We start from the raw sequence: 72,089 nt of genomic DNA, 5'->3' as shown, positions 1-72,089 counted from the left end.
ACAAAATGTTGGCATAATAGGTCCAGGAACGCACACCCCACATTCATGTAGTCACCAGAGCACAGAATTATTAAACATTGGTGTAAATAAACAGAACAATCCTCCAGCTCAGTCAATTATCTTCATGCCTAACTACACTTAATTCCTAAGAGAGTCAGTGGTTTCTCCCATTTTTCTACAGAAAGGCGAATTCTCCCACCAATACGGTATCTCAACTGCTCCAAAGTGACAACATCACATATCAGAGATTTCTACAATTGAACAGGAGACTCATCCCCAACCCACTTTGTCACTATAGCCTTTCTAGCCGCCATTAAGAGAAACTGAGCTGTTTCTTTGTGCACCTTCAAAGAATCCGGTATGCTTCTTAGTAAGCACAAACGTGGGCTGGGTAGCAGTTGTTGCCCTATCACCATACTTATTTCTTTACATACTGCCTTCCAGAATAATTTTTTTTTTTTACACTTCCAAAGACGACGTAGTCTGGTTCCAGAAATTGTTTTGCATTTGGGACAATTTGGAGAGGCTCCTGTTGTATACTTACTATACACATACGGAGACATGTAGACATTGTTAGTTTTTCATTTCTCTTAACTTTTCTTTTCTTTGAATCTTCCCGAGTTACTTGAGAAAATGACTATTGGTTGAATTTAGTTTGCTACTTTGATTTTTGTTTCAGTCTTGCTAAATTATTTTCAGGTCGATTGCGAATGCACTCCTCTCTTCCTCTTTCCTCTCTCTTTCTCTAACCTCCCTTTGTTCTTTTAGTGCCATTTACACACACACACACACACACACACACACACGCGCGCGCGCGTTATTCACATAGCCTCATTACCTCGTCACCCTTTTGCTTGATCATTACATTGCTGCTTGTTATTGAATGCACCGATTAGCATTAGTTTATAATAAGTGCTGATTAGCATTAGTAGATTCTTTTCTAGCAAATTTTTCACTGACGTCAGTAGTTGTCCTGCCTGTTTACTGGAGCCATCCTCTACCAATTAAAGTACTCCAATTGGTGTAAAATTGATTGTTCCAACAATTCGTACGGTTCGGTTATAAATATCGGACAATCAAAATCAATTATTCATGAATTTATGAGACTGATTTGATAACCCTGTTGCACCTACAACGCTATCTCTCTTGCTCTGCATAATGCCTGCCGGCAACATGTACCCTGGCTCCGCCAAATGAAGGAAGCTAAGCAGGTATGAGCTTGGCTAGTACTTGGATGGGAGCCTCCTGGGAAACTGAGTTGCTGCCGGAAGTGGTGTTGGTGGGTCACTGGGGGGCAGTATTCCGTCTGGTCCTAATAAAACAACAAATATCAAATCCCAATGCCCCAGTGCAGTGACGGGTACACTGTGCTGTAGGAGATGCGTCCGGGTATCGTAGAGGTCTATTCCACTGCCTACAAACACGGGGATCTCCGGTTCGGATCCCCGTGTTACCTCCGGCTTGGTCGGGCGTCCCTATAAACACAACTGTTAGTTCTTAGAACAGGCGTACCTCAGGGCTGCTGTCTCAGTCCCCTATTGTATAGTCTGTTACACGTGACTGTGTTGCCAAATATGACAGCAACAGCATCATTAAATTCGCAGATGACACCACAGTGATTAGACTAATAACTGACAGTGATGAGAGGGCCAATAGGAGGGAATTGGATGATTTAACCATATGGTGCCATGATAACAGCCTCTCTCTAAATGTCAATAAGACAAACTAAATCACTGTTGAATTTAGAAAGATCAGAGAAAATCACACTCTTATTTCCATCAGAGGGTCATCTGTTGAAATGCGGGCAGTTTTAGATTTCTTGGTTTACACATCACAGACACCCTCACATACTCTCTCAACACAAATTGCATACTCAAGAAGGCACAGCAGAGACTGTATTTTCTAAGTCATCTCAAGAGTTTTGGTATGAGCACCAAAATTCTTATGAAATTTTGTCGCAGTACCATGGAGAGTGTGATGACAGGCTGCGTCACAGTGTGGTTTGGTAACCTGACTATTCAGGACTGCAGACTGCTGCAAAGGACTTTAAAGACAGCAGCAAAAAATCATGGGGCATGGAACTACCACAACTTTATAATATTTACACTACTTGCTGCAAAAGGAAAGACCAAAACATCATTAAGGACACCTAAAAAAACGTTACCGGAGCATCAAATCTCACACCACTCATCTCAGTAATAGTTTCTTTCCACAGGCAGTCAGGTTGTGGAACAACTGACGCACCCATATGCACCTTTCATTGTTGGGTTGACCCAGCGCCCATGGCACTTCTCTTTGGATCGGCAGGAAGCGGCGGAGCAGGCGCTACAAAATATGCAGCGTTCAAACATAACAGAGCCCCGTGAGAGCCCCTGGGCTTCATAGTCATGATGCCAAAGAAGTAGGGGGAGTGGTGCTTCTGTGTGGACTACAGGAAACTTAATAAGGTCACCAAGAAGGACCAAGAGGTATACCCCCTTCCGTGTGTGGATGAATGCCTGGATCTTGTGGCTGGCTCCTCCTGGTTCTCTTCCGTGGACTTAAGGAGTGGCTACTGGCAGATCCCGCTATCTCCTGAGGCATGGCCCGGGGCTGCATTCTGCATAGGGAAGGGACTATGGCAGTTTAAAGTCCTTTATTTTGGTTTGTGCAATGTGCCTGCTACATTCGAGTGCTTAATGGAGAGGGTGTTATCTGGGGTTCTGCCAAGTGAATGCCTGGTTTTTTTGGATGACATGGTAGCTCGTTTGTTCAGCTATAACAGCACTGCGCAGAGTGCTGGAGATGCTCAGAGGGACAGGGCTGAAGCTACACCCCGACAAGTGCAGGGTACCGAACAAGGAACTGACCTTCCTGGGGCACCGCATAGGCAGTGAGGGGATTGGCACCAAAGAGGAGAAGGTGTGCGTCATACGTGAATGGCCCACCCCTACAGAACAGAGGGGGTTAAAATGCTTTTCGGGGTTGGTGTCCTACTACAGCAAGTTTGTGTGGGGGGTTTCCATGCATCACAGCCCCCTTGTACAAGTTCCTACACAGGGACCAGCAATTCCTCTGGTCAGAGAACTACGAAACGGCTTTTCGCACATTGCCCTGACAAGCATGCCCATCCTGGTGCCCCCTGACCCCCATTTATCCTTTGTCCTGGACACAGATGCAAACGGGGAGGGGGTAGGCGTGGTCTTGTCACAGATGTGGCCAGATGGAGAGAAAGTTGTGGCCTATTACAGCAAAGCACTGAACAAAGCTGACCGGTGGTATTGTGTCACTCACAGGGAGCTGCTGGCATTAGTCTTTGCCATCTGGCACTTTATTTATTACCTGTGTAGCCGATCTTTCACCATACGCACTAATCATGCCTCTTTGTAGTGGCTGATGACATTCAGGGAGCCAGATGAGCAGTTGGCTTGTTGGTTGGAGGAACTGTAGTGCTATGAGTTCACCATAACCCACCCTACAGGAGAACAGCATGGCAATGCAGATGCACTGTCTTGTCGGCCATGCAGTACAGATGGTTGCCAGTGGCCATACTGGTGAGTAGAGAGCTGCAGGTTGTGCATGTTTTGGACTGGTCCACAGAGCAGAGACAAGACTGGGACTTGCAGCCTTTGATGCTGTGGGTGGGTGCGCAGCAGCGATCGCCATAGAAAGAGGTAGCACCACTCTCCCCGTGGACAAAAGGGCTGTGTGCCAAGTTCGAGACTCTGTGGCTGCTAGATGGGGTCCTCCAAAGAGCCTGGGTGGAACCAGCAAATGGGGAGAAGAGGGGGCAAGTGGTGGTGCACAGAGTGATGCAGGAGGCGGTTCTCAAAGCCATGCATGGCTCTGCAGGCTCGGGTCACTTTGGGGTGACAAAGACACTACACTGGGTGCGTCAAGCCTTCTATTGGGGGCATCAGAGGAGGGACATTGAGGACTTTTTTTAGGCACTGAGCACTCTGCACAGCTTGCAATGGGCCACAGGGCCAGTCAATTGCTGAGCTACAGCAGTTTTCAGTGGGGGAGCCCATGTAGCGGGTGGGTGTTGTCATTGTGGGGCCATTCCCACACACAGCCTGGGGGAACTGCTTCATACGCACTGCTGTGGACTACTTCACTAAATGGCCGGAGGGCTATGCACTGTCAGACCAGGAGGCTGAGGCTGTTGTTAATGCCCTGGTTGAAGGAATGTTCTTTGCAGCTGGGGAGCTAGTTTGGGTCCACACAATGACCTGGAAGAAGGGCAGGTGCCCTAAACTGGACAGCCACTGGGTGGGGCCTTGCTTGTTCTTGGAGTGGCTAGGACAGGTTGTTTATCGGATACAGTGCCTCTACGGGGCCGCAAAGGGCGCTGCACCATGACTGGCTAGTGCCATACAGGGGCTCTACAATGCCTCAGGTGACTGGAGGGGAGGGAGGAACACCCATGTTGCCTGCCATGACATTTGGGGAAGGCGGGGGGGGTTGTAGCAGCCAGCCCTGATGATGTAATAAGTGGGTCCCAATCTGCTGCCTCAATGCCCAGCTCACATCCTTGGGGGGGGGGGCAGTGCAAGAGCCAGAGGAGGACCGACCAGGGGACAGAACTCATACGAGGTGACCGAGGATGCAGTGGAGAACTCTTCTGAGGTTTAAAGACTTTGCCCTTGGGGTCGAGGACTTTAATAAGGGGGTAATAAGGGGCGTGTTCAGGTTCACCAGGGGGGTACAAGTATTAGTTGTACATAGTTGGTTGGGAGATGTTTTGCTGTTCCGGGTGAGCGGTACACTGTTGCTGGATCAAGGGTTAGTGGGCCGGGAGAGAGAGAGATGACCTGCGGGTTGGGTTTAATGGTGGTTTGTACAGCGTGGCTGTGGTGGACAACAGCCGTGGATAAAGTGTTGACTAGTGGACTGTCCAGGGTGTCTCCCCGCGTGCTGCCCAATGACTGCTGGAATAGGCTCCAGCATCCCCGCGACCCTGACAGCAAGATAAGCAGTTTGGATAATGGATGGATGGATGGATGGGTGGATAGATGAACGCTACAATAAGAGAAGAAGACATATGCTGTGTTTAACATCCAAATGTTACTTAAATGTTATGATGCTATTGACTTGTAAACCTAACCTATATTCTGCTCGTGATTTCCCCACCCTGCGAGTCGGTCTACAAGAATATTAATACTGAACCAGTCTGCTGTGCAAAAAAGGTTGGGGAGTGGGGACCCCTGCTTTACACTCTCAACGTCTCCCTACCAATATCATCTCCACTGTACAAAGTCACCCTTTTACTGTCCGTTTCCCCTCTTTCCTCCCTCCCTCAATGTATTTTTTTCACTCTGTGCTTGCACATGTGGGATGAATACAAAAGTCAGAAAAAGCCTGATTGGAAAACCATGGCACCGCTGGAAGCTGCGGATTTCCCCTAAATGGAGAAAGAAAGTGTTTGCTGTTAGCATGTTAATGTTGTGTGTTTCTGTTTGAAGTTTTTTAATGTGTTTGTGCACGTGTGTGTGTGTGTGTGTGTGTGTGTGTGTGTGTGTGTGTGTGTGTGTGTGTGTGTGTGTGTGTGTGTGTGTGTGTGTGTGTGTGTGTGTGTGTGTGTACATTTGTGTGTGGTTTTAGACATACTTATTCTATCCACCTGATTTTTCATTAGAAGGCTGATTGCCGTTCATTTCTTTTAACCCAGCCACTGAGGATGCACAAGCCAGTGCATTCTTAATGTCGGTCCCAAGCCCAGATAAATGGGGAGGGTTGCGTCAGGAAGGGCATCTTTGCCAAATCAAATATGCGGCTCATAAATAAAATTTCCATACAGGATCAGTCGAGGCCCGGGTTACCAACGACCGCCACCAGCACTGTTAACAAGCAGGGTGCCGGTGGAAACTATGCTACTGTTGGGCGAAGGAGAAGAAGAGGAGGAAGGCATATCCAAAGGCAGCGAGAGAGGAGGAAGGGTAGGAGTGTGGAGGTGAGATTCTGAACTTTGAATGTTGGTACTATGACTGGTAAAAGGGAGAGAGCTGGCTGATATGATGGAAGAGAGAAAGGCAGGTATACTGTGTGTGCAAGAGACCAGGTGGAAGGGGGGAGTTGAAACTTTTCTACCATGGGGAAAATGGGAAGAGAAACGAAGTAGGGGTAATTCTGAAGGAAGAGTATGCCAAGAGCATGCTGGAGGTGAAGGAAGTGTCAGACAGAGTGATGAGGATGAAGCTGCAAATCGAAGGTGTATTGCTGAATGTTATCAGCGCATATGCCCCGCAAGTTGGGTGTGAGATGGAAGAGAAAGAAGAATTCTGGAGTGAGTTGGAGGAAGTGGTGGAGCGTGTACCCAAGGAGGAGAGAGTGGTCATTGGAGTGGACTTCAATGGGCATGTTGGTGAAGGGAACAGAGGTGATGAGGAGGTGATGGGCTGATATGGCGTCAAGGAGAGAAATGTGGAAGGACAGATGGTGGTCGATTTTGCGAAAAGGATGGAAATGGCTGTGGTGAATACATATTTCAAGAAGAGGGAGGAACACAGGGTGACGTACAAGAGTGGAGGAAAGTGCACACAGGTGGACTATATCTTATGTAGAAGGCGCGATCTAAAAGGGATTGGAGACTGCAAGGTGGTGACAGGGGAGAACGCAGCTAGGCAGCATTGGATGGTGGTCTGTAGGATGACTTTGGAGACCAAGAGGAGGAAGCGAGTGAGGCAGACGTGAAGATCAAATGGTGGAAGTTGAAGAAGGAAGAATGTTGTGTGGAGTTCAGGGAGGAGTTAAGACAGGCACTGGGTGGTAGTGAAGAGTTGCCGAATGGCTGGGCAACCACTGCAGAAATAGTGAGGGAGACACCTAGGAAGGTACTTGGTGTGCCATCAGGACAGAGGAAGAAAGACAAGGAGACTTGGTGGTGGAATGAGGAAGTAAAGCAAATTATACAGAGGAAGAGGTTGGCAAAGAAGAAATGGGATTGTCAGAGAGGTGAAGAAAGTAGACAGGAGTACAAGGAGACACAGCGTAAAGCGAAGAGAGAGGTGGCAAACGCAAAGGAAAAGGCGTATGGTGAGTTGTATGAGCGGTTAGACACAAAGGAAGGAGAGAAAGACTTGTACCGATTGGCTAAACAGAGGGACCAAGCTGTGAAGGATGTGCAGCAAGTTAAGGCGATAAAGGATAGAGATGGAAAAGTACTGACAAGTGAGGAGAGTGTGCTGAGAAGGTGGAAGGAGTACTTTGAGGGGCTGATGAATGAAGAAAATGAGAGAGGGAGAAGGTTGGATGATGTGAGAATAGTGACTCAGGAAGTTCAGTGGATTAGCAAGGAGGAAGAGAGGGCAGCTATGAAGAGGATGAAGAGTGGAAAGGCAGTTGGTCCTGATGACATACCCTGTGGAGGCATGGAGATATTTAGGAGAGATGGCAGTGGAGTTTTTAACTAGATTGTTTAACACAATCCTGGAAAGTGAGAGGATGCCTGAGGAGTGGAGAAGAAGCATACTGGTACCGATTTTCAAGAACAAGGGTGATGTGCAGAACTGTAGCAACTACAGAGGTATAAAGTTGATCAGCCACAGCATGAAGATTTGGGAAAGAGTAATAGAAGCTAGGTTAAGAGGAGAGGTGATGATCAGCAAGCAGCAGTATGGTTTCATGCCAGGAAAGAGCACCACAGATGTGATGTTTGCTTTGAGAATGCTGATGGAGAAGTCAGGAGTTGCAGAGAAGTATGTAGGAGTGGTGCAGGATATGTATGAGGGCAGTGTGACAGTAGTGAGGTGTGCAGTTGGAATGACAGATGGGTTTAGGGTGGAGGTGGGATTACATCAAGGATTGGCTCTGAGCCCTTTCTTGTTTGCAATGGTGATGGATAGGTTGACGGATGAGATCAGGAAGGAGTCTCTGTGGACTATGATGTTTGAGGATGACATTGTAATCTGTAGTGAGCATAGGGTGCAGGTTGCGGAGAGCCTGGAGAGGTGAAGGTATGCACTGGAGAGAAGAGGAATGAAAGTCAGTAGGAGCAAGACGGAATACCTATGCGTGAATGAGAGGGAGGACAGTGGTATGGTCACGATGCAAGGAATGGGGGTGACGAAGGCATATGAGTTTACATACTTGGGTGTGAACTGTTCAAAGTAATGGGGAGTGCAGTAGAGAGGTGAAGAGAGTGCAGGCAGGCTGGACTGGGTAGAGAAGAGTGTCAGGAGTGATTTGCGACAGAAGGGTACCAGCAAGAGTTAAAGGGAAGGTTTATAAGATGGTTGTGAGACCAGCTATGCTGTATTGTTTGGAGACAGTGGCACCGATTAAAAGACAGGAGGCGGAGCTGGAGTTGGCAGAGTTGAAGATGCTAAGATTTTCATTGGGAGTGACGAAGGACAGGATTAGGAACGATTATATTAGAGGGACTGCTCAAGTTGGACGGTTTGGAGACAAAGCAAGAGAGGCAAGATTGAGATGGTTTGGACATGTGTGCAGGAGAGATGCTGGGTATATTGGGAGAAGGATGCTGAATATGGAGCGGCCAGGGAAGACGAGGAGAGGAAGGCCAAAGAGGAGGTTTATGGAGGTGGTGAGGGAGGACATGCAGGTGGCTGATGTGACAGAGGAAGACGCAGAAGACAGGAAGAGATGGAAACGGATGATCCGCTGTGGCGCCCCCTAACGGGAGCAGCCAAAAGTAGTAGTAGTAGATTGCCTTTTGTTTCTTTTAATCAAATCAAATCAAATCAATTTTATTTGTATAGCCCATTATCACAAATTACAAATTTGCCTCAGTGGGCTTAACAGCAACACAACATCCTCTCCTTCGATCTTCTCATCGGATAAGGAACAACTCCCTAAAAAAAACAAAAACAAAAAAAAAACAACCCTTTAACAGGCAGAAAAAATAGGAAGAAACCTCAGGGAGAGCACCAGAGGAGGGATCTCTCTCCAAAGACAGACAACGTACAATGGATGTTGTGTTTATGCAATTTACACAATGTAACATTGAAAGAGGATAACACAATTATAATGGACTTATAAAATGTATGAAGAATATGAGGCGCGGGATGCCAAGCAGTGTCCAGACGCCATCGGAACAGTCCAGGACCCAAGCCACGCGACCACCATCACCATGTATAAATATATATATATATATATATATATATATATATATATATATATATATATATATATATATATATATATATATATATATATAGATTTATAAAAGAAAATGTGATGAGAGAGGAATGGCAGACAGCGTCCAAGTGGCGACCACCATCACCACGGAGACCAGGGAGGAGAACCGACTGCACGTGCACACAAGGGAGACTCACATGACACCATTCACACAGAAAAAGAGAAAGGAGAAGACATCATTCAGAGGGAGAGAAAAGACATGTGAGAGAAGTGAACAGTTTGCAATAGCCATTAGTCATAATCAATTAAGTCATCAACTAGTCATAACTAGTCATATATTCTATAATCTACAATCTATACTCTATAATCCATACTCTGTAATCTATATTCTATACTTTGTAATCTATACTCTATAATCCGTATTATATAAACTATACTCATAATCTATAATCTGTACTCTATAATCTATACTCTGTAATCTATAATCTATACTTTGTAATCTATACTCTAATCTATATTATATAAACTATACTCATAATTTATAATCTGTACTCTATAATCTATACTCTGTAATCTATATTCTATAATCTATACTTTGTAATCTATACTCTATATTATATAAACTATACTCATAATATATAATCTGTACTCTATAATCTATGCTCTATAATCTATACTCTGTAATCTATAATCTATACTCTGTAATCTCGTCGGCAGAACAGTGGTTGGTAAATTCATTGAGACAGAAACCGACCTGCCGTGCAGTCCAGGTCGTGAAGCACTCAACTCAAAGGCAACTAATTGTAAACTAAGGCAAAAAGATGAGTTTTAAATTTGTTTTTAGTTTTAATCAGATGACAGAAAGTGACGGCTGCCCTGCATATGATGATATAACACTGAAATGAACAGAAGAACTCAAGTCACATTGGATGAGCCTTTTACTGGATAAAAGGCCATTTATCCCATTTTCATTGGATGAATGGCCTATGTGACAGATATAATAGACACACACACACACACTCACACACACACACACACACACACACACACACACACACACACACACACACACACACACACACACAGACTTTGAACTTTAAAAAGGGATGTTTAAGGGTGTTTGTTGAGACTAAGGGGCAGACCTATTTGCCAAATGGTCCAGTTTAATGAGGATCCCAGTAGACTCTCTGTGATTGTCTGTCTCCTTCTCTCAGTCGCTCGCTTCGTTCCTTCTCTTTTTTCGCACCCCATTACTTATTTGTTCATCATCTCGTCTTCTCTCTTTCTGTCACTCGATGGCTCTTTTTCTACGGACCATCTCTCTCTCTCTCTCTTTCTCTCTCTCTCTCTCTCTCTCCAAGTGGCAGCTACTAAATCTGGTAGTAGGGAGGCCAAACTGTCCATCTACAGTAGCAAGAAGAACAGAGTGGCGAACAGGACAGGGCAAGAAGTACTTCCTGTTTCATCTCATTGGTGAAAGCCAGAGTCTGGGGTGACATTAGGTTCTTTAAAGGAATGAGTAACATTGGAGATTTTATCAAAAAGTGGTGCCCTGGGCATCCGGGTAGCACAGCAGTCTATTCCATTGCCTACCAACACAGGGATTGGTGGTTCGAATCCCTGTGTTACCTCCGGCTTGGCCAGGCGTCCCTACAGACACAATTGGCCGTGTCTGCGAGTAGGAAGCCGGATGTGGGTATGCGTCCTGGTCGTTGCACTAGCGCCTCCTCTGGTTGGTCGGGGTGCCTATTGGGGGGGGGGGGGTTATAATTCGATCCTCCCACGTGCTATATCCCCCTGGCGAAACTCCTCACTGTCAGGTGAAAAGACGCAGCTGGCGACTCCACATGTATCGGAGGAGACATGTGGTATTCTGCAGCCCTCCCTGGATCAGCAGAGAGTGCGGAGCAGCAACCGGGACGGCTCAGAGAGCAGGGTGATTGGCCAGGTACAATTAGGAAGAAAAAGTGGTGCCTGGCAGCCTGTCCAGGGTGTCTCCCTGCCTGCCGCCCACTGACTGCTGGGATAGGCTCCAGCATCCCCTCAACCATGAGAGTAGGATAAGCAGTTCAGGTAATGGATGGATGGATGCTGCTATAATGATGCAGTATGTCCTGTGGCAGGTGATGACTTAATATTTGATACCATTTTTAAGTAAGTGGTGAAATTGTTGTGTTTTTAACCATAGTCTACAGTAATATTTTGTGTCATGTAACAAAAAAGTTTGGATTTTTATCGCTTTTTAATAAATGCTTTTTAAAAATCAAAAATTTCTCTCGCTGTCTGTCTGTCTGTCTGTCTGTCGGTCTCTCTGTCTCTCTGTCTGTTTATCACATTCCAAGGTGACTGCGTGTTGATATCCATCTCCGTGTTTGAGTTTGTGAACTATTTCTCCTCCCTGGGTACTGATATACTATAAATACACACCAGTATAATCTAATAGATCACACAGCTAAGTTAACACACACACACACACACACACACACACACACACACACACACACACACACACACACACACACACACACACACACACACACACACACACACACCCTGGAGTCTTCCAGGTAGAGATGTTTAGTGGCAAGGGTCCTGAAGTCATGAAGCTCGACTTCACAGGAAGTGGGAGCAGAGAAGGTGATGGACACGAGCCTTCGTGGTGAGGCTTTGAGAGGATGGAAAGGTTAGCTGGAAGCTGGAGGAGGTCAGAGAGGAGAAGGCAGGAGGAGAAACACTCCGTTGTGAATAAACTGAGGGTGAACACTCCAACTGAGGCAACATTTTACCATTGTGATTGTTTTTTTACAGAGGTTAATGTGTTGGCCATGTGGTAATACCTGCTGATGTGAATAACATGTCTGCACAAATCCATCGGGACTCGAGCCGATGTCAGTTTGAACAGGAGGACATTTAGATGACAAAAATCAGAGTTGGCAACTGTTGTACAGGAGTAGACACGGTGGACAAGTTGTTCTTTATTGAGAATCAGAAACACTTTATTTGTCGTTTCATTTCATGCACTTGTGCACATCAAATGGAACGAAACATGGTTTCCTCAGCCCACAGCAGTGCAACACAAAGACACAACACACATCCAAACACTACAAGAACTATAACAACACATAGTATATCCAAAATAACACATATATCTAAACAATAAATAAATAAATCACTGTCCAGGACAATGAACGCCAGCCAGGATGACTGTCGGAACTGCCGGTCTGCATGGGCTAGCAGTTAGCTTAGCCTGGCCTGCTTCCGCGTCTTGTCAGACTGCCCTCGGTGTTACCTCTTCATGCGCAGCTCCAGTCAGGGCCGTGGTCCTTGGGCCCACAGGATGCAGCGGACCAAGCTCTCCCAGCTGATCCAGCGCTAGCTCTCCCAGCCATCAATGAAGACAAACTTAGACACAGACGTGGACAAAGACACTGCACGGATGGTACTGGGTGAAGGCACCGCAAACGTGAATTTGCACCGCCATCTTCCCACACCGGAAGCGGGAGTGATCATGGATATCTCAGTGCTGTGAGTTGTATCACCACTGTACCATCCATCCAACCATTATCCAAACCGCTTATCCTGCTCTCTGGGTCGCTGCAGCCTATCCCAGCAGTCACTGGGCGGCAGGCGGTGGGACACCCTGGACAGGCTGCCAGGCCATCACAGGGCCAACACACACACACACACACACACACACACACACACACACACACACACACACACAGCTCATTTGGGGTTACTTAACACAAGCGCACAGTGTCACGCCTTGCACGCAAGTATGTTTATTGTATTTTTGTCATTTATCACTGTAGTTTTCTACCCTTTTCTTCTGATTTTCCACATCTCCCCTTGTTTCCTCTCATCTCTCTTTGCCATGCTCTCTTCTCCTTTCTCATCCCTTCACTCCCCCCTCCCTGTCTACATTTCTTCACTTTCACTTTTCTCTCATGCATCCTCTCATTTTGTTCTCTGCTCTAATCCTCTCCCTTTCCTTTCATTCCTCTCCTCTCCTCCCCCTCTTCTCTCCTCTCATCTCCTCACCGCTCCTCTTTTTGCCTCCTCTCCTCTCACCTCCTCCCTTCTCCTCTCACCTCCTCTTGTCTCCTCTCCTCTCCTCCCCTCTCCTCCTTTCTCACCTGCTCTCCTCCCCTCTCATCTCCTCTTCCCCCTTTCCCCTTCTCTCCTTTCCTTTGCTCTCCTCTCCCCTCCCCTCCTCTCCCCTCCCCCTCCTCCCCTCCCCTCTCGTCTCCTCTCCTCTCCCTCCTCTAATGTGACTGCTGTACATTGAAACAACATCCTCTTGCAGCCCGGGGGGCCAGATGGTCCTGGATGTGTTGTAGTGTTTGGTTTGGTTGTGTGTTGATTCCCTCACAGACACCAACTGTAAATAAAGCTGGACCCGTCCATCCCCGCTGACATGACTTTAATCAAGCGCTCCTTGGTTGCAGTCAAGTATTCACAATTAATTTAGCTGCCGATATTTTGCTGCCGTCAGCTCTCAGACACTCTTACACAGGGGCCTGCTGAGCGAGGTGGACGTGTCCCTTGTCGGAGAGGAGTAATGTGGCCGTTGTTATCATCATGTCCTCTCTTCTTGATATTAGAGTCTTTCTTGTCATATGTGAAGGCTCTCTGCAATTACATGACAGTGTGTAATGGCGATGAGCAGACACACACACAGATGTGTACAGATGTGTTGGCCTGAAACTGATGTACAAAAGACAACTTGTCATAGGTGCCACAGGTTACCCATTTGATTATCAGCACACAAATAAAGAAGAATAAATCAGATATAACAGAAACACACACCATGGCAGGCAGAGTCAAGTGATTTGTCGTGCAGACATGGAAGTGGTTGTGCAGGTTGTGTAATGCCCAGAGTGATGTCCTGCAGACACCAGGCTAGTTTGGGAGTTGAGCTGAGAGGATGCTGTCAACACTTATCTCATTGGGTCATAATCAACGGAAACCGCTGCTCCGCCTTCTGGCTAAGACCAGGCATAGTCGTTAAGTCACTGGGTTTAAGAAGGATCTGTTACTAATAAATGGCCGCCGCTCCCCAGCAGCATAAAGGTGAGTTACCTTCTGTGGGATGTACACAACATCTGTCTTAATTCTTCATCTAGGACACGTCATTTTAGTCGAATCAAACAAAACACCGTTGATGATGATGAACTCTATCTCCTTCACACACAGTGATATTGTGTGTACTCCTCCCTTTCCCCTTCTCTCCTCGTTCTCCACACCTTGCTCTGTCACCCACCTCTGTGTGTGTGTGTGTGTGTGTTACTAGGTAACTTTTAAACCCTCGCAGCTCCACTTAACACCCCAGCACTCAACATACCCATCCTGCTGTCAACTACCACACAGCTTCCTCTGTGTGTGTGTGTGTGTGTGTGTGTGTGTGTGTGTGTGTGTGTGTGTGTGTGTGTATGTGTGTGTGTGTGTGTGTGTGTGTGTGTTCCTCTTTAGGTTGTTCCCCAAGTATTTACATCTGTTTCCTGTGTGTCTCATAACTAGAATTGTGGTGTTACACATCATACCTGTGTGTACATACACATGTGTGAGTATATGCCTGTGTGAGTATATGCCTGTCTGTATATACCTGAGTGTGTGTGTGTGTATACATATATGTCTGTGTGTATGTGTGTGTATATACCTGAGTGTGTGTGTTTGTGTGTGTGTGTGTGTGTGTGTGTGTGTGTGTGTGTGTGTGTGTATATATATATATATATATATATATATATATATATATATATATATATATATACATGTGCGTGTGTGTATATACCTGAGTGTGTGTATACATACATACATATCTGTGTGTATGTGTGTGTGTATATATACACTACCGTTCAAAAGTTTGGGATCACATTGAAATGTCCATATTTTTGAAGGAAAAGCACTGTACTTTTCAATGAAGATAACTTTAAACTAGTCTTAACTTTAAAGAAATACACTCTATACATTGCTAATGTGGTAAATGACTATTCTAGCTGCAAATGTCTGGTTTTTGGTGCAATATCTACATAGGTGTATAGAGGCCCATTTCAAGCAACTATCACTCCAGTGTTCTAATGGTACAATGTGTTTGCTCATTGGCTCAGAAGGCTAATTGATGATTAGAAAACCCTTGTGCAATCATGTTCACACATCTGAAAACAGTTTAGCTCGTTACAGAAGCTACAAAACTGACCTTCCTTTGAGCAGATTGAGTTTCTGGAGCATCACATTTGTGGGGTCAATTAAACGCTCAAAATGGCCAGAAAAAGAGAACTTTCCTCTGAAACTCGACAGTCTATTCTTGTTCTTAGAAATGAAGGCTATTCCATGCGAGAAATTGCTAAGAAATTGAAGATTTCCTACACCGGTGTGTACTACTCCCTTCAGAGGACAGCACAAACAGGCTCTAACCAGAGTAGAAAAAGAAGTGGGAGGCCGCGTTGCACAACTGAGCAAGAAGATAAGTACATTAGAGTCTCTAGTTTGAGAAACAGACGCCTCACAGGTCCCCAACTGGCATCTTCATTAAATAGTACCCGCAAAACACCAGTGTCAACTTCTACAGTGAAGAGGCGGCTGCGGGATTCTGGGCTTCAGGGCAGAGTGGCAAAGAAAAAGCCATATCTGAGACTGACCAATAAAAGAAAAAGATTAAGATGGGCAAAAGAACACAGACATTGGACAGAGGAAGACTGGAAAAAAGTGTTGTGGACGGATGAATCCAAGTTTGAGGTGTTTGGATCACAAAGAAGAACGTTTGTGAGACGCAGAACAAATGAAAAGATGCTGGAAGAATGCCTGACGCCATCTGTTAAGCATGGTGGAGGTAATGTGATGGTCTGGGGTTGCTTTGGTGCTGGCAAGGTGGGAGATTTGTACAGGGTAAAAGGGATTCTGAATAAGGAAGGCTATCACTCCATTTTGCAATGCCATGCCATACCCAGTGGACAGCGCTTGATTGGAGCCAATTTCATCCTACAACAGGACAATGACCCTAAACACACCTCCAAATTGTGCAAGAACTATTTAGAGCAGAAGCAGGCAGCTGGTATTCTATCGGTAATGGAGTGGCCAGCGCAGTCACCAGATCTGAACCCCATTGAGCTGTTGTGGGAGCAGCTTGACCGTATGGTACGCAAGAAGTGCCCATCCAACCAATCCAACTTGTGGGAGCTGCTTCTGGAAGCGTGGGGTGCAATTTCTCCAGATTACCTCAACAAATTAACAGCTAGAATGCCAAAGGTCTGCAATGCTGTAATTGCTGCAAATGGAGGATTCTTTGACGAAAGCAAAGTTTGATGTAAAAAAATTTTTATTTCAAATACAAATCATTATTTCTAACCTTGTCAATGTCTTGACTCTATTTTCTACTCATTTCACAACATATGGTGGTGAATAAGTGTGACTTTTCATGGAAAGCACAAAATTGTTTGGGTGATCCCAAACTTTTGAACGGTAGTGTATATATATATATATATATATATATATATATATATATATATATATATATATATATATATATATGTGTGTGTGTGTGCGTACGTGTGTGTGTGTGTGTATATATATGCCCATGTGTGGTGTATATGCCTATACCTGTGAGTGTATACCTGTGTATATATGCCTGTGTGCATATACGTGTGTATACCAGTGTGTATATATACCTGTGTGTGTTTACACCTGTATGTATGTATACCTGTGCATATACCTGTGTGTGTGTGTGTGTATATGTATGTATACACACACACACCTGTGTATATACCTGTGTATGTATATACCTGTGTGTGTATATGCCTGTGTGTATATATATCTGTGTGTATATACCTGTGTGTATATACCTGTGTATGTATATACTTGTGTGTATATGCCTGTGTGTATATACCTATGTGTATATACCTGTGTGTGTATATACCTGTGTGTATATGCCTGTGTGTATATACGTGTGCGTATATACCTGTGTATATATATACCTGTGTATCTATATACCTGTGTGTATATGCCTGTGTGTATATATATATCTGTGATCTGTGTGTATATACATGTGTGCGTATATACCTGTGTATGTATATACCTGTGTGAATATGCCTGTGTGTATATGCCTGTGTGTATACCTATATATGCATGTATACCTGTGTTTGTATACCTGCATGCGTATATGCCTGTGTGTATATAAACCTATATGAGTGTATACCTGTGTGTATATATATGTGTGTATATACCTGTATGTGACCTGGGTGTGTATACCCGTGTGTATATACCTGTATGTGTGTATACCTGTGTGTATATACATGCAGGTGACCTGGGTGTGTATACCTGTGTGTGTATATACCTGTATGTGGGTATACCTGTGTGGGTGTATATACCTGTGTGTGCCTGTGCTCCTGTGTCTGCAGCGATGTGTAAGTAATTTAAAAGCCAGTTGAACGTTTAACAGAAAGGCAGGACATGGGGGAACATGCACACTTAAGCGTCTGTCCCACTGGACAAAAAACCCGCTAACATCCACTCACATCTGGCCTCTAACTTTAGTGGGAAACGTGCTACCAGTCTCACGGCAGTTCGTCAAATAGTCATGACATTTAATCTATAGATTCATGTACATCGACACGAATTTTCCATTTTTTTCGTGACACTCAGCACAACTTTCAAACTCGCTGAGGATCATGGGTAGGCTAACGTAGCCTTCCGCTACTGAAACTGATCAAAACAAGCAGGATTTCTCAGAATTGAAGAAGAAATAATGAAAACGGATTGGCGTAACACTAGCCTGCCATATTGTTGAGGTGTCAAGGACACTTTTGTGTTTTTGTGTTGAGAAATGTTAAAGATGTGGAGTTAGAAAACAACGAGACAGGAGACGTGAGAGTAGACGTAGTCGAGGTAGTTTACTAGCTCCAACTTTGCATGTCATACATTCGACAACGACACTGAACTGTGAACCGGAAGCGGAAGTGCACTATCTGACCCCTCGCCTCTTCCCTTAAAGGTACACCGTCCTCTTAGGTGAATGTTTCTAGTTATATAGATGTGGGTCACCACACAGGCCCCCCCAGAATTCACCTACACAAAACAATGCAAAACAGCAAAAGCGCAAGACATGAACATAAAAATAGACTCTACAACAGAACAGTCAATGACATAGTGCAAAGTCACGGGGAAAACAGGTGACGAGTTGGGGGGCGAACCCTGCGGCCATAACGGCTGTGCTTCACAGGAGGGGAAACAGATGGGGCCGAAACCCGGGCCATAGGCGGGGCCGAAGCAGGAACAGAGGCAGGTGCCGGGGCCGACCTAGGAGGGCGCCCCCGCCGCGGGGGTAGGGCCAATTGCATTGGCTCCCCAATGTCCAAGTGAGCGGGCTTGAGACGGTCTATAGCGACCCGCTCCGGCCTGCCCCCCATGTCCACCACAAAGTTCTTATCCCCCGCCTCCAGGACGTGGAAGGGCCCGTCGTATGGGGGCTGCAGCGGGGACCGATGGCTGTCGTGCCTAATGAAGACATACCTCGCTGATGGCAGATCCTTGGGGACGTAGGACCGGGGGAGGCAGTGTTGAGACATTGGAACGGGAGCGAAGGCACCGGCAGCGCTCCGGGACGCACTGAGGTGAGAGGCGGCCGACCAGGGAGCCGTAGCATCCGGAAGAAACTCCCCCGGAACCCGCAGGGGCTGGCCATACACCAGCTCAGCGGAGGAGGTCTGGAGGTCTTCCTTCGGGGCCGAACGCAGGCCGAGCATGACCCACGGGAGCCGGTCCATCCAGTCGCAGCCAGTAAGGCTTGCCCGCAGAGCGGCTTTCATGTCCCGATGGAACCGCTCACAAAGTCCGTTGCTCTGCGGGTTGTACGCCGTAGTGCGGTGATTCTTCACCCCCAGGTGCTCAGCGACCGCTGTCCAGAGCTCCGAGGTAAACTGGGAGCCCCGGTCGCTCGTGATGTCACCAGGCGTGCCGAAACGGGCCACCCAGCAGCCGATGAACGCCCGTGCTACCTCTGCTGCCGTCGTGGAGGACAAGGGAATAGCCTCTGGCCACCTGGTGGCCCTGTCCACAATAGTGAGGAGGAACGTATAACCACGGGAGGGGGGCAGGGGACCCACCAGGTCAACATTGACGTGGTCAAACCGCCTCTCTGGAACCACAAACGGCGCCAAAGGGGTCTTGGTATGGCGGTGCACCTTGGCGCGTTGGCACGCCACACACGAGCCGGCCCAGGCTCTAACATCCTTACGGAGCCCAGGCCAAACGAACTTGATGCTCACCAGCTTGGTCGAGGCCTTCACTCCCGGGTGGGAAAGGCCGTGGACGGTGTCGAAAACTCGGTGCCGCCAGGAAGTAGGCACCAGGGGGCGCGGTTGACCGGTGGAGATGTCACAGAGGAGGGTGGTGTTGGCTGCGTCGAACGTCACGTCCTCCAGCCGTAGCGCCGTAGGGGTCGACCGGTAGTCTTGAACGGTCGCGTCCTTGGCTTGGTCCGCTGCCATAGCGGCGTAGTCGAGTCCCAAGTGAACGGCGTTAACAACCGCCCGTGAAAGGCAGTCGGCGACGAAGTTATCCTTGCCCGACACGTGTTGTATGTCCGTGGTAAACTCGGAAACCGCCGCGAGATGGCGCTGCTGACGCCCAGACCACGGTTCTGAGGTTTTGGCCATACAGAACGTCAGCGGTTTGTGGTCCACGAAAGCGGTGAACTGTCGGCCCTCCAATAGGAACCTAAAGTGTCTGGTTGCGAGGAAGAGACCCAGTAGTTCCCTATCAAAGGTGCTGTATTTGCGCTCGCTCTCACGGAGTTGTTTACTGAAGAACGCCAACGGCTGCCAGCCCCCCCCCCCACCCACTGCTCACACACGGCCCCCACGGCGTAGTCGGAGGCATCCGTTGTAATAGTCCATGGGCCAGACGATATTTCGGTACACTCAAGGTGGCAAAACTTACTTATAATTTTTGAAAGGATCCATGTCTGTAGATGATATTTTGGTATGATAACCATTCCTGAGTGGCAGCTGTATCACAGTTATCAGCTCATGAAGTTAACCACCCCCTAAAGTAAATTGCATTTTAGACGCTGGTGCATATCCTGGTTTAACCTCATGGTCAGGACATTTTTCAATGTTCTATAATATTGTCTTTGGTATCATTTTAAAGGGGACCTTCTTAGCTTTCATTCAAGCCCTGTTGTGGATATTTCTCACAAATATAGAGGTCACTTGAGCTCTTCAACCCGTCAATAACAAACATCTTTCTGCAATTTTCGCCTAAACTATATACTTTCTTTTAGCCCTGTGGCATCTAGGAATATCAGGGACACAAAACACAAACACTGGAATACTCACAGGACTGTAAAGATTCAGGAAATGTATAATATACCCATACTATTTCATTGTGTGAGGTGATTGTGAGCCTTAAATGAGAACTAGACCAAAGCCAGTTAGGTCACAAACTGGTCTCTATACATTTGTTTAAATACACAATCAAAATACATGATAAAAAGGAATACCATAGTGAGGTAATGAACTATTTTAATATTTTAAACAACATTGACATTTACATACACTACCGTTCAAAAGTTTGGGATCACCCAAACAATTTCGTGTTTTCCATGAAAAGTCACACTTATTCACCACCATATGTTGTGAAATGAATAGAAAATAGAGTCAAGACATTGACAAGGTTAGAAATAATGATTTGTATTTGAAATAAGATTTTTTTTACATCAAACTTTGCTTTCGTCAAAGAATCCTCCATTTGCAGCAATTACAGCATTGCAGACCTTTGGCATTCTAGCTGTTAATTTGTTGAGGTAATCTGGAGAAATTGCACCCCACGCTTCCAGAAGCAGCTCCCACAAGTTGGATTGGTTGGATGGGCACTTCTTTGAGCAGATTGAGTTTCTGGAGCATCACATTTGTGGGGTCAATTAAACGCTCAAAATGGCCAGAAAAAGAGAACTTTCATCTGAAACTCGACAGTCTATTCTTGTTCTTAGAAATGAAGGCTATTCCATGCGAGAAATTGCTAAGAAATTGAAGATTTCCTACACCGGTGTGTACTACTCCCTTCAGAGGACAGCACAAACAGGCTCTAACAGGTACTATTTAATGAAGATGCCAGTTGGAGACCTGTGAGGCGTCTGTTTCTCAAACTAGAGACTCTAATGTACTTATCTTCTTGCTCAGTTGTGCAACGCGGCCTCCCACTTCTTTTTCTACTCTGGTTAGAGCCTGTTTGTGCTGTCCTCTGAAGGGAGTAGTACACACCGGTGTAGGAAATCTTCAATTTCTTAGCAATTTCTCGCATGGAATAGCCTTCATTTCTAAGAACAAGAATAGACTGTCGAGTTTCAGATGAAAGTTCTCTTTTTCTGGCCATTTTGAGCGTTTAATTGACCCCACAAATGTGATGCTCCAGAAACTCAATCTGCTCAAAGAAGTGCCCATCCAACCAATCCAACTTGTGGGAGCTGCTTCTGGAAGCGTGGGGTGCAATTTCTCCAGATTACCTCAACAAATTAACAGCTAGAATGCCAAAGGTCTGCAATGCTGTAATTGCTGCAAATGGAGGATTCTTTGACGAAAGCAAAGTTTGACGTAAAAAAATCTTATTTCAAATACAAATCATTATTTCTAACCTTGTCAATGTCTTGACTCTATTTTCTATTCATTTCACAACATATGGTGGTGAATAAGTGTGACTTTTCATGGAAAACACAAAATTGTTTGGGTGATCCCAAACTTTTGAACGGTAGTGTATACTTAGTCAATGATACATGTAATCCCATATCATTAGTGGGTATATGTAATGGTAATGGGTAGGGTAATGGGTATATGTGAATATGGTTACATTATTGTTATCAAGGTCTGGGTAACCAAGTCCAGAATCAACATCCTGTGCATCAATAGACTACTACCACAGTAATACCATCAGAATCATCACACTGTCATTCATCAAACTGCTCGTTTCTCTCATCATCTGACTCCCCAAGTTCAAAGTCCAGTTCTGGACCATCCTGCTGTTTTTGGTTACTGCAGGTCTGTAACCTGCACATGTCTGTGCATGGAAGTCCATTTGACAGGCACATGCAGCTTGGCATTTTGCATGAATGCACACACTTGCATGTTAGCATTTCCAAGACCACATCTGGTGCAGGTGGGGAGCGCATCCAGTAAATGGCCAGCTTGCCTTCATCGTCTGTCCATCCATACTCAGTAGGGCTTGGCACCACAGGGTTAGCCTGCAGACAGCACTTCCATATTGCTGCCTGATAGTTGGCTCGTTGAACATGCATAAAGAGACAGTCTCTACATGGTGGCAGCTGGCTGGACTCAACCTCTCCCCTTCTGGTGCAGAAGAGCTGGTAACGCAGTTTGTTCACCTCAGCAGTGCTGCTATTAGCAACATACACTACCGTTCAAAAGTTTGGGATCACCCAAACAATTTTGTGTTTTCCATGAAAAGTCACACTTATTCACCACCATATGTTGTGAAATGAATAGAAAATAGAGTCAAGACATTGACAAGGTTAGAAATAATGATTTGTATTTGAAATAAGATTTTTTTTACATCAAACTTTGCTTTCGTCAAAGAATCCTCCATTTGCAGCAATTACAGCATTGCAGACCTTTGGCATTCTAGCTGTTAATTTGTTGAGGTAATCTGGAGAAATTGCACCCCACGCTTCCAGAAGCAGCTCCCACAAGTTGGATTGGTTGGATGGGCACTTCTTTGAGCAGATTGAGTTTCTGGAGCATCACATTTGTGGGGTCAATTAAACGCTCAAAATGGCCAGAAAAAGAGAACTTTCCTCTGAAACTCGACAGTCTATTCTTGTTCTTAGAAATGAAGGCTATTCCATGCGAGAAATTGCTAAGAAATTGAAGATTTCCTACACCGGTGTGTACTACTCCCTTCAGAGGACAGCACAAACAGGCTCTAACCAGAGTAGAAAAAGAAGTGGGAGGCCGCGTTGCACAACTGAGCAAGAAGATAAGTACATTAGAGTCTCTAGTTTGAGAAACAGACGCCTCACAGGTCCCCAACTGGCATCTTCATTAAATAGTACCTGTTAGAGCCTGTTTGTGCTGTCCTCTGAAGGGAGTAGTACACACCAGTGTAGGAAATCTTCAATTTCTTAGCAATTTCTCGCATGGAATAGCCTTCATTTCTAAGAACAAGAATAGACTGTCGAGTTTCAGATGAAAGTTCTCTTTTTCTGGCCATTTTGAGCGTTTAATTGACCCCACAAATGTGATGCTCCAGAAACTCAATCTGCTCAAAGAAGTGCCCATCCAACCAATCCAACTTGTGCGAGCTGCTTCTGGAAGCGTGGGGTGCAATTTCTCCAGATTACCTCAACAAATTAACAGCTAGAATGCCAAAGGTCTGCAATGCTGTAATTGCTGCAAATGGAGGATTCTTTGACGAAAGCAAAGTTTGATGTAAAAAAAATCTTATTTCAAATACAAATCATTATTTCTAACCTTGTCAATGTCTTGACTCTATTTTCTATTCATTTCACAACATATGGTGGTGAATAAGTGTGACTTTTCATGGAAAACACGAAATTGTTTGGGTGATCCCAAACTTTTGAACGGTAGTGTACATCCGACAGGTGAACTGCTCAATTTTCTGGAACAGCTCATCACTCACATTCCATGTCTGTCCCAGTTGACTAAAAGTCTCTTGGCAGGAAGTGTGCTTTCTCACTATCTTCAGGGCATTCAGCTTCCCTCGACCAGCGAATGCACTGACAGTGTCGCAGCCTGTGAAGGCATGTAAGCCAATTAGGCTGTCACAGATGCTGTCTCCAAGTGAACTTGCCAGTTTGGTGATGTCGACAAACCGTGTGCGGTTCTGAGTCCCACACTTCTGGTAGATGGGACAGGTGATGTCCTTCTGGAAGCCAAGACAAAGCACCATGACATCAGTGTCCTCAGCTGTGATGATAACTGACTTTGAGCCCGCATTTGCTGCATGCAATGCATGCAGGAGCAGACGGGTGTCAGCTTCTTCATGTGTGGAGTGCAGTTCTGCTGCTTCCTCACACCCATCTTCTGTCAACTTGTAGCAGGTTTCCTCACAGGTCATGTACAACACCTTGCCATGCAGCATAGCTCTGTATCGTGGGAGTTTCCACTCTTCCACCAGAAACTTGATGAGACTGGTCTTGTTGGAGGAACTGCACAGAAATTTTCTCCACTGCTGGACGTGGTGTCCCCCTGCAAGATTCTTGTACTGGAGAGTGATGTCTCCACCCCGGTTCAGTCGTTCAGCATCTTTGATCGAAGTCTGGTGATAGACATCAAAAACAACATCAATCCTCCCACTCTGTGCTCCCTCATGGAGGACCTGGGTCAAGGCTGACTCTGCAACCTGTGCAAAGGTTTTGTTGTTGCCATTCATTTTTTGGACCAGGCTCATCCCATCAATTATGGAAGTAGATGGGATTGGGATGTCTTCTGCAGGAGATACATTCTTTTCAAGCTCTCTGGCAAGTGCAGCCTTGTTTGTTTTTCGTAAGGACCCATCAGCATTTGCCAGTGCCCATGGTAGTGGGCCCAATGGGTAGGCAAGGACATCCTTCAGATTCACCTTCCTGCTTTCAGCCACCAGGGTCCATGTGACTGAAAAGGTTTCTATCTGCCTTCAGAACCACATCCTGTGCTTTCTTTCCATGAGCTTGTTTTGTGCTGACATTGGAGAATGTTTTCAGACTTTGCTTGGTCATCTTGTCGTGGAATTTCACAGGTGGTGGGTCTGCATCTAACCTTGTTCGCTGGAATGCTTGGTAGGCCTCTTCTCCTTTCTCAAGAGCTCTCAAGAGATCTATGGTCACATCAGGTGGAGCCATGTTGCCAGTGGAGAGGCTAACCAAATCAATCTCATCAGGGGACATAGGATTGAGCCAGTTATTCTCCATAAGGTCCATGAGAGACTGGACATCTGCTTCATCTCTCTTGATCCTTGGACTCTGTAGATCTGGATGAGACCATTTGCACCTGCCTTGACCTGTCAGGTCTCTCAGCTGTCTGAGGTACATGCTTCTATACTCAGCTGTGAGATAATATTTGGTCACAGCTCCTGGCTTCAAGCTGAATCCCTTTGTCCCTCCAGCTGTTTGGGTGTCTTTGTTCACCGTTTCTTCTATAGCTTGGTCAACAGGGATTCGGCCAAAGGGATTGGTGGAGCCCAGTTGGACTGAGAAGCCTCCTTCCATGAATTCTGTGTACACATCTGGGTGTGTGATGGGCAGCTCAGACATCTGGGCGTAGTAGTAGGGGAGGTAGCGTGCATAATTCATCCTGTCATAAGCAAAGCACCATGGGATCATTGCTCGAATGCTAGCCAAGTGTAGCATCCAGTCTCCCTCTCTGGATGCTCGGATGAGCCCCAACAAGATTTCAACCATGTCCAAATAGGACATCCAGAAGTTCGAGAGGCTGCCGTTTCCACCTCTAAGGAACTCACGGTAGACTTCAAATAGATCCATGATGCGTGTACAAGAGCTGTTCTCGAGGACCTCCTTCAAAGCATGTTGTGAGACTTCTTTCCCAAGGCTGTCAATGGTCTTCAGTGTCTCATTCAGGTGAACCATGTCATTCCTGTGAGTTTCTTCCAACCAGGACAGGAAACCATTCAAGGTCAGTCGCATGAGAGCCTCATACAGGAGCTTGTGTAGTCGCACTGCCCTGTTGTACTTGCGGCCATCCATAACACCAGCAATTGAGCCTTCTGCAATCATGCCAGACTCAATGCAGAGGTCTTTGAGTCCAGCATCTTGGAAACGCTTTCCTATTATTGCCAGCAGTGTGCAGATGGTGTGGAATACCCCAAGCCTAACGATGATATCATGGAACTTGTCATCGTGTTTCCATGTGATCTCGACAGCCTTCGCATACAGGGCTTGGTCAAAGACACAGACAATCTTCCTCAGGCCTAAGCACTGCATGATGCTCAGTGACTGGTTAAGCACCTCGTTGACAGTAGACATTTGTGTCGCTGGAGCATTGATGGTAGGCAGATAGCCTATATTGTCGGGGATGACCGTCATCTCTCCTCGAGTCAGGATGTTGAAGCCTGTCCAGCTGCTGACTGACTGTTCTTCTTGTTGTGACATGCGTGCTAGGACCCAAAGAAGGTTTTTCTCTCTGGCAAGCTTAGTATTGGCTGCAGTATCGGCATCTGACTTTTTGCTTTGTGGTGGCCCTACCCGTTGTCCAGCATTGTAAGTTGGTAACATTGGTGGGGGTCCATCAATGCTTCTCTTCTTTGTTTTGGGAACAGTGGGCATGGGTTGGACAGGAAGTGGGTTGACTGGCTTTGCTTGCACAGCAATCCCATTGACTCTGTGAGATGTTCCCTCACCACTGACAGTTTCTTCAAGACGGTCGATATTGTCCCAGGCTAAAGTTGTGAATATGCCAGGATGGATGTTAGCTGGAAGGGCAATGCCACTCCCTGATGATGAGAGTTTCTGGAGACACAGGGCAGTGTTGATCTCTTCCATCTGTGAATAGGACACACTGTGACCAAGTCGGTTGAGGATGTTTATCAACTCTACATTTCCTGTCAACGATTTGACACTGAATGGCAGAACAATGTGCTTGGAAGGCTTGGTATTTCCACATGTCACTGCATATACTATGTCATGGCCAAATGACTGCAGAAGGCACTGCACTCTCTGGGATGCATGATCAGGATCATTTGAGCCTGTGAGTAGAGAGTACAGGAAGATAATGAGCGACTCTGGAATGGTAGGACATTCTGCTTCTGGTTTGACTTCAGGCGGCCAGGTTTGAGGAACATCTTGACTTTTAATGCCTGCTCTCAATTTGATGGCTGCTTTGGCTATAACATCTTGTGCACTGACACTTTTCAGGGTCTGCAGCTCCCTTTTGAGAGACTGATTTTCTTTGGCAAGTTCCCTCATGGACAAGTTATCGGGATAGAGGAGGAATTTTCCTTTCTCATCAGGGAATATCTGCAAGGCTCCAGCAAACTCACTCTCCAGGTTTCGCCTTATGTGCTTCTTGGTTGATTCCTTGACTTGGGCAATGCCTTGGGAGTTCATTGAAGCTACCAGTCTAGAAGAGAGATCAGTCATTGTCATCACTTGAGGATTGCCAAAAAGCTCCATCCTGATGAAGAGGAACAGCTCATTGTATGCCTTATTCACAGCAGCTTCATACTGGGCTGCAGCATCATCATCTTCATTGCTGGCAACCTCTCCTTTGGAAACCTCTTCTTTGGTGTAAAGTCTATAGCATGACCTGTGGTAGTGCCCTTCAGCTGCTACAAGGTCTCTACTCACAATGGCAAGTATTCTGCTGTCCCTTTTCTTTGTGGCTGCACTCCTGATCTTTGCATCAGCTCGCAGTTCTCGACACTGCACCAGTACTTCTCTCGTATTCTGTCTCTTGGAATATTTGCTGTTTTTCTGACAAAATATGCACTCTGCATCACAAGTCCTAGATGTACTTGGAGCATGTCGAGCTACTCTCTTAGATTGTTTCTCTTCAGCAGAGACACAACTTTTCTTTTCTTTTGCAAGGAGGCCATCAAGAATTTGCTTCATAGTGAAGACACTTTCTGTGGTAGTAGATTGCTGGAATCTGTCCCTCAGGAATGTCTTTTGCCAGTTTCAAAACTGGTGCATGATTTCGTATCTGAGCTGCCCTGAGCAGAGTTCTCCATGAGTCGACACTTTGTAGTGAAACCAGCTTATCTGTATCATCAGAACAGTGGATAATGCACTCCACCCGTGGGCGCTTTGGTATTGGGTAAAAACTTGCTTGTTCACCAGTGGCCATATTCAGTCAGTTTTCACCTGCCACATACAAACAAATACATGTACACTACCGTTCAAAAGTTTGGGATCACCCAAACAATTTCGTGTTTTCCATGAAAAGTCACACTTATTCACCACCATATGTTGTGAAATGAATAGAAAATAGAGTCAAGACATTGACAAGGTTAGAAATAATGATTTGTATTTGAAATAAGATTTTTTTTACATCAAACTTTGCTTTCGTCAAAGAATCCTCCATTTGCAGCAATTACAGCATTGCAGACCTTTGGCATTCTAGCTGTTAATTTGTTGAGGTAATCTGGAGAAATTGCACCCCACGCTTCCAGAAGCAGCTCCCACAAGTTGGATTGGTTGGATGGGCACTTCTTTGAGCAGATTGAGTTTCTGGAGCATCACATTTGTGGGGTCAATTAAACGCTCAAAATGGCCAGAAAAAGAGAACTTTCCTCTGAAACTCGACAGTCTATTCTTGTTCTTAGAAATGAAGGCTATTCCATGCGAGAAATTGCTAAGAAATTGAAGATTTCCTACACCGGTGTGTACTACTCCCTTCAGAGGACAGCACAAACAGGCTCTAACAGGTACTATTTAATGAAGATGCCAGTTGGGGACCTGTGAGGCGTCTGTTTCTCAAACTAGAGACTCTAATGTACTTATCTTCTTGCTCAGTTGTGCAACGCGGCCTCCCACTTCTTTTTCTACTCTGGTTAGAGCCTGTTTGTGCTGTCCTCTGAAGGGAGTAGTACACACCGGTGTAGGAAATCTTCAATTTCTTAGCAATTTCTCGCATGGAATAGCCTTCATTTCTAAGAAAGAATAGACTGTCGAGTTTCAGATGAAAGTACTCTTTTTCTGGCCATTTTGAGCGTTTAATTGACCCCACAAATGTGATGCTCCAGAAACTCAATCTGCTCAAAGAAGTGCCCATCCAACCAATCCAACTTGTGGGAGCTGCTTCTGGAAGCGTGGGGTGCAATTTCTCCAGATTACCTCAACAAATTAACAGCTAGAATGCCAAAGGTCTGCAATGCTGTAATTGCTGCAAATGGAGGATTCTTTGACGAAAGCAAAGTTTGATGTAAAAAAAATCTTATTTCAAATACAAATCATTTCTAACCTTGTCAATGTCTTGACTCTATTTTCTATTCATTTCACAACATATGGTGGTGAATAAGTGTGACTTTTCATGGAAAACACAAAATTGTTTGGGTGATCCCAAACTTTTGAACGGTAGTGTAACTTAGGTGTATGAACACTACTAAAACAAAGTTTACTTTGCTTCACCAGCGTCATATTACCATTATTTATCTTACATAGCCACAAATAGATACATTACCTAGTTGCTATGCAACAGCTGTATTTTGTCCACGAGGCCGCTAAAATCAACACAAGATGAAAGTTCCTCGTAGCCACTTTAACTAATCATATTAACATATACATTAAAAGAACATGCTAACATTATGGGAAATTAGCTTACAATCTTCTCCAGAGTGAGACAAGAAGATAGATACCAGCTTCCTCTATATGTGTTTAGTAGAAAGCTATCTGGCTGCACGTTAGCCTAGCTTAGCACAATGAATGGAAGTACACAGTACTGGTTATCCTTGGTTGTTGGCCAACTAAGAACTGTCCCAGAGTTTAAGCTAGGCTAATCAGTACCAGGGGTGTTGAAATGCTATATTTGTAAAAATCTGGGCAAATACACAATCGTGAGAGGCACAGAAACAGGTTTCCTGAAAGAAAAATGAAATAGCTGCTCATTTGGAAAGGTTATCATGTATTATTTTACTTCTGTTAGTGTACCAAATAAAATGGCACCAGTGAAGTTGTGTCACCTTGGGTGATATCGATATCTGGTCTGACCCATGGACTAACTGGCTTTGGTCTAGTTAGTTTCTTAGTAATAATGCCCTTCTAATTTAAGGTTCACAATCACCTCACACAATGAAATAGTATGGGTATATTATACATTTCCTGAATCTTTACAGTCCTGTGAGTATTCCAGTTTTTGTGTTTTGTGTCCCTGATATTACTAGATGCCACAGGGCTAAAAGAAAGTATATAGTTTAGGCGAACATTGCAGAAAGATGTGTGTTATTGACGGGTTGAAGAGCTCAAGTGACCTCTATATTTGTGAGAAATATCCACAACAGGGCTTGAATGAAAGCTAAGAAGGTCCCCTTTAAAATGATACCAAAGACAATATTATAGAACATTGAAAAATGTCCTGACCATGAGGCTAAACCAGGATATGCACCAGCGTCTAAAATGCAATTTAGTTTAGCGGGTGGTTAACTTCATGAGCTGATAACTGTGATACAGCTGCCACTCAGGAATGGTTATCATACCAAAATATCATCTACAGACATGGATCCTTTCAAAAATTATAAGTAAGTTTTGCCACCTTGAGTGTACCGAAATAGGAAATTTTGGGCTCTGGCCCATGGACTATAAGGGCTATGGGGGCGGCAGGCGACGGGTGAGCTAGCAGCGCAGCGTTGGCCAGCGCGGTCTTGGCGGCCACAAAAGCCTCATCCATCCCTGAAGACCAGCCCAGCTCGTCCTTAGACTTCTTACCCCGCAGGGCCTCATACAGGGGACGCATGATGTGGGCGGCACGGGGCAGGAAACGATTATAAAAGTTCACCATGCCCAAAAATTCCTGCAGCGACTGTACAGTGCGGGGGCGGGGGAACATGGTGACAGCCTCAACCCTGGCAGGGAGGGGAACGGCCCCCTGTGGAGTGATGTGGTGCCCGAGGAAGGTGATTGACGACTCCCCGAACTGACACTTAGCTGGGTTGATGATGAGGCCGTGTTCGCTGAGCCTGTCAAACAGCTGTCTGAGGTGCGTCATGTGTTCCTCCGCCGACGCGCTGGCCACGAGGATGTCGTCTAAGTACACAAACAAAAATGGCATGTCGCGGAGCACAGAATCCATAAGGCGCTGAAACGTCTGCGCCGCCCCTTTAAGGCCGAAAGGCATACGTAAAAACTCAAAGAGCCCAAAGGGTGTGATGACAGCCGTTTTTGGGACATCCAGTGGGTGGACCGGCACTTGGTGATACCCCCGCACTAAGTCGATTTTGGAATAGATGGCAGCGCCCGCCAGGTGGGTAGAGAAATCTTGTATGTGCGGTATGGGGTACCGGTCGGGGGTTGTGGCATTGTTTAGGCGACGGTAGTCCCCACACGGGCGCCAACCCCCGTTGGCCTTAGTAACCATGTGAAGAGGGGAAGCCCACTGGCTGTCAGAACGGCGGACAATGCCGAGGCGCTCCATAGTCGAAAACTCCTCCCTGGCTATTGCGAGCTTGGCCGAGTCGAGGCGTCGGGCCCGGGCGTAAACTGGGGGGCCCACTGTGGTGATATGATGTTCCACGCCGTGCTTGGCCACCGCCGAGGAGAAGGTGGGTGTGGTGAGCTCGGGGAAATTTGCGAGCAGGCGTTGGTATGGATCCCCGGTGGAGAGTGTGTTAGTGAGGCACAGCGCTCCAGCGCCCCCAAGCGTGCAGGGGTATGACGCAAAAGAGACGGCATCAATCACGCGACAGTTTTTAACATCCACCAGCAGGTTGAAAGCACAGAGGAAATCCGCACCTAGGAGCGGGGTGGATACAGCAGCCATCACAAAGTCCCAGCCGAAACGTCGGCCGCCAAAACACACGTCCACATGTCTGATACCGTACGTCCGAATGGACGTGCCGTTGGCGGCGTCGATCTGGGGGCCGTGACTGTCGGTCATCGTGTCCACAGCTTGTGCTGGTAGTATGCTGCGTTGAGCGCCAGAGTCAACCAGCAGCCGCCGGCCCGACAAGGAGTCTCTGATGAACAACAGCTTGCAGTCACGGCCGGCGCCCATAGCCGTTAACGAGCGCCGGCCTTGGCTTTTCCCTGAACCCTGTAACTGCAGGGTTTGCGACACCGTTTTGCTTTTGACCCAAACCTGGCATGGTAATAACAGAGCCCGTCGTCAGGTTGGCGGCGGGCTGTCACCGCAGCCGCGGTGTCCTTGTAGTCGTACACAGGTGGTGGGGCGGTCTGGTGGGGTAGCAGGGCATGCACAAACTGTTGCCGGTTGGCCAGGAAAACCCTGTCTGCTTCAGCAGCCAGAGAACGGTAGTCCTTGGAGGCGGCGAGAGGAGAACTGGCCAGTGCTGTGCGTACAGGTGCGGGGAGCTGCCTCAGAAAAATGTGTGTGAAAAGAAAGGCCGGATCAGCCGATCCCAGCACAGACAGCATTTTTTCCATTAACTCAGACGGTTTGCCGTCGCCGAGGCCATTCGGGGACAGTAAACGGTCTGCCTTCTCCAGCTCCGACAGTTCAAATAGTTTCAGGGGGAATGTCTTTATAGCATCGTACTTGCCAGCAGCTGGCGGAGCTTCCAACAGTGTCATTGCTCGCGCCGTTGTCGATGCGTCTAACGCCGCCACTACGTGGAAGTACTGCGTTGCATCCTGCGTTATCCCTCTCAGCTGGAACTGGGCTTCCACATGTTGAAACCACGGCCGTGGATTATGCTGCCAAAAGTCGGGTAGCTTCACAGTATCGGTGTAAATGCTAGCGTTAGCAATAGCCATGTTGTTAGCACCGGCGTCGTCGTTGTCAGACATACTCGTATTAGTAGTTCGATCACGTCGGGGTCACCAATGTGGAGTTAGAAAACAACGAGACAGGAGACGTGAGAGTAGACGTAGTCGAGGTAGTTTACTAGCTCCAACTTTGCATGTCATACATTCGACGACACTGAACTGTGAACCGGAAGCGGAAGTGCATTATCTGACCCCTCGCCTCTTCCCTTAAAGGTACACCGTCCTCTTAGGTGAATGTCTTTAGTTATATAGATGTGGGTCACCACAAAGATGTCTTTAAAATCCACAGGTTGACATGCGACAGAACCTGTCCGGTCCGCCCACTGGACTGATAAGATTAAAATAAAGAAATAAAAACAAGGACAACATGTCGTGATTAACTGTTAGGGTTAGGGTTAGGCTTAGTTTCAATAGGGGAAGGCTACGTTAGCCTACCCATGATCCTCAGCGAGTCTGAAAGTCGTGCTGAGTGTCACGAAAAGAATCAATAGATTAAATGTCGTGAACTGCCGTGAGACTGGGCTGAAACGTAGTAATGGGCATTCATTCATTCCCGGGACAAACGACTCTGCAGCATTCACGGGAATTTTTCGGCTTCAGCTCTGATCGGTTGTTATGGAAACATGACACCCGGGTAGAAACAGTAATTTCTCCCCTTTTCCGGCCTGTTCGTGACTTCGAACGTAACACACCAGAAAGAAAAAGAAAAAAAGAAAAAATACAGAAAGGCATACTCGTCTACTGGCAATAGGAAAGGAGTCAATTGCCTATTTTTGGCTGGTTTACCCACATTTAAATAAACCCGCTTAAATGCGTTAATTCTGGCGGAAAAAAGATATTACACACGACACAACATGCAAACACGCACACAACCCTCCCTGTGTTGTCTTGATGCAAGCTCGATAATCCAGGTAAGGAAATCACAGAAAGGTGAATCAGTTCATTTGGACACAATGTTTACTGACAGAAACGGTTCATCACCCATCTAAGTGACCTCTTTACGTCAGGTATCCCCGCCCTTATAAACAATACAGTGGCATAACGACCGAAACCAACGATCGGTTTCATATGCAAGTTTCCGTGACCAAAAACTAGGGTTACAATGGCCATGTGTACTATTCACAGAGGATTGGGGAATGGTTGCAATCACAGCATTGTAAAATGGCTACAGATGTACTCATAGCCCCCCCCCCCCCCTCCGGTTCAGGGATGGTCGTTCCCTCCTCGCATAGATGGCCTCTCTGACTCCCCGTTCAAACCAGTGTTCCTCCCTATCAAGGATGTGCACATCCTCATCCTGGGTGCAGGTTTTTGTTCCAACCAAGCAGTTACACACCTGATCCCACTAATCAACCAGTAGCATCTTTGCTGAGAAACTTGGCCCTTTCTAGATAAGATTGCCCTCCCTGGTGTAGACTGTGGAGTCCTGGCCTGACGTTTTAGCTCAGGGATAGGCAACATGGTCCAGAAAGGTCCGGTGTGGGTGCAGGTCTTTGTTCCAACCAAGGAGTTACACACTTGAGTCTACAAATCAAGGTCCAAAGACTATTGGTTGACTAACAGAACCAGGTGTGTAACTGCTTGGTTGGAACAAAGACCTGCACCCACACCAGATCTTTCTGGACCATGTTGCCTATCCCTGTTTTAGCTCATCTGTGTTGTGCCATCCTCTTGGTCAGCATCTGTTTGGTTTCCTTGATGTACAAGTACCCAATACCTGCAGTCAGTTGAGACTGAAGAGGGGACATTGACCCCGTTTACACTTGGTTTTAAAATGCATTTTTTGTAATCGGCTCACAAGTGGACAGTGCTAAATACAAGTGTAAACGACCACCAAAACGTTTTGTGAACCGGTTACTCAAACCACTTGCCGAGGTGGTCGTTTGTAGTGTAAATGCTAATGTGTCCTGACGCATCCCCGACAAGGACGTAACAGGAAATCTTCTTCTTCAGAGTAACAAAATCTGATCACAAGTGGTCAGCAGGACACATTTGGAGAAGCATGATAGGTGTAAACGGCGATGTGTCTCGCTATCCACTTGTGATCCGATCACCCAAAACGCATTTAAAACCGAGTGTAAACAGGGTCTTAGATGAGTGATGAAACGTTTCTCTCAATAAGTGTTGTGTCCAGATGAACTAATTTTTTTTTTTTTTTGCGACTGTGTTTTGAAGGTGGAGCAGCAGTCAGCCTTTTCTTAGTTGTAGGAACGTGATACTGCATTGGTGCTTTTATGTTAAAGCGTATACATATGTCAAAGGCAAAAGCAAACATTTCACTGATGAAATGGTCAACATTCTCGATGCCCAACGCCGTCACTCTCATGGTCAGCTGATTGCATGGACATAAATTGTTGGGAGAAATCAATTTTTTCTTGAACTCTAGATCTGATTTAACACATCATACCCCTTCTTGAATGCGTAAAAGCGTTTATGTCAACTAGCATAAGCATGGCTTTGTACATGGCTTTATGTGGCCCAGCACCAACTTTGCTGGCTCGGTCACGTCATCAGGCTGCTGAAGGAGCGCTTACCACGTAAAGTGCTGTATGGCCAGCTACATCTTGGCCGCCGCTTGGCAGGGGGCCAGAAAAACGGTACAAAGACCAACTGAAGACCATCATGAAAAAGTGTGGCCTGAACCCGAGCCAGCTGGAGGACACTACCACCCAATGCTCCATCTAGCGGCAGCTCTGTCAACAAGGGGGGCAAAAGCTCGAGGAGGACCGCGGTGATCGATGGACCAGGAGACATCTAAAGAGACATGAAGCCAGTGCCACACCTACACCCCCAGTCAGTGCTCTCACCTGTTCTGTCTGTGGCAGACAGTGTGGATTGCGGATTGGGCTTTACAGCCACGAGAAGACTCATAAGTAGCAGAGGCAGGATTATCCTCGTCGGGCACAACGGACAACCAAGAGTGAGAGAGAGAGAGAGATGTGGCATATTAACAATCTATCTCTTTCGGATTGATCTCAACCCGGTATTCTATTAATCCAAATTATTAACAAAGGATTTTTTTTCGAGCTCCATTTTGAAGTGTTGGGTCCCTCCTAAATCATCTAGGCTCGCACCCAGTCTCATTTAATGGTTGACTGTATTTGCAGGATGCTACGAATTCTCATGCTAGAAATATATTCCCAGAAATATAAACAGATCTAGAGAACAAGTGCTCATCGGTGCATGTGTTTTTCAGCTTGGAGATAAAGGAACCGAGAGAGGAAGAGACAACGAGAGAATCATTGTTAGCGGTTGTCGTCCCTTGCCTGTTGGCCATGCCAATTCGGTGTTCTGTGAAACTGTCACCCACAAATACACACAAAAACTCATCCACAGACGTAGACCTACAGCCACATGCAAACGTAAGGCGCTGTCAAACATTCGGTTAACATTCTTAAGGCAGTGCTGGTAAGAATAATAATGAGCTGCTCGCAGGAATCTTTACCAGGAAGAGCAAAATTCTGTGGCAATGTCACATTGTTTACCATAGCACTGGCAGTATATTTAAGAGACTGTGCTAAGCCGTGTAACCGGCTTGACAGTACCCGGGGCACCAAATGAAGGCACCACCCAGGCAAGGAGGATGAAAACGTGAAATTAAAAATGCCGTCTCATAAGCACTCTGACTCACTCGAGAAAGTTATTGTCCACAAATGATGAGTGTTTCATAAGGGGCAGTATCTTGATAATGGAAAGTAATTAGAGGCTGTGCTGTTCCTGTCATATTCAGAACTGACCTGTATGTCATTGCTGAAACTGCAGAATGTACACTACCGTTCAAAAGTTTGGGATCACCCAAACAATTTTGTGTTTTCCATGAAAAGTCACACTTATTCACCACCATATGTTGTGAAATGAATAGAAAATAGAGTCAAGACATTGACAAGGTTAGAAATAATGATTTGTATTTGAAATAAGATTTTTTTTACATCAAACTTTGCTTTCGTCAAAGAATCCTCCATTTGCAGCAATTACAGCATTGCAGACCTTTGGCATTCTAGCTGTTAATTTGTTGAGGTAATCTGGAGAAATTGCACCCCACGCTTCCAGAAGCAGCTCCCACAAGTTGGATTGGTTGGATGGGCACTTCTTTGAGCAGATTGAGTTTCTGGAGCATCACATTTGTGGGGTCAATTAAACGCTCAAAATGGCCAGAAAAAGAGAACTTTCATCTGAAACTCGACAGTCTATTCTTGTTCTTAGAAATGAAGGCTATTCCATACGAGAAATTGCTAAGAAATTGAAGATTTCCTACACCAGTGTGTACTACTCCCTTCAGAGGACAGCACAAACAGGCTCTAACCAGAGTAGAAAAAGAAGTGGGAGGCCGCGTTGCACAACTGAGCAAGAAGATAAGTACATTAGAGTCTCTAGTTTGAGAAACAGACGCCTCACAGGTCCCCAACTGGCATCTTCATTAAATAGTACCTGTTAGAGCCTGTTTGTGCTGTCCTCTGAAGGGAGTAGTACACACCGGTGTAGGAAATCTTCAATTTCTTAGCAATTTCTCGCATGGAATAGCCTTCATTTCTAAGAACAAGAATAGACTGTCGAGTTTCAGATGAAAGTTCTCTTTTTCTGGCCATTTTGAGCGTTTAATTGACCCCACAAATGTGATGCTCCAGAAACTCAATCTGCTCAAAGAAGTGCCCATCCAACCAATCCAACTTGTGGGAGCTGCTTCTGGAAGCGTGGGGTGCAATTTCTCCAGATTACCTCAACAAATTAACAGCTAGAATGCCAAAGGTCTGCAATGCTGTAATTGCTGCAAATGGAGGATTCTTTGACGAAAGCAAAGTTTGATGTAAAAAAAATCTTATTTCAAATACAAATCATTATTTCTAACCTTGTCAATGTCTTGACTCTATTTTCTATTCATTTCACAACATATGGTGGTGAATAAGTGTGACTTTTCATGGAAAACACGAAATTGTTTGGGTGATCCCAAACTTTTGAACGGTAGTGTACCTATTTCATTAACCAATAGGGTGCACTTGCTGGTGGCAAAATAACAGTTTAAGAGAAACAAGCTTGCAACTGAAAAGTTAATTTCTGGTTAGACAGATCTAATTCATCTTGTAATGATGTTGTAGAAATAACTTTTACTATACTCCATCATTGTGCTTGGGCCAGGCTTCAGACAAATGTTGTTCTCCTAGCATTCTGCTTGTGGCTCTGTCACTAAGCAGGTTCATCAAAACCAAGCTTTATAAACTGCTCACTAGACTTTGCAGGTGTTGGCAGTCTGGAGGAAGTAAATAAGAATCAGGAAACAGGAACAATTTATTGTCATTTCATTTCATAATAATAATAATAATAATAAATCAAACTTATATAGAGCTTTTCTAACACTCAAAGTCTCTTTACAATAAACGGCGGTGAAACAAGACAATGGATAAACATAACACAACATACAGGGGTGGATGGGAAGCGGGGCTACGAGAGGGAGAAGCGGCAGCCACACATGATGCCAGCAGTACTCTCCCACTTAAACACATACAAAAGGGCAAGAAACACAAAAACAACAGTACTGTGGACGTTGATTTTCTGTAGGGGTTTACCCCCGTAGCCTATTCCTCTCCCAAGGTGTCCACTAGGCAGTGGCACTATTTAACCCATAGCTAGGGGCTGGCTCGTGGGCATCAGGGAATATCCACACCGGCGGGCCTGCATACTGCACATCTAGGGGCCAGACCTCCTCCGAGTCCCTTGTAGTTCAGCCAGGGTCCAAGATGTACCCAGTTACTGTGTGTCGCCACGGGGAGGCACTACATGGGGGTTGCTGTTGGAGAGACTATGTACTGGCAGGGAGAGACTGATGTGCTCGGCTCTCCTGTTCGTATTTCTACTAGCCAGCGGTGAAGGTTGATAGTGAGACGTGACAGGCACAGAACACCACACCAACACACTTGACACTTCACAACAATCCCACTTCTTACACAAGAATGTCAGACACATAATTTCATGTACTTGCGAACACAAAAGAAACACAGCCCACAGCACTGCAACACAAAAGACAGAAACAACATCACCAAAAACATGCAAAAACAGAGAGAACAAAGCGAAAACAACACAAACAATTAACAACACAGTCCAAATATTCCACTGTCCAAGAGAACGAATGCCAGCCAGGATGACTGTTGGGACTGCCGGTCTGGGTGGGTTAGCTGTTAGCTTAGCCTGCCCCGCTTCTGTGTCCTGTCAGACCGCCCTCAGTGTTTCCTCTTCGGGTGCGGCTCCGGGCAGGGCTGTGGGCCCACAGGACGCAGCAGACCAGGCTCCTTCAGCCGATCCAACGCTAGCTCTCCCAGCCAGACACCTTCGACACACCGCCCCTGCACTCCACATGATGACACAAATGCAGACGCAGACAAAAACACTGTACAGTCGACACTAGGCGAGGCCGCCACCAGACCGCCTCAGTGTTTCCAGCTCCGGGCAGGGCCGTGGTCCCTGGGCCCACATGACGCAGCAGACCAAGTTCTCCCAGCTGATCCAACGCCAGCTCTCCCAGCCATTAAATGAAATCGACGATCAAAATAAAAACGTCATACAATGATACAAACTTAGACGCAGACATAGACGTGGACAAAGACACTGCGTAGTCGGTACTGGGTGAGGCCGCCGCAAACGTGAGCACACGCCGCCACCTCCCACACTGATCGAATGAATGAGGCAAATGAGGAAGCTTTAGGAATAAAAAGCTGGAGACGTAAATCTGAATTAAGGAATACACCTGATGTGCCCTTGAGCCACGCATTAATCCTTCATTGCCTAAATGGAGCACCTGAGAAACTATATTGTGATCGTGTGAGTTAGACAAGTGCACTCAACTAAATAAATGCTTAAAAAAGTTTTAAAAAAAACCCACGGCTGCAAAAGTGAATATTTACTATTAGAGTGATGAAATATGCCAACATTTCCGAAGCTGTTGTCAATCTAATACTGTCAAAAAGAAATGTGCATGAGCTAATGAATATTCTCAGCTGTCAATCCTAAACACAGCATCATTCACTGATTGGCACTAAAGCCTTATTCCTCTAAAAATTGTGACGACAGCGAGGGAAGAGCCGTATAAATCAGTCAAATATAACATTAGAAGTTAAAAGTTTACGGTTTCAAACAATTCTGCATTTAAATAGTTTAGCTGGCCTATCGCCATGGTTTTGAAACTGCATGCAGAAGGTCACCAGATGCAGTGAATGGGATGCTGTCTGAACAACATCAACACGGCAAAATAACTTGTTCTTAGGGGGACTTGAAGCACATCATGACTATTACCCATTTGGGTGCACGTACTCCTGAGGCAGACAGTATGACAGACTTGGTCATCAGCATTGTAATCAATAGTTACCATTTTAACTGGTTACATCTGCCATGGATGTGTCAGCGATTCAAACAGTAAACAGGTGACGATACATTTTATCTTAAATAAAGAACGGAAAAAACATGATTCAAGAAATGGGGACTTCCCTTGATAGATTTCATAATATGATCATCTTTAAATAATGTCAGACAACAACATCGGCATCGTGTGAACGCACCTCTCTCCATTTGTTATTTGTGATAAAAGTTTAGAAAGTGTTTCAGTTGTTTGTTTGCAAATCATGACCACTGAAATGAGCTGGACAACAGGTAACTGTCCCACAGGTTGGCGAGCGTAAAAGGGATGCTGATGTTATGGTGTTGTGCAATCGAGTGTAAAACATCCATCTATCCATCCATCCATCCATTATCCGAACCACTTATCCTGCTGCTCTCAGGGTCGCAGGGATGCTAAAGCCTATCCCAGCAGTCACTGGGCAGCACGTGGGAAGACACCCTGGACAGGCTGCCAGGCCATCACACAGAGCCCCCCCCCCCCCCACACACACACACACACACACACACACACACCTAGGGGTAATTTAGTACGGCCGATTCACCTGACCTACATGTCTTTGGACTGTGGGAGGAAACCAGAGCACCCGGAGGAAACCCACACAGACACGGGGAGAACATGCAAACTCCACACAGAGGACGACCTGGGACGACCTCCGAGGTTGGACAACCCCAGGACTCGAACCCAGGACCTTCTTGCTGTGAGGCGACCGCGCTAACCACTGCGGCACCGTACCGCCCAGTGTAAAACCTGATATAGAAAATAATAATGCACAGAACAAAAAATGACCAGACATGCTTTCTTGAGAACTGTTACTGCCATGAAGAGGAAACAAGAAGTACCGGCGGAGCTGCTGTGCCCCATACCAATTATTCAAAGAATCAAAATACCCAGGTTTTAAACAAATCAGGTTATTTATGTATGTAAACTCCTTACCATGTAAACTCTTCAGTTGAAATATCTCATTTAAATGATTACTGCTCGTAATTGGGGTGTCGGTTTTTATGTTAACATAATAAATCCATTCTCACCGTGAACTGCAGTTTGTCTCAAGTGTGCAGAACACAGAAGTGAAATGTGTTTGTTCAGTTTGTAATGACGCACCACTATGTTTTTTATTTTTAATATGAAAAGCCAAGGTTTTAGTAGGCGTCATGGGAACAGTCGTCTCATCGTCCATTTTTCCCAGCAGCACTTAACCCCTGTTGAACTGGGGGATCCTGAATGCTTACAAGAGTCTCAACAGGAGTGAGTGTTCGGAGAGGAACTAATTTATGCATTTGAAACCAGAGCCCAGGCCATGCTGGAAAATCAGATGGGGAGGAAACTGGGCAAAGGTAAACTCCACAAACATCATCTGACTGAGATGAAAATCATACACGGCTTACGTTAAAAGGCCTGCTTTTGAAAAGGAGAGCTATGATGGTTTTCAAAGGTACTCCCACTGGACTGTGTTGAAAGTGGTCCAAAATTCTCAACACTTAACGTTGTTAGTGACATTTTAGTCATTAAGTCTCTAAATCAGGGGTCGGCAACTTATGACACCCGTGCCCACGGTGGCACGCGAGGCCATTAACACAGTCATGTGGAGCAATTAAATGAAACTTCTCTAAAATATTTTGAATATAAAATATAGTCTAATGGTGAATTAAACGAAAAACTATATTCAAAATAATTAATTAGTCTCAAAATACACCATTGTTTTGACAGCAAGATGGCGCATACCCCCCCATCTTCCCACAAGCGCAGCATTACAGTGGTAGTGACAACGTAGCATAGCTAGCTAGCAATCTGTTTAGCAATCTGTTTAGCTTCATGTCAAGAACAACTGACGATGGCAGAAGCAATATTGTCTAATAGTCACCTCTTTCAGCCATCTTGGACAAACGAATTCGGAATTATTTAGTGAAAGGACCGAGCTGTGTGCACTCTACTGCAAAAATGTTGTGTCGAACTTAAAGTGAAAAACGTGATTTTGAAACAAGGCAGGAGAAAAACATGAATGATCCATCCATCCATCCATTATCCAAACCGTTTATCCTGCCGTCGGAGTCACGGGGATGCTGGAGCCTGTCCCAGCAGTCATTGGGCAGCATGCAGGGAGACACCCTGCACAGGCCACAAGGCCATCACAGGGCCGACACACATGTGAAAAATCTACTACTGCTTTTGGCTGCTCCCATTAGGGTTCACCACATTGGATCATCTGTTTACATCTCTTCCTGTCCTCTGTCACACCGGACACCTGCTTGTCCTCTCTCACCACATCCATAAACCTCCTATTTCTCCTTCCTCTTCTCCTCTTCCCTGGCTGCTCCATATTCAGCATCATTCTCCCAATATACCCACCATCTCTCCTCCACACATGTCCAAGCCATCTCAATCTTGCCTCTCTTGCTTTGTCTCCAAACCGTCCAACCTGAGCTGTCCCTCTAATATACTCGTTCCTAATCCTGTCCTTCTTTGACACTCCCAATGAAAATCTTAGCATCTTCAACTCTGCCACCTCCAGCTCCACCTGCTGTCTTTTCATCAGTGTCACTGTCTCCAAACCATACAACATAGCTGGTCTCACAACCATCTTGTAAACCTTCCCTTTAACTCTTGCTGGTACCCTTCTGTCACAAATCACTCCTGACACTCTTCTCCACCCACTCCACCCTGCCTGCACTCTCTTCTTCACCTCTCTTCTGTACTCCCCGTTACTTTGGACAGTTGACCCTAATTATTTAAACTCCTATGCCTTCATCACCTCTACTTCTTGCATCCTCACCATTCCACTGTCCTCCCTCTCATTCATTCATAGGTATTGCTCCGACTGACTTTCATTCCTCTTCTCCCAGTCCATACCTCCACCTATCCAGGCTCTCCTCCACCTGCACCCTACTCTCACTACAGATCACAATGTCATCTGCAAACATCATAGTCCACAGAGACTCCTGCCTGATCTCGTCCGTCAACCTGCCCATCACCATTGCAAACAAGAAAAGGCTCAGAGCCGATCCTTGATGTAATCCCACCTCCACCTTGAACCCATCTGTCATTCCAACTGCACACCTCACCATTGTCACACTTCCCTCATACATATCCGGCACCACTCCTACATACTTCTCTGCAACTCCCGACTTCCTCATACAATACCACACCTCCTCTCTCGGCACCCTGTCATAGGCTTTCTCTAAATCCACAAAGACACAATGTAACTCCTTCTGGCCTTCTCTATACTTCTCAATCAACATTCTCAAAGCAAATGTCACATCTGTGGTGCTCTTTCATGGGATGAAACCATACTGTTGCTCGCTAATCGTCACCTCTCCTCTTAACCTAGCTTCTATTACTCTTTCCCATATCTTCCTGCTGTGGCTGATCAACTTTATAACTCTGTAGTTGCAACAGTTCTGCACATCGCCCTTGTTCTTAAAAATCTATACCAGTATGCTTCTTCTCCACTCCTCAGGCATCCTCTCACTTTCCAAGATTGTGTTAAACAATCTAGTTAAAAACCCTACTGCCATCTCTCCTAAACATCTCCATGCCTCCACAGGTATTTCACAGGTATGTCATCAGGACAAACTGTCTTTCCACTCTTCATCCTCTTCATAGCTGCCCTCACTTCCTCCTTGCTAATCCACTGAACTTCCTGATTCACTATCCCTACATCATCCAACCTTCTCTCTCTCTCTCTCTCTCTCTCTCTCTCTCTCTCTCTCTCTCTCTCTCTCTCTCTCTCTCTCTCTCTCTCTCTCTCTCTCTCTCTCTCTCTCTCTCTCTCTCTCTCTCTCTCTCTCTCTCTCTCTCATTTTCTTCGTTCATCAGCCCCTCAAAGTACTCCTTCCACCTTCTCAACACACTGTCCTCACTTGTCAGCACACACACGTGACACACCAACACACACATGAAAGATACGGCTGATAAACCTGAATCTATCGAGAGGGCAGGGGCCCAGTGCAGGAAGCAAAGCAGCATGTTTACAACCCGATGTGCCGCCAAGAACCAAGCTGCAGAGGCCAGCTATAAAGTCATACAGTGCATTGCTTAACATGGGAAGCCATTCTCCGATGGAGAGTATATAAAGGAGGTGCTTCTCAGCAGTCATATTTGATGGTTTACCAAACAAAGACACGATCATCAACAGGACCAAACAAACGCCCGTTTCTGGGAGAACTGTAGAGAGACACATTACAGACATGGCTGAAAACGTAAGACACCAGCAAACTCTCGCATTGAAAGGTGCGTCGGTATTCAGCGTACCTCTTGACAAGAGTGTGGGTGTAAACGACTTTCTGCATCTAACAGTGGATTTTTTGGCATGTGGAATCTAGACAGAGAGACAAGCAGGAGCAAATAAATAAATAAATAAATGCTCATTATGAAACTGTGATATTTTTTTTTTACTTTGTAAAGTGGCACGGAACATCCAAAAGGTCGCCGACCCCTGCTCTAAATGATGGCAGGCAACATATTGTAGCGACCGGGGGAGTCTCCACATAAACTCGCCACAATATAAATGAGGTCTAGGTTCAGGGGTGGGGGCAAACAAACTATTTTTTTTGCAATAATGGATTCCATTCATATAGTGCTTTATCTTGACACCCAAAGTGCTTTAGTGTTGACTTAATGTGTACTTGCCTTTAGATTTTAAACTGTGTGCAACAATTACAGTGTAATAGTCCAGACTGTTGTAATCCCACACTCACCAAAACTACTAAATGCTATGCCATACATGTCCAATAACACAACATTAATTTTATCAGAAATTTTTATTCCCTCCCCCTTTTTCTCCCCAACTGTATCCGGCCAATTACCCCACTCTTCTGAGCCGTCCTGGTCGCTGCTCCACCCCCTCTGCCGATCCGGGGAGGGCCGCAGACTACCACATGCCTCCTCCAATACATGTGGAGTCACCAGCCGCTTCGTTTCACCTGACAGTGAGGAGTTTCACCAGGAGGACATAGCGCGTGGGAGGGTCACGCTATTATCCCCAGCCCCCCGAAAAGGGAACAGGCGCCTCGACCAACCAGAGGAGGTGCTAGTGCAGCGACCAGGACACATACCCACATTTGGCTTCCCACCCGCAGACATGGCCAATTGTGTCTGTAGGGACGCCGAACCAAGCCGGAGGTAACACAGGGATTCGAACCAACGATCCCTGTGTTGGTAGCCAATGGAATAGACCTCTATGCTACCCGGACGCCTACAATATTAATATTTTGTATTGAACTTGGCAAAAGTTGCATGAATTTAAATGAATTTGAGTAGAATGGAATTGATTCGCTCCCTTTGCAGTGACATGGGGTTTCGTTGTCACCAGTTGAATTTCATTATGTTTCCCGTTTACCTCACTCTTATTCCTCAATACTAAGCCGGCAAAGTATTATTTTAAGTCTTCGTGCTGGTAGTGTGCTTTGTGTGTGATTGGATGTGTATATATCTGAGCATTCATGAAGTGTGTTGTGCATGCACTCATATGTATATGTGTATAGATGCATGTGTTATTGAGATTTATGGGTGTCTGTGCATGCACCCATGTCTGTATTTGAAGTCTGTCCGTATAAGTGTATTTCCTTAATCTCTGTGTGTGAGCATATGTGTGTGTGTGTGTGTGTGTGTGTGTGTGTGTGTGTGTGTGAAGGGAGATGAGTAGTCAAGAGAACAGCCCCTGGGGAATAGCAATCAGCAGAACAAAACGAGTGATGAAAAAAGAACAGACGAGATGAATAGCTGTTGAAGTATCAGAGAGAGAGAGGGGGTATCTTGACGGCACTAATCAAAATCCCACCCATTAGCTTGGTGTTAATTGGATGATTTATTCTCCCACAGGACTGACTGACAATCAAACAATGCCGGTGGTATTGAAATGGAAGTGAAAAGGGAGTATTAGCATACCTATGATGTGAAGATGACTTAATGAAAAATGCTGTACGTTTGATACCACTAATTGGCAAAATTCATCGGCCAATTGGAATCTCTTGATCACTTTAAGCAACAAAGGCCAGAAGACTTGTCTTTTTTTTGTGAGATTGTGCCCTGTGATGGCCCTCCTGTAATGGCCTTGTGGCCTGTCCAGGGTGTCTCCCCGCCTACCGCCCAGTGGCTGCTGGGATGGGCTCCTGCGTCCCAGTGACCCTGAGAGCAGGATAAGCGGTTTGGATAATGGATGGATGGAGACTGTGGTAAACCATATGAATTTACATTCTGACGGCCACCTGGGATGCACAAGCCAGTGCATTCTTAGTGCCGGTCCCAAGCCTGGATAAATGGGGAAGGTTACATCAGGAAGGTCATCTGGCATAAAATCTTCCCCAAATTAAATATGCGGGCCATGAATTTCCATACCAGATCGGTATGAATGTTATCAGCGCATATACCCGCAAGTTGGGTGTGTGATGGAAAAGTAAGACAAATTCTGGAGTTAGATGAAGTGGTGGAGGGTGTACCCAAGGAGGAGAGAGTGGTGATTCAACTGGACTTCAATGTGTATGTTGGTGATGGGTAGGTCAAGGAGAGGAATGTGGAAGGACAGATGGTGGGGGATTTTTCGAAAAGGATGGAAATGGCTGTGGTGAATATGTATTTCAAGAACAGTGGGGAACGCAAGGTAACATGAGTGGAAGAAGGTGCACACAGGTGGACTATATCTTATGCAGGAGGTGCAATCTTAAAGATATTGGAGATTGCAAGGTGGTGACAGGGGAGAACGTAGCTAGGCAATATCGGATGGTGGTCTGTAGGATGACTTTAGAGACCAAGAAGAGGAAGAGAGTGAAGGCAGTGCCAAGGATCAAATGGTGGAAGTTGAAGAAGGAACACTATTGTGTGGAGTTCAGGGAGGAGCTAAGACAGGCACTGGGTGGTAGTGAAAATTTGCCGGGTGGCTGGACAACTACTGCAGAAGTGGTGAGGGAGACAGCTATGAAGGTACTTGGTCTGTCATCTGGACAGAGGAAGGAAAGCAAGGAGACTCGGAGGTGGAATGAGGAAGTACAGAAAAGTATATGGAGTTGTCAAGGACGAAGTGGGATGGCCAGAGAGATGAAGAAAGTAGACAGGCATACAAGGAGATGTGGCGTAAGGCAAAGAGAGAGTTGTTGAAGGCAAATGAAAAGGTTTATGGTGTGTTGTATGAGAGGTTGGACACTTAAGGAAGGAGTAAAACGCTTGTACCAATTGGCTAGAAAGAGGGACAGAAATGGGAAGGATATGCAACAGGTTAGGGTGATGAAGCATAGAGATGGAAATCTGCTGACAAGTGAGGAGAGTGTGTTGAGAATGTGTAAGGAGTACTTTGAGGGGCTGACGAATAAAGAAATAACAGAGAAAGAAGGTTGTGAATCAGAAAGTGTGGTGGATTAGCAAGGATGAAATGAGGGCAGCTATGAAGAGAATGAAGAGTGGAAAGGCATTTGGTCCAGATGACATACCTGTGGAGGCATGGAGGTGTTTATGAGAGATAGCAGTGGAGTTTGTAACTAGACTGTTTAACACAATCTTGGAAAGTGAGGGGATGCCACTCATCTCCTGATGAGTGGCAATGAACCATCAGAGCTTGGACAGGCTGGCCCATCATCTGCCACATCTGCAGAAAAAGAAGCCACACCAATACTCAAATGTGCGATGCTGGATGGGAAATATGTCCAAATAGTGAAGCAGATCCCAATCAGAAAGATAGAGGCTGAGTGTCAGCGGTGCACTAACAAAAGGTCACAATATGAGGCTCTCTTGAAGCAACATCAAATTTTAAAACCCACTTGAAATGAAGGCACCCTGATAAAATGAAGGAATTTGAAGACCACAAAAAGGAATTTGCCAGTGGGAAAAGCAAAAGCAAAAACAAAAACAAGACCTCATACAAACAAACCACTCTCTTTGAATGTGGTCCAGTGACACAAAATAAAATTGACTCTCTTGTTACATCCTTTGTCACTAAGGCATTTACCCATTGGCCACTATTTAGCATAAATAATTTACAGACTTGGTACAGGGACTTTGCCAAGGTGCTAAAGTTATGTCCAGCAGGGCACTTGGGAGAAGAATCGATGAAGACTTTAATAATATAACAGCAAATTTGAAAGAGAGGCTTAAGTGCATGAAACGTGTTTGTACCACTGCAGATATCTGGTCAACTAAAAAAAAAAAAACAAGTTGTATGGGGGTCACTGTACACTGGATACAAACAGACACGCTAGAACATGAATCAGCTGCTCTTGCTTGCAGACGTTTTCCCAGTCCACATACCTACAATACAATCGCATTGCAGAACTACTGGAGGAAATCCATTCAGAATATGGACTCACATCTGACACTATTGTGGCTACTGTAACTGACAATGCATCAAACTTCTCAAAAGCATTTGGAGAGTTCAGTATCACAGTCGTTTCATAGGAAGAGGATGAGACAGAGGAGCAGGAACAGGATCTTTCATTTGCAATAATAGATCAAGAGGGAGAAGAAGTGTCAGAGTGTGCTATCATTCTACCACCTCATGACAGTTGTTCCACTGACACATTGAGTTTGGTTTCAACCACTGATGCCAAAAGGGCAATTAAAGACAATTCAACTCTCTCCAGGCTGAATTATTCATCTATGGCAAAGTGTTCAGCCCTATGGAATGCTTCTGGCAGACCAAAATATGCAGAAATACTCAATGACTTGACCAACCAGCAACTGAAAACACCTAGTGTTCATAGGTGGAATTCTCTTTGACTGAGTCAGCTGACATTTCTTCAGGAGAAGCTTCCTGAGACCACGCCTGCCTTGCAACTCCCACCATTTAAAGAGGTAAAGCTTGATTTCTTTGAGGAATACTGCAGAGTCCTCAAGCCCATTGCCACTGCAATTGACCACCTTCAAGGTCAGACCTCATGCTACTGTAACCGGTTATTTTCTTGCCCGGTGCGGGATTCGATATGGGGTGTACTGCACCACAAGGCAACATCACTAACCGCTCGACTAAAGGGTCAGACCCGTTAGCTAGGGGCTAACGTGTCTTATTAGTAGTTTACAGTCGTCACCCTCTCCCGGAAGCGCGCCCTCATGCTTTGTTATTCCCGCGCTCCGAAGAGACTTCTGAGGATCTGCACACTTCCGGATCCCACCGCTGCCACCAATGTAACCGGTTATTTTCTTGCCCGGTGCGGGATTCGATACGGGGTGTACTGCACCACAAGGCGACATCACTAACCGCTGACTAAAGGGTCAGACCCGTTAGCTAGGGGCTAACGTGTCTTATTAGTAGTTTACACTACTATGGTGACTCATACCTACCGTCTTTGCTGTTAAGGCTAAAGTACATGACCTGTGTAGCGCCTCTCTAGCGGGTTTGGCTATAGTGAGAGGTGGCTATCCTGTTTTCTTTAAAACATCTAATCAAATAAGTCGGGTTTCACTAATAAACATATCAGGGTTTAACTTGTATGTGTGTAATCACTACTTAGTAGGCTATATGTAATACTCTTTTTCTAAATTAACTTAAAATATCAACAGTAATCATTCAACACCACTGTGTTATAAGAAGTTTAAAATATGTATTTAGAAAATATTGTTCAGTATGTAAATGCTTCGTTTTCAAATATCTTTCGAAATCTCCCAGTCAAATGCATACACATACACATTGAAACATAAGGGCCCAAGAAAAAAAAATAGCCGGCAATAACCTAGCCTAATTTCAAATACCCAGTTCAAATGATGCAGGCCTGAGTGTAGCTTGTGAACGTTGTAGCCTTAAACAAAATGGCTGCTTCACCTCGCAGGCAAAAACAAAATGGCTGCTTCCCCACGCAGGCGAAAACAAAATGGCTGCTTCCCCACGCAGGCAAAAACAAAAGAACGGTACCTTTCCTCAATGGAATGTAGCCTCCAATACACAAGGTCCAAGGCGGCGGCAGCAGGAGGAGATGTGACAAAAAGATTCACGATGCTGACGATCTCGGCAAAGTCCACCACTCAGCAACACTATCCGGCTTCGTCGGGGTCGTTGTTCGTCGTCCGTTTCGCAGTTTCACACAGGCTTTGCTAATCGAGGTCGCTGGTCGCTAGCTTGTTAGCAAAGTCCATGCAAAAGCACTAGCCACTAAGTCAGCAGCTAACTTAAACTTCTTTCGGTCTTCTTGTGCTGAGTAGTTCACTCAAAACGGACAGAAATATCACCATTAAAGTTTAGTATAAGAGTCCTGGTTGAACACTTTCACTGAAAACGGGGTACACCTTGACATAACATTTCGTATTTTTCTTTTCAGCAGACCAAACGCTTCTTCCGTCTTACTCCTTCGTCGCTCCCTCTCAACCCCCTCCCTCGCCCTTTGACCTCCAATGTCATTGGCTCATTCACCAGAGTTAAAAAAAAACTAACTTCACAAAACATTTGTGTACCTCTTTCTTCATATTCTTACAGGCATTTTTAAAGCATTTTCACATATATTATTACACAACAAATATTTAACATTTTTAGATGCTGTATTCAGTCAAACATGAACATTACCCAATATGCATTTCTCTCATCGAGCAAAATCATAACTTCCTTGTTGGTCAATGAATCTTAACAATTTAACCGTAAATTCTATTTATTAAACTATGAAATTATTTTTTCAAAATGATATTTTATAATAATGAATAAATTTCAACAAGGTTACACCTGCAAGATTCAAACCTGTGGTACTGGCCATATATCTTGCAAGCCACCATAGCTGGCTTTGAGAAAAGGTTCAGTAGCTTCTTACAGCTGAAGCCTGATGTCAATGAAGCCATCCTGGCTACAGCAACCCACCCTTTTTTCAAGATGAGGCATTTGCCTCCCAAACTAGCTGGAGAGAAAAGAGGATACTGTAACGTGCATGGATAAGTAGACACGTTGGTCCTTGACTAAAGGTTCGGACCCTTTAGTCGACTCGCTAACGTTGTCGCTTGCGGAGCGGGAGATACGGGTTCGCGTCCCGGCTGTGGCGACGGTCTCCCAGTCTGCCCCCCGAATTCGGTACAATACATTACCTGTTTCTGCACTCAGCTGAAGAGCTTGGCCTTGTGCCAGAAAGTGAGACTGCCTCATCAAACACAGAAGAGAATGAGGCCGATATCTTCATCTTCTATGGCCAGGGTATGGGTAAACTACTCTAACTTCAGTGTCTTAAGGTTAAACTGTAATTTCACGAATTAATCATCAAAATGCATATCCATCAATTAAAACAATTGATGGATATGCATTTTGATAAATGAGAAGCAAGTTTCAGGTTTTTAAATATTTATGTGACATTAAAAATTGAATGAAATGTAAATTCATAACAACCTTGTCTCCTGTTTGTTTGCACTGTTCCCAATCCCAACAAGAGGAACTGAGATTTCCCAGCCTCAGCAAGGCAGAGTTGGAGACCCTTCACTTTCTGGAGAACCCCGGAAAGGACCTTTCCTTGCTGGATTCATATCCACTGATCAAGCTACTCTTTGTGAGATTCAACACCACTTTGCCATCATCGGCAGCAGTTGAGAGTCTCTTCTCCTTTGCAGGCATGGTTTACCACCCTCACAGACGATGATTAACAGCTAAACTGATGGAGATATTAGTTGTGCCGAAAAACAACTAAAATGGTAATGGAAGGACTGCAGTGTTAGGGGTACACCTAGGAGTATACTTTTTGTTATTATCTTTTTTTTTAGGCTGTTGTTGGAATTGGGGGGATGCTTCGCTTTCTCTTCTACTATTTTGTCCTGTATCATACTCTGCTGGAATGGTACTTTTATGTGTCTTTTGCACTCATGCAATTGGTTCTTGTAAAGTTGGAGATTGTGGTGGACACGTATTGGGGACAGAATTCAACCCAGGAACTAAGGGTTAAGTCATGGTTGCCCTGGCAGGTTAACGCAGGGTTAAGTTATGGTTGTCCAGCCAGTTTTCTGGTTATTCTTGCCACCTCCGCTCAGTCGAGCTGTGGTTTGGTTGTCTCTCTGATTTACCGTGGATTAAAGAAAGTTGCCTACACGGCTAAAGTGTGAACCTACGGTCTTCTCCGTTACTTCGGCTCTACAAGATCTCATAAATATACTTACTCCACTGAACTTACATGTATCGCTCTTTAAAAAGGCATATGCTAAATGCCCAGTCTTATTTTCTTATTGAATTACAAGAGCAGAGGAAAGTGCACACAGGTGGACTATATCTTACGTAGAAGGCGCAATCTAAAACGGATTGGAGACAGCAAGGTGCTGACAGGGGAGAACGTAGCTAGGCAGCATCGGATGGTGGTCTGTAGGATGACTTTGGAGACCAAGAAGATGAAGCGAGTGAAGACACAGACAAAGATCAAATGGTGGAAGTTGAAGAAGAAAGACTGTTGTGCGGAGTTCAGGCAGGAGTTAAGAAAGGTACTGGGTGGTAGTGAAGAGTTGCCTGATGGCTGGGCAACCACTGCAGAAATAGTGAGGGAGACAGCTAGGAAGGTACTTGGTGTTTCATCAGGACAGAGGAAGGAAGACAAGGAGACTTGTCGGTGGAATGAGGAAGTACAGCAAAATATACAGAGGAAGACGTTGGCAAAGAAGAAGTGGGATAGTCAGAGAGATGAAGAAAGTAGACAGGAGTAAAAAGGAGATGCAGCGCAAAGCGAAGAAAGAGATGGCAAAGGCAAAGAAAAAGGCATATGGTGAGTTGTATAACAGGTTAGACACGAAGGAAGGAGACAAGGACTTGTACCGATTGGCTAGACAGAGGGACCGAGCTGCAAAGGATGTGCAGCAAGTTAGGGCGACCAAGGATAGAGATGGAAATGTGCTGACAAGCGAGGAGAGTGTGCTGAGAATGTGGAAGGAGTACTTTGAGGGGCTGATGAATGAAGAAAATGAGAGAGAGAGAAGGCTGGATGATGTAGGGATAGTGAATCAGGAAGTTCGGTGGATTAGCAAGGAGGAAGTGAGGGCAGCTATGAAGAGGATGAAGAGTGGAAAGGCAGTTGGTCCTGATGACATACCTGTGGAGGCATGGAGATGTTTAGGAGAGATGGCAGTGGGGTTTTAACTAGATTGTTTAACACAATCCTGGAAAGTGAGAGGATGCCTGAGGAGTGGAGAAGAAGCATACTGGTACCGATTTTCAAGAACAAGGGTGATGTGCAGAACTGTAGCAACTACAGAGGTATAAAGTTGATCAGCCACAGCAGGAAGATATGGGAAAGAGTAATAGAAGCTAGGTTAAGAGGAGAGGTGACGATTAGCGAGCAACAGTATGGTTTCATGCCATGAAAGAGCACCACAGATGTGATGTTTGCTTTGAGAATGTTGATGGAGAAGTATAGAGAAGGCCAGAAAGAGTTACATTGTGTCCTTGTAGATTTAGAGAACGCATACGACAGGGTGCCAAGAGAGGAGGTGTGGTTTTGTATGAGGAAGTCGGGAGTTACAGAGAAGTATGTAGGAGTGGTGCAGAATATGTCTGAGGGAAGTGTGACAATGGTGAGGTGTGCGGTTGGAATGACAGATGGGTTCAAGGTGGAGGTGGGATTACATCAAGAATCGGCTCTGAGCCCTTCCTTGTTTGCAATGGTGATGGACAGGTTGACGGACAAAATCGGACAGGAGTCTCCATGGACGATGATGGTCGCGGATGACATTGTGATCTGTAGCAAGAATAGGGTGCAGATTGAGGAGAGCCTGGAGAGGTGGAGGTATGGAGTGGGGGTGACGAAGGCATATGAGTTTAAATACTTGGGGTCAACTGTCCAAAGTAGCGGGGAATGCAGTAGAGAGGTGAAGAAGAGAGTGCAGGCAGGGGGAGTGGGTGGAGAAGAGTGTCAGAAGTGATTAGCGACAGAAGGGTACCAGCAAGAGTTAAAGGGAAGGTTTACAAGATGGTTGTGAGACCAGCTATGTTATATGGTTTGGAGACAGTGGCACTGACGAAAAGACAGGAGGCGGAGCTGGAGGTGGCAGAGTTGAAGATGCTACGATTTTCACTGGGGGTAACGAAGAAAGACAGGATTAGGAACGATTATATTAGAGGGACCGCTCAAGTTGGACGGTTTGGAGACAAAGCAAGATTGAGATGGCTTGGACATGTGTGGAGGAGAGGTGCTGGGTATATTGGGAGAAGGATACTGAATATGGAGCTGCCAGGAAAGAGGAAAAGAGGAAGGCCAAAGAAGAGGTTTATGGATGTGGTGAGGGAAGACATGCAGGTGGCTGGTGTGATAGAGGAAGACGCAGAAGACAGGAATAGATGGAAACAGATGATCCAATGTGGCGCCCCCTAACGGGTCAGCCAAAAGTAGTAGTAGTATATTAAGAGAAATTAGCAATGCTCATCTTTTCAATGTAGGGGGGGGGTTAAGTTCAGACCCATATTGAGGCTACTAAATACCCAAAATGTGATTTCAGTTTGTATCAAATGAATTTTTTTTCAAATGACAAATTACTTGTATTTTAATTAAATACATTTTCTCATACCAGTATTTTATATTTTATTTTGAAAACAGTCAATTTTCGTTCCAACCTTAGTGACTGAAAGGGTGAGATTGTGGATACAAGCGGCTGAAACGAGTTTCCTCCGTAGGGTGTCTGGGCTAAGCCTTGGAGATACGGTGAGGAGCTCAAACATCCGGAGGGAGCTCGGAGTACAGCCACTGCTCCTTCATGTCGAAAGGAGCTAGTTGAGGTGGTTCAGGTATCTGATTAGGATGCCTCCTGGGTGCCTTCCTTTGGAGGTTTTCTGGGCATGGTCAACTGGGAGGAAACCCCGGGGCAGACCCGGGGTAGACCCAGAATTCGCTGGAGGGACTACATGTCCAATCTGGCCTGGGAACACCTTGGGATCCCCCAGGAGGAGCTGGGAGGGCGTTGCTGGGGAGAGGGACGTCTGGACTGCCCTACTTTGCTTGCTGCCACCGCGACCTGACCCCGGGGAAGCGGCTGAAGATGAGTGATTGAATGGATATTTTGAAATATTTGATGAGCAAGTATTTGTAATTTGTAGCAAGTTACTTTTTGATGTATTTGTGCCCATCTCTGTGGATGTGGTGAGGGAGGACTTGCTGGTGGCTGGCATGACAGAGGAAGATGCAGAGGACAAGAAGAGATGGAAATGGATGATCTGCTGTGACAACTCCTAATGGGAGCAGCTGAAAAACAAGATACTGATGCAATATATCATGTGGTGTAAAAACTACTAAAAGCAGAAATGAAGGAGCCAATGAGAAATATTGAGTCATGTGGGGACTATGTAAATGTAACTAATATGGCAGTCCAATCTTTTACTAAATTATTTTTAATAATAATAATAATAATAATGATAATACATTTTATTTGTGGGCACCATTCAGAGCACTCAAGGACACCTTATAGAACACAGTTAAAAAACAGGAAGCACTGTATCAGACAGCAAAAAGTCAAAACAAAGCAGGGTAAACAATAAAAAGTTAATACAACAGCTGAGTATAAAATCATCATCTACACAAAACTCAATGAAGCATGGATCAGACTGAATATGCCAGTTTGAAAAGGTGCGTTTTGAGATAGGCTTTGAAGATTGAAAGAGAGTCAATGTTGTGAATGTCTTGTGGGAGAGAGCTCCATAGGTGATGGGCAGAATGACTGAAGGCTCTCAACCCTATGGTCGTCAAACGGGCCGATGGTGTAGTGAGTTGCAGAGCAGAAGAGGATCTGAGAGTGCAGGAGGGCGTGTGGATATGAAAGAGCTTAGAAAGATATGAAGGAGCTAGGTTATTAAGGGCCTTGAAGGTGAGAAGCAGGATCTTGAAGTTAATACGGTAGCTAGGTTATTAAGGGCCTTAAAGGTGAGAAGCAGGGTCTTGAAGTTAATGTGGTATTTAACATTGAGCCAATGGAGTTGCTGAAGAACAGGAGTGATATGATCTATGGAAAGAGTTCTGGTAATGATACAGACAGCTGAATTCTGGACCAATTAAAGTTTATGAAGACACTTGAGGGGAAGACCAAAGAGGATAGAATTGCAGTAGTCAATACGGGATGTAACCACGGTGTGAATGAGTATGGTGGTGCTGTCAGGTGTAAGTGACAGGTGAAGAAGATTAATATTGCATAGGTGAAACTATGCAGACCGAGCAACACTGTTGATGTGAGCTTCAAAAGATAATGTGCTGTCCAAGATGACACCCAGACTCTTAACCTGAGGTGATGGAGGAACTATAAAATTGTCAATAGTCAGAGAAAAAACTATCAGGTTTAGCCAAAGTAGATTTAGTACCTACTAGGAGGACCTCGATTTTATCACTATTAAGTGTGAGGAAGTGGTATGAAAACCAGGATTTAATTTCTAGTAAGCAGTCAGAAAGGGGAGTGGGCAAAAGAGTGGAGGTATGCTTGGTGGATAGATAAAGCTGGGTGTCATCTGCATAGCAATGAAATTGAATGCCAAATGTCCTGAAAATGTGGCCAAGAGGCAACAGGTAAATGATAAATAGGAGGGGTCCCAATACAGAGCCCTTGGGAACACCGGTGGTAACAGGAAAGGACTGTGATCTCAAATGTTGATGTTGGTCAAACTCAGTACAGCCTGAGAGATATGATCTAAACCAGTCAAGGGGGGTGCCTGTTATTCCAATGGAAACTAATCTCTCTAGGACAGGGGTGTCAAACTCCAGGCCTCGAGGGTTGCAGTGTCTGCAGGTATTTGTTGCAACCGTGCACTACACCACCTGATTTCACTAATTAGCTCACCTCCTGGATCAAGGAGGGAAAGGAACTAGTTTAATCAGGTGGTGTAGTGCATGGTTGCAACAAATACCTGCAGACACTGCGGCCCTCGAGGCCTGGAGTTTGACACCCCTGCTCTAGGAGGATGTTATGTGAGATGGTATCAAAGGCTGTACTCAGATCGTGCACTTCACTCAGAGTGTGTCACTGGTGTACTATTGGTTCATATATGAGAGTATTATTACTACTACTTTTGGCTGCTCCCTTAGGGGTCACCACAGCGGATCATCCCTATGAGAGGAATAAACACCACACAAAAAGTAAGGAAATTTGTGCTTGGTAGATTATTTCTTTGTTGTAACAATGCTTCTTGGCAATAAATCTTATACCGTTGGAAAGCCTGTTTATTTCTCTTTTAAATGGTGCCACATTTGTAAGGAGAATGCATTTGTGGGATGAGCAGTAGAGCTGAGTATGTGGGTTGCGCCCATGAAAAATTTGCCAAATCTTCTCTGCCAATGCCAAACAACTTATTTTGCTGTTGCTATTGACTCTTGTTTTAAGCTTCTGGTACCCAGGTGCTGACAATCAAGTATCTGATTGGCACCTGATTGGCAGCACCTGTGAGCATGGGCCCTGCTACAGTGGTCAGTTGGTGTCTGCTCCAAGAATCGACGTGCCACGTTTGACTGATCTGGATAGGGCCCGTGTGATAGGGCAACTTCAAGCTGGTGTTCCGCACAACCAGGTTGCGGCATTATTTGGAGTGAGCCCTAGTACCATCTCCAAACTGAGCGCCAAGTTCCATATAACGGGTGATGTCAGAGACAGGCCACGAAGTGGGCGTCCCAAGAAGACGACACCCTAAGGAGACCGTTTCCTCACCCTGTCAGCACTTAGGAACCGTAGGCAGTCTTCTACAGATTTGCAGTCAAGGTTTGCAGGACGATATGGCCGACGGCTCTCTGCCCAGACAATCCAGAACAGACTGCACGTAGCCAATCTCCAGTCACATAGGGCTGCCATGAGGCCTGCCATGACTGCCCTTCACCGTCAAGCCCATTTGAGCTGGTGTCAGCAACATGTGCACTGGAATCTGAACATGTCGAAGAACGTTATGTTCAGTGATAAGTCCAGATTCTGCCTACAGCAGTTGGATTGTAGGGTCAAAGTGTGGAGAAGATGTGGAGAACGCTATGCTGATTGCTGCATCGATAGAGTAACATCTTTTGGTGGAGGTAGTGTGATGGTGTGGGGCGGCATCTCCTTCACTGGAAAAACAAGGCTTGTCATCATTGGAGGCAATCTCAATGCAGAGAGATATCGAGATGAGGTTCTGCAAACAGCGGCAATCCCTTATCGCCACAGTCTGGGACTGAACTCTATCCTCCAAGATGACAATGCTCGCCCCCACAGAGCAGGGTTTATCAGAGACTACCTCCAGAATTTGGGAATGGAGAGGATGGAATGGCCTGCCAGCAGTCCTGACCTCAACTCCATTAAACACTTGTGGGATCAGCTTGAGCGTGCTGTTCGTGCCAGAGTGACCAACACAACCACGTTCGCTGACTTGCGACAAATGCTGGTTGAAGAATGGGATGCCATCCCACAGCAGTGTGTGACCAGACTGGTGACCAGCATGAGGAGGTGGTGCCAGGCTGTTGTGGCTGTGTATGGTTTTTCCACACGCTACTGAGGCTCCTGTTTGTTAAATGAATAAATTGTTAAATTGCCAATATGTCTTGTTTCTTCAGACTTCATTCATCCAATCCACCAAACAACACCAAACAAGAGTCAATAGCAGAATAAGCTGTTTGGCATTGGCAGAGAAGATTTGGCAAATTTTTCATGGGCGCAACCCACATACTCAGCTCTGCTGCTCATCTCACAAATGCATGTTCCTTACAAATGTGGCACCATTTAAAAGGGAAATAAACAGGCTTTCCAACGGTATAAGATTTATTGCCAAGAAGCATTGTTACAACAAAGAAATAATCTACCAAACACAAATTTCCTTATTTTTTTGTGTGGTGTTTAGTTCATGAAAAAAAAAAAACTCAAATTTCCATTTAGCCAAGGAGACAGGAATGGTCTAGAATTTATGAAGCATGTTGTTAAGTCCAGGGAGGTATAATAATCAACCAAAAGTTACATATAAATGAGAGAGTCTATTAGTGCCCAGCTATACTTGATTCAAAATGCCAGTAACCCCAGAGAGTAAAGATCAACTGGTCAGTTTTGACACCAACGCATTATTTGTGTGACAAATTCACTCATCGTCCTCATTCAATCTGATTCACCTTGGACTAGACTAGAGCATATCCCAGCAAGCATTGCATCCAAGATAGAAAGACATTCCGTACAGCAGGCCAGTCCATTGCAGGATAAAAATGGACTCCCTAAAATGTGCCCCTGTGGGAAATGTAAAGTCTCCAGTTCACTTAGTTGTTTTAATCCTCGGCATGTGTGCATGCATGTTGGGCATGTTTACTCCTGCAACGTGAATAAGTGTGCAAGTCTGCATCAGCATGTGAATGTTAGAGTGTGTTAGAGTGTGTGCGTGTACCTGTGTGTGTGTGTGTGTGTGTGTGTGTGTGTGAGAGAGAGAGAAAGAGAGAGAGAGAGAGAGAGAGAGAGAGAGAGAGAGAGAGAGAGAGAGAGAGAGAGAGAGAGAGAGGCACCCGTAACCCGATGAGATTGGCTGAGTTTAGATATCCCACTAGTCCTTCAATAGAGGACTTCAAATTGATTTAGTTGAATTGCCTTTCAAAGCTATTTCAGTTTCACCCCTATGTACATTCATACACACCCGTCTCTCTCTCTCCACTCCCCCACTCCACTTGTCTCTCTCTCTCGCTTCCTTTCTACTGCTCTTCTTTCTCTTAGTCTACCTCATTTTCACTGTTCCTTCATTTTTCTTACTTTACTTCCTTTATCCCCCTTAACCTGTTTTTCCTCTCTGCCACCTCACCGTTTCTCTCTGCCTCTCTCTCACTCTCTTTAACCTCCCTGACTCTCCACCTTCCTCTCTCTCCCTCATTCTGTGCCCCCCTCTCATTCTTCACTTTTCTCCCTGCTTGCATATTCACTCCCCATAAGAGGCTGGCCCACTAGTCTCGCAGCCAGTTAGCCAGCCACTGTCATTGACGTGTGTGTGTGCGTGAGCTTGCATGTGTGTGTGAGAAACAGAGAGTGAGAGAGAGCGAAAGAGAGAGAGAGAGAGAGAGCGCGAGAGAGAGCAGGGGAGACAAACAGAGAGCAAGAGAGCGAGCGAGAGTAAGAGAGAGAGAGACAGAGAGCGAGAGAGAGAGAGAGGGGGAGAGAGAGAGCGAGATAGAGTAAAAGAGAGAGAGGGGGAGAGAGCGCGAGAGACAGACAGAGAGAGAGAGTGAGAGGGAGAAAGCGAGTGAGAGGGAGAGAGAGAGAGACAGCGAGAAAGACAAGGGATTGTGACAGCACACCAGTGAATCATTTAGTTAGCACCCCTTGTCTGCACCTTTCTCTGGCTGTGTGTGTGTGTGTGTGTGTGTGTGTGTGTGTGTGTGTGTGTGTGTGTGTGTGTGTGTCTGGAGGACTAAAGAACTTTGACAACATCAACACAATTGCAGGTCCATAAAATGGCGGCAGCGTTTTAGCTTTTGTACCTGAAAATGACTTCTGGCATTAATGAATTGTCAAGTACACGTACACACACGAACACACAGACGTTGCAATGCTCACTCTCCCTCTCTCTCTCTCCCTCTCTCTCTCTCTCTCTCTTGCTCGCTCTCTCTCTCACTCTCCCTCTCTCTCTCTCTCTCTTCTCTCTCTTGCTCGCTCTCTCTCTCTCTCTCTCTTGCTTGCTCTTTTTTACGCATGCAAGCACGCATACACACACACACAGCAAAGCTAACTAACTGACACTGCGGTGTGTCGACGAACACTCACGTAGACACACACACACAAACACACACACACACACACACACACTAAATCATGCAAAATGTGTGCGTGCTGGTGGATGTGCACCCACACAAGCAAATACAAACACAACATGGCTCTGAACCATCTTTGACAGTATTTATCCCAGTACACACTCTCACAAACACTACACACACACCCTGCTGCTTGTAAACATACATTGATATGCATAAATGCAATGCATTTACATTTTCTCAGTCAGCACACACACACACACACACACACACACACACACACACAGAACATACAGCGAGGTTAGCCAGCCTGTCTTTTTAAGTAGAAATCATTAATTTTTTTTGATGGATTCAGCAGCGGGGGATCGAACTGAGATAGTGTCTATTGATTTTATATTTGGCAGCCGGCGCCCTGGCCACTTAGTCCTGCAATACCCCCCCCCTCTCTCTCTGTCTCGTACTCGCTCTCTCACACTCACCTTTACACTCCCGTCTCTCTTGGTTTTTTAAATCCCTCTCTTTGTTGTTCTCTCTTTCTCATTCACCGGTGGGTTTCTATCTATATGTCTGCCTCTGTTGCTGTGTGAAGGTGCATCTCTCTCTCTCTCTTTTCTTTCTTGCAATTTCTCACCGGTTCCGTGTCTCTCTGTCACTCTCTCACTGGCTCGTCTGTTTTGATCCCCCTCTCACTTGCTCTCTCTCTCCATCTCTCTCTCATTCTGTCCCTGTTTTTCCCTGGTTCCCTCATCATCCTCCATCCTTTTCCCCCTCTCCCAAATCCATCCAAACCTGTCTCACCCACTTCCTCCAAGCACTCTCTCTATCTTTCCTACTTTTCCGCCCTGCTGTTTTTTTCTGCTGCTTCATCTTAATTTGACCCTTTTCACCCCCATTCCTCTCTGTTACTCACCCCATTCTCTCTCCCTCCCTCCCTCCCTCCCTCCCTCCCTCTCTCTGCTTCTGTACTTGTAGTACCATCCAACTGCAATTTTTCTGCTCTTTCATATTTTTTCACTTATTCAATATTCCCATCTCTTCTTTGGCCTCCCCTCACCTGCATACATCTATACACTTTGCCCTTCCTCTTTTCTGTTCCCTCCATCTCTTTCACTCCTTTCCTCCTCCAGCTCCTTCTTCCACAGCTCCCTTCCTGCTTTTCACTTCATCCCTTCATCCATACCACCTTCTTTGCATTGTTATAGTTAAACTCTTCCTCCTCCTCCTCCTCTTCCTTCTTGCACTCCCAATTACTGCTTTCTTTGTTACTCCTTTCCATTTCCATCTTCTCTTGCTTTTTGGCACTTCCCCTTTCCTACCCTTCTTCACACTTGCCTTTCTTTCTTTCTTCTACATCCTTCTGATTTCCTTCTCTATCTCCTCCTAAGTTTGCCTCTGATTCTCTCTTCAATCTGCCTCTTAACAGCTGCTATCTCCTTCAACCCAATTTTCCCATCCCTCTTTCTCTCTTCCTATCCACTATGCAGGGCATGGTGTGTCTGTTAAAGTCTGTCAACTAAATACAAAACTCCATCATAACAGTTCACATAAAGAGCAACTCAACACTATACCAGACTTGTGAGTCTGCTACCAAGTAAAGGTGTAAACCCACCTACGTACTACATACTACATATGTGTACTATCTTCCAGTGTGCTCTTGGGATGTGAGTAAAAATTACAAAGGCTATTTGGACAAGCTATTCCGTCACACAGGCGTGCCACCTCTTTTCAGATCTTTGTGGGTCAATGATGACATGAACTTAAAGTTTGTGATCACAGACGGGCTTAACTGCTGCTATGGCAGTCAAACAAACAAGACAAGAATCTCCTCAGCAATACCACCACCATCTTTGCCAAGCCTACTTCGGTTCCAGAAATTAACTAGGGATGGAGGAAGACATGAACTTAATATCTCTCTTTGTCCAAAACCTCCATCCCACCACCAGCCATCATTTAGGCGTCAGGGCTTGCCCACACACTTTAACTAGTCAAACACAACATGAGCTAGCCATAAAGGGATTTGCAAAACAAAGACAAACCATGACAAAACAAACAGATCCCATTGTTATCTTTAACCTTGACACTAAATCCTTGTCCATGGAGTTGGAAGGGGCTCCTGGTGGCAAACCACATGGTTCAACCATACACCCCTCCCAAATGTATCGACCCCCATTGGCAAGGGCTGGGGTTACTCACAACCACCTTGGCCTATCAGAAGTCAGAAACATCCATTCTTCAGATTCCAACCAAGTTCCTACACAGCCAGTGGGAGAACTGTTAAATTCACGAGAGTGAGTTAAGTGATCGAAGTGAATTCCAAGACACTGATCTCGGGGACAAACAAGCCAAATAGCCTACTCATCAGAATTCATTTGATGAGGAAACAAGAGAGAACAATAACAGGCAGGCCTCTCAATGGAGGAGCAACAATGCCAAAGATAAACATCTGGTATCAGTAAAGAGGATCTTGGGGATATCAAGTGTGCGATCTGGAGCATTCATAAGGAGGAAAGCAAGAAAGCTGACCTCTTCTCAGTAACCTCGGTGACCCCCAGACCCTCTATTCAAGACACCTCGCTCAACCAGCCCAATGTGGTGGTGGATTAGCTTTATTGGGGCCCCAGTGAACATGAGCCTGCATCAACTCTGGGCCAGGCCCTACCATTCCAAACCACCATGCTTGCACAATCTGACCATGAGAGTGGAAAGTCAATCCCTCTTACTGCAATCCTGGTCGTTCAGCTGGACTCTGGGGAATTTCCCCAATGGAGATCCTTCAATCATCCAGGGTGACCCACCCTTCCAACAGTTCTTAGGCCACCTTACTGAGAAAGGGGTTGTGCTCAAATACTAACAATCAATGACACTTGAAATAAACTACTATATGAAGTACTCCTGGACGCGGCTGCAGATATCACCTTGATATCATCAGCACTTTTCTACGATGGCACATCAATCAAACAGGGACTTGAAACTGCGGGCCTTTTCTGTTAATATCCAACCATATTCACCCTCAGGTATCATCTTGATGGAAATGGCATTAGTGCATTTGACCATTGAGCCGGGTGTGTGTGTCTCCTCTTAATGCCATCCCTCTTTTCATTAGTAAAGACCTCCTCAACCGACTCAAGCTGCTAATCGACTTTAAGCGCTTAAAGCTCTGGGAACAGGTCTGCTGGCCTCTTCCTATTCCTCTTCTCCAGAAGGCTTATGATCAGTGCTCTGCTCATGAGGCCAAAAACTTGGCACAAGTGGTCCTATCTGACCAACTGAATGCAAAATACTAGACATGGTTACCAACAATGTCCTCATGGCCTAGAGATGAAATTTGGCTCAACGAGACACCTTCTCATGTGCTCTGACTGCTCCCCTTGCTGCAAACGCATATCACTTGCAGGTAGTAAAGGGCATTAAATTGGTGTCAACATTGATGATGTGGTCTTGGCCCTCTGAGCCGACAAATTTGCCATTAGCCAAGAGTTGTATGAGTCACTCTCACAAGGCAATATGTACAGTGTTACGCCATGCCAATACAGCCATTTGAATTTGATCAACTCTGACACCTCACATCCTGTTCATCACCTCTTCCAGCTCCTTCCCTCAGTCAGGCGCTACAGGTCACTGTCCACTAAGACTAAACACTCCATAAACAGTTTTTACCCCCCCCCCCTAGCCATCAGGACATTCCTCCCTTTCGTGCCCTCCTCACACACGACTGGCATGCATACTACCAGTCACCTAATTGTTGTGCATAGTATGTTTCTGCTATTGTGTGACTGTATTGTTCAGGATAATATGTGGGGTGTCTGCTGTTGTCCATGGATGTATAGTGCTGCAGAGTTTAACGTGTACTGAAAACAAATTCCACCAGCCTTAGTCATGTGGCTAATAAAACTATCTATCCATCCCAAACTATCAAGGGCCAATACTATCTTTAGCATGTATCTCTAGAAGCGCGTGAGAGGATCACACTATTCCCTTCAGTCCCCCCCGAACAGGCGCCCCAATCAACCAGAGGAGGTGCTAGTGCAGCGACCAGGACACATACCCACATCCGGCTTCCCAACCGCAGACACGGCCATGTGTGTCTTTAGGGACGCTTTACCAAGCTGGAGGCAACACGGGAATTTGAACCGGCAATCCCTGTGTGCATAGGCAATGGAATATGCTACCCGGACGCCCTATGTTGATGACATCTTGATGCAAACTCCCACTCAGGAATCCCACCTGGAAGAGACAGATCATGTGCTCAGGCAACTTACTGCTGCTGATGCAAAGATCTCTCCAAATGTCAATGATATATGACCAACGTAAACTGTGTGGGCTTCCTTTTGAGGTCAGAAGGGGTGTAACCACAGGTGAGCTGTGTTCAAGGCATCACAAACATCAAGGCACCATCCACTTTGTCTGAAGTATGCAGCTTCCTGGGAGTATGCAGCTAGTTTTGCCAATTCATCGAAAATTACGCAGACTTGGACAAGCCACAAGAAGACCTACTCTACTCAAGAGAGATGTGCTGCGCCTGGGTAGCGTAGCGGTCTATTCCATTGCCAATCAATACGGGAATCGCCAGATCGAATCCCCGTGTTACCTCCGGCTTGGTCGGGCGTCTCTACAGACACAATTGGCTGTGTCTGCGGGTGGGAAGCCAGATGTGGGTATGTGTCCTGGTTGCTGCACTGGCGCCTCCTCTGGTCAGTCGGGGCACCTGTTCCGGGGGAGGGGGAACTGGAGGGAATAGCGTGATCCTCCCACGCACTACGTTCCCCCTGGTGAAACTCTCACCATCAGGTGAAATAGATGCGGCTGGCGACTCCACATGTATCAGAGGAGACATGTGGTAATCAACAGCCCTCCCTGGATCGGGAGAGGGGTGGAGCAGCGACCGGGATGGCTCAGAGAGCAGGGTGTTTGACCAGGTACAACTGGGGAGAAAAGGGGGGGGGATGTGCTGTTTCTCTGGGATGAACCATTGGAGCAAGCTATGTAAGCTCTGAAAAACAAGATCTGCATGGCTCCTCGCTAGTCCTGTCCCAGTTGTAAGAGTCTGGGTGTATCCAAACCAGAAACCACGGATAAACAGTTCCGTTCGGTCTGCTCTTGCGGCACGAGACATCCCCTTCACCACGGGAGATGAAGCGGAGAAGAAGAAAGCCTTCTATGATCTCTGGAAAGCGATCAAAGAAGCCAAAAGAGAATACAAGAAGAAGACTGAGGAACAACTAAGTGTTAACGACCCTCGTCGCATGTGGCAGAGATTACACACAATATTGGACTTCAAATGGAGACACAGCAGTGCAACCAACGCCGCTGCCTCCCTCCTGCGCGAGCTTAATAGTTTTTTCGTTCGGTTTGAGGTTTTTGACACCAACCTCCCGGGAGAAGCCCCCCACCGCTGCCGATATGAACAGCGCGCCGGCCATCACCGAGTCTGACGTGCGCAGGTCATTCATGCGTGTGAACACCCGCAAAGCAGCCTGCCCAGGCGGCATTCCAGGCCGGGTGACCAGAGCGTGTGCAGCGCAGCTGGCTGGTTTCTTCACGGATATTTTCAACCTCTCCCTTTCCTTGTGTGTAGTCCCCTCCTGCTTTAAATTATCAGTCATTGTGCCGGTGCTGAAGAAGACCAAGGTAACAGGTGTCCTGTTGCTCTCACTCCCATAGTGAGTAAATGCTTTGAGAGGCTTGCTATGGGACTAATCTGTAGCATGTTACCGCCCACCCTTGACCCCCACCAATTTGCCTACTGACAAAATAGATCCACTGATGACAAAATAGCCACTACACTCCATACCGCCCTCACCCACCTGGGGAAAAGGAACTCCTATGTGAGAATGCTGTTTGCAGACTACAGCTCAGCATTCAACACCATAGTCCCCTCCAGACGCTAAACCAAGCTCAGGGACTCAGGACTCAACCCCAGCCTGTGAAGCTGGATCCTGAACTCCCTGTCGAGCTGACACCAGGTAATGAGGATGGGCTCTAACACCTCTGACCCTCAACACAGGAGCCCCCCAGGGTTGCATCCTGAGTCCCCTCCTCTACTCCCTGTACACTCATGACTGCGTGGCCACACATAGCTCCAACTTGGTGCTAAAGTTCGCTGACGACATGACAGTGATGCCCTGATCACCGACGATGACGAGACGGCATACAGGGGAGAGGTCAACAACCCAACGAAGTGGTGCCAGAACAATAACCTCTCTCTCAACGTCGACAAAACCAAGGAACTGATTGTAGACTACAGGAAGAGAGGGGGGAGGCTGGACCACCATCACCATCAATGGGGCTGCTGTAGAGAGAGTCAAGAGCTTCAAGTTCCTCAGTGTCCAGATCATCGAGGAACTCACCTGGGACGAGCACACCAGCCATGTGGTGAAAAAGGCACAGCAACGCCTCTTACACCTCAGGCAACTGAAGAAGTTCAGCATGGGGCCCAAGATTCTACGGGCCTTCTACAGAGGCACAACCGAGAGCATCCTGACTGGATGCATCACCGTCTGCTATGGGAACTGTACTGCCCACAACCGCAAAACACTGCAGAGGGTTGTGCAGATGGCCCAGGACATCAGTGGATGTGAGTTTCCCTCCATCCAGGATATATATAAAAGACGTTGTGTCAGCAAAGCCCGTAGGATTATCAAAGACCCCAGCCACCCCAACTATGGGCTGTTCCAGCTGCTACCGTCAGGCAAGCGGTACCGCAGCCTCAAAGCCCAGACCAGTAGGCTCTGGAATAGCTTTTTCCACCAAGCAATCAGGCTTTTGAACAAAGAACACTAAAGACACTAAGCCTGTTGCTGGACTGACTGGTACTAACCTATGGTCTTCAGTGGATCATCAGTTTACACACACACACACACACACACACACACACACACACACACACACACACAGATGTAGCTTGGCATCCACAAACACACACGAATATGCAAACAACTACACACACATATGCACATTTATTAAGGCTGGGCCTGCACATGCACACAGCACCTTACATACACCACACACTATTTATAATTATTACTGCTTTTTGTTGTGTTTTTCTTTTTCTTTTTTTGTTATTTTATTGCTATTGTTGCGGCAATGTTGAGGAGCTGAAACAAAAATTTAACTCTCTTGTACTTGTTTAATGAGACGTAACAAATAAAGGATCTTGAATCTTGACATAGAGCATTATTACTGCCAATAATTTTTAGTGTCACTTACTGTGGTAAAACGGAAGCAACACCTTAGCTGTTATTTTAAGATAAAGGTTTTGGCTAATGGAGACTATGAATGGTGGTTAACTGTAAAATCTACTTGCCACATTGGTTGGTTGGCCAAAAAAGTTGTTTTCAAGCCTTGGTCCTCACTTCATCACACAACCAACACGTTTTCATAAGCCTTGGACCTCGGGTGGAAAAGGCCAAATTAACCCAACTGGGGGCTTTTCAGCAACAGTTTAAGAAGCCATGTTCAAGCCCACATCACTTTTTTCAACTTCATCTGCCTCTAGACAACAACAGTTTAGAAACAACACTGGGTAAAGAAAACACATCTCTCCCTCTCTTGCCTCTCCATTCCCTCTTTCTACCTCCCTCTCATGCCTCTTGTCCTCCCACGGCTCTCTTCCTCTTCTCTTCCCTCTCTTTCCATCCTCTCTCTTGGCCTTTGAAATGCAGGCGGAGGCATCTTGTTCCAGTTCGTTGGTTGTTCTTTTATCGCACCTTGGACCGAATAAAGAAGCACAGACTCTGACAGAGCAATCAGACAGAGGCAATGGAAAACAGCAGAGATTTTAGCCTTCTGCTTTGTCTTTCTCAAACAAATGAAGCCAGCAGGGGCACTGGCATACATCAGGGCACTGCTTGTTGCAGATATTGCTCTCATTTGGAGGGAAATTGACCTTAGGCGCTGGAATCTGCGACTAGATAACTTTGTCTTGCTGCAACACATGTAGGGCTTTATTGGAACAAGAAGGAGAGAGGGAGAGAGAAAGAGGAAGGGAGTCAAAGAAATAACAAAGAGGGCTTGGCAATCAAAAGCGTGGAAAGACTATGTCACCAAAAGAGCGCTGATAATGGTCGCTCTACAGCAACAGCTAGCAAGGCAGCTAACAAGTGCTAACTCAAAGGAGGAAAAATTTAGAATTTTCAAGACTTATAGTTGCCTTTGGAGGAGGTATTATCATCAGTTTTTATCAGCTGCATCTGATCGTGTTCCACGCTGTCCAAAGACAAAGACGAGGAAATGCGATGGCCAGTATCATAACAGCTGTGGGAGAAGCTATTGGCTTTATCCCCTTCTTTATCATTGAGTCCAAATTGTCATTTACTCACTTTTATTTATTTTATTTTATTTATTTCTATTTATTCACTTGTCATTACCTTACTCACATGTTTACTTTATCAGCTAACTTTTACACCTCAAGCAAATGTAAAAGTATTTATTGTGATATGTTGGACTTTTGATCTAAATTTGGTCTTTTCAAGTTAACATTTCTTATTTGTAAATTTGAGCCATAAAAGCACTGCAAAGTGCTATGTTGATGCCCACTGTTATACCATTATTATTATTATTACTATTATTACAAATCACCATAACAACTAGCAGGATAACAGGTGTAATACCACTAGTAGTGCAAATATTACAATCAATAGCAATTGAGAAGGGGTTGGAGGTTTTCCCAGCATGCACTGGGCTCAAAGCAGGGAGACACCCTGGACCTGTTGTCAGTCAATCAGAGGGGTGAAATTTTAAAGTATTCATACATTCCTAAACACTAAAATCACATTTAGAGATGTAGTTAAGATTACATCAATAGATATCATTTCAGTAAGTGGTACACTCACATCTGGCCTTTACACGACAGGATAATCAACACAACAATCACAGCATGCTCATATCCCTTTCTCACCTCACTCATCCTTAACTCATTAGTAACACTGTCATATATGACTCCACACACACGTGATATTTAACAAGTGTCTGTGTTTGTTTCTATGTATGTGCATGTGTTAGTGTATATAAGCATGTGTGTGTGTGTCCCTGAGGATGCATGTGTGCGATATTTAACTAGTGTCTGTGTTTGTTTGTATTTGTGTGCATGTGTTTGCGTGTATGAGCATGTGTGTGTGTGTGTGTGTGTGTGTGTGAGATATTTAACTGGGAGCACAGCAGTGGAAAGCCTGTTTATTCATGTGCATTTTAATGTAAATCAGTGTGTGCGAGTGTGTGCTAGTGTGTGCCTGCACATGCATGTGTTGCAACGCTGTATGTATGTTAGCATGTAGTTTTTAACTTAATTTACGGGTGTGCTGGTGGCAGTGTGTGTGTGTTTATGGGAGATAGAATATGCCTGGGGGTGGATATGTGATATTTAACTAGCAAGGTGATACCAGTGTTCAGGGGAGTGTGTCTGTGTGTGTGTGTGTGTGTGTGTGTGTGTGTGTGTTTGTGTGTGTGTGTGTGTGTGTGTGTGTGTGTGTGTGTGTGTGTGTGTGTGTGTGTGTGTGTGTGTGTGTGTGTGTGTGTTTAAACAGGCATGCGCATGTATCAATGCCCACAAGCAGTTCTGTGAAATTTAACTAGAAGAATGTTTGCAGTCGGGGGTGTTTGGTTTAGCAGTCGGTGCGTGCCTGCACGGTACCCCAGGGCCCAGACCCCTGAAACCCCACTGCACCACGCCAGCAGGCCACTCCAGAATATAAAACCAGTATCCCGCAGAAACCACATATCTATCAAACAGAGAAAATGCATTCAGCCAGTTGACATTTTTATTTCATTCAAATTACATCATACAGAGGCAGGTTTTGTCAGAATAAATTCCTTAAACACGGGAATTTTTTTTGTTGGTAATTTGACTTAAAAAATAAAAATTAGCTTGAGACAAGAGCTTTGTATGACACAAACAAGTGTCAGAAATCAGAATCAGAAGCACTTGCACACATGAAATGAAACAAAACATTGTTTCCCCAGCCCACAGCAGTGCAACACAAAGACAAAAAAACACATCCAAAGACTACAAGAACACATATATCCAAACTAACAATCATATAAGTATCTAAACTAAACAAAAATAATCACCATCCAGGAGAACGAATGCCATCCAGGATGACTGTCAGAACTGCTGGTCTGCATGGGCTAGCAGTTAGCTTAGCCTGCCCCGCTTCCACATCCTGTAAGACCGCCCTCGTGTTTCCTCTTCGGGCACATCTCTGGTTAGGGCCATGGTCCTTGGGCCCACAGGATGCAGCAGACCAAGCTCCCTAAGCCGATCCAACACTAGCTCTCCCAGCCAGACACCTTCGACACACCTCCCCACACTCCACACAACAACACTAAAAACACAGGCGTTATCAGAACTGCTGGTCTGCATGGGCTAGCAATTAGCTTAGCCTGCCCCGCTTCCGCATCCTGTCAGACCGCCCTCAGTGTTTCCTCCTCGGGCACAACTCCAGGCAGGACCGTGGTCCCTGGGCAAACAGGACGCAGCAGACCAAGCTCTCCCAGCCGATCCAGCACCGGCCCTCCAAGCCACCAAACAAAGACAAACTTAGTCGCAGAAATGGACAAAGACACTGCATGGACAGTACTGGGTGAGGCCACCGCAAACATGAATTCACGCCGCCATCTTCTCACACCGGTAAATGGTGAGGCCGCCGCAAACGTGAATTTGTGCCCCCATCTATTTAAGTAGTCTGGTCCATCTGCATTCAGAGGGAAATTACGGCCAAAATACCAAATGATTAATGTTCCTTAAAAGATGCACTATGTGAGACTGCACAAGGGAGCTGTAAGAAACAGTGGAGCCCAGTACCAACAGTACCACTTGTTCAAGTGTATTAGATTATTATGTTGCTGTGCTCAGGTACCACTGTAAGGGCAGAGAGACAGACATTTTGAATCACTGTTTCACGGCATTTTTGTGCCCTTTACTTGTTAAAAGAAATCGAAAGAGAAAGATGCCTGTCTGCTGTGAGTAAATTCTCAGATTATAACTGGCCTTTAAGTGTCATTTTCATATTTCTGTGGCAATAACTCAGTACAAAGGCTCATGGAAAAATAATAAAGCTCATCCAACATCATATCTACCAATCAAATCATTTTGATCAATGTTGCCACTAAAGGAGAAAAATGGAACTATTATCGATTTCACAAGTATTTAATAAACTCTAAATGGAAAGTGGATTTCATTGAGCTTGCCATTGTGCACAGTTATCTGGTATCACAAAATTTCTTCATGGAATGATGCAGAGGCATTCGCTCGCCTTCACGTAAGATTGCTAACAACTATTTTCCTTGTTTAGAGCTGAGAGCTAAATTACACAGTGTTAGAGATGGAACAAATAAGTCTCAAGTACATCCATCCATTATCCAAACTGCTTATCCTTACTCAGGGTTGTGGGGATGCTGGAGCCTATCCCAGCAGTCATTGGGTGGCAGGTGGGCTGACACCCTGGACAGGCTGTCAGATCATCACAAGGCCGACACCCAATTTCCCCACGGGAATGAATAAAGTATTCTGATTCGGACTCACACACACACACACACACACACACACACACACACACACACACACACACACACACACACACATACACACACACACACACACACACAGCTAGAGACAATTTAGTATCGCCGATTCACCTGACCCTAATGTCTTTGGACGGAAACCGGAGCATCTGGA

This window comes from Lampris incognitus, chromosome 1 (genome assembly GCF_029633865.1).
Source record: "Lampris incognitus isolate fLamInc1 chromosome 1, fLamInc1.hap2, whole genome shotgun sequence".
Lineage (NCBI taxonomy): Eukaryota > Metazoa > Chordata > Actinopteri > Lampriformes > Lampridae > Lampris > Lampris incognitus.
The sequence above is the reverse complement of the archived record's forward strand: the minus strand, read 5'-3'. Positions refer to the sequence as shown.